The 71,686-nt window shown below is 41.5% G+C and overlaps 3 protein-coding genes across 8 annotated transcripts in view; 1 reads left to right on the top strand and 2 right to left on the bottom strand.

Moving 5' to 3' along the window:
- Positions 1-961: 961 nt before the first annotated feature.
- On the bottom strand, positions 962-29,327 carry TXNRD1 (thioredoxin reductase 1). 3 transcript variants are annotated; one of them, XM_080629378.1, is made up of 15 exons: positions 29,137-29,327; positions 28,986-29,052; positions 26,807-26,929; positions 23,184-23,256; positions 22,950-23,069; positions 22,145-22,287; positions 21,901-22,016; positions 18,859-19,084; positions 17,062-17,154; positions 15,426-15,502; positions 13,594-13,750; positions 10,699-10,806; positions 8,384-8,479; positions 5,909-6,043; positions 962-2,706 (listed from the first exon to the last, which is right to left on the bottom strand). In XM_080629378.1, exons 3-15 carry the CDS (start codon positions 26,891-26,893, stop codon positions 2,644-2,646), a joined length of 1,494 nt encoding a protein of 497 aa, XP_080485504.1. In that variant the 5' UTR covers positions 26,894-26,929; positions 28,986-29,052; positions 29,137-29,327; the 3' UTR covers positions 962-2,643. The 3 variants fall into 3 exon arrangements, with proteins under 3 accessions (XP_080485504.1, XP_080485503.1, XP_080485505.1); XM_080629377.1 differs by having other exon boundaries at positions 26,807-26,928; positions 28,978-29,052; XM_080629379.1 differs by lacking the exon at positions 28,986-29,052.
- Positions 29,328-33,913: 4,586 nt separating this feature from the next.
- LOC308225169 (protein NYNRIN-like) lies at positions 33,914-41,320 on the bottom strand. 3 transcript variants are annotated; one of them, XR_013957675.1, is made up of 3 exons: positions 37,162-41,320; positions 34,830-36,803; positions 33,914-34,670 (listed from the first exon to the last, which is right to left on the bottom strand). XR_013957675.1 is itself a non-coding variant. In XM_080625707.1 (2 exons), the coding sequence occupies exons 1-2, from the start codon at positions 37,425-37,427 to the stop codon at positions 35,484-35,486; spliced, it is 1,323 nt and encodes a 440-aa protein (XP_080481833.1). In that variant the 5' UTR covers positions 37,428-41,320; the 3' UTR covers positions 33,914-35,483. The 3 variants fall into 3 exon arrangements, 2 of the variants coding, with proteins under 2 accessions (XP_080481833.1, XP_080481832.1); XM_080625707.1 differs by having other exon boundaries at positions 33,914-36,803; positions 37,425-41,320; XM_080625706.1 differs by having other exon boundaries at positions 33,914-36,803.
- Positions 41,321-57,427: 16,107 nt separating this feature from the next.
- Positions 57,428-71,686, top strand: part of NFYB (nuclear transcription factor Y subunit beta) — a 17,833-nt gene continuing 3,574 nt past the window's right edge. Inside the window, exons 1-4 of one of the 2 annotated variants that reach the window (XM_080628125.1) lie at positions 57,428-57,557; positions 67,000-67,093; positions 67,573-67,703; positions 69,540-69,737. In XM_080628125.1, coding sequence (XP_080484251.1) covers positions 67,000-67,093; positions 67,573-67,703; positions 69,540-69,737 — 423 coding nt within the window. In that variant the 5' untranslated portion in view covers positions 57,428-57,557. Of the gene's footprint in view, positions 57,586-66,999; positions 67,094-67,572; positions 67,704-69,539; positions 69,738-71,686 lie in introns of both variants that reach the window. The other variant, XM_080628126.1, reaches the window with a different exon arrangement.

Consider the following 71,686-nt stretch of genomic DNA (forward strand, 5'->3'; position numbering starts at 1 on the left):
GAAAGTTCAGATTGCTCCAACAACTCACACCAGGGGGGAGAGGTAAAAAGGGAATGATCAGTGGCGATGGGGTTCCTTAAAAAGAAAAAAAGCAGGAGAATTAAAAACCAATTTTTGAGCTGTCCGTGAAGTTCTAACTCCCTGCTAAAGTTGGTGAAATTTGCTGTCTGCATTTGCACCTGTAATTCCTTTGGATGATTCTCACTTCAACTTTGGTAAGTTCCAAAAAATGTTAATAACTAATGAATATGAGCTGAATATAAACACCCTTTAACTTAACAAATTTTCTAGTATATGCTTCCAAAGCACAGATTACCCAATGGATGATTAATTTGATGAAAGCATTAAATACTTTGCTTTGGTATTCAATACATCATCATGTGATGTTGTAATATACTATATATCATCATGCAAAGACAACACAGAAATACACACCTGAAAACGTTTTCCTTCTGAGAAATAAAAGCCCTACACAAGAAAAGACTCACAATTTTAAAATAAAAAATAAAAGTAACTAAATCCAACAATTACTGAACTACAAGCCACTAGGGCAAAAACACACGTTATTAATGATGACATGACCCACAGAAATGGATACATGTGGGTCCAACCTTGCAAAGCCAAGCTCATACACGTCTTTTAATCCTTACACTCCAGGATCTGACTTGTCTACAGGCTTGTTTGGAAATGCTGCTATTCATGTGCTTGAATTAGAGCAGCTGCCCAAACAGCTCAGGAACCCCTGAGTATTCAGGAGTTAAACCCTGAGTATTCAGGAGTTATATAGATGGCAAGCAGTGCAAATAGTGGAAGGCTGGTTTCCTGATTAGTTTCCTATTGTTAAGTATGCCCTTTTCAAAGGTTTAACATGCAAAAATAAAGCACATAACATAACCCCAAACCCTGCTTCTCAGAAATACCTACCTTTAAAATCCAGTGCAGCTGGGTTTATCAAGGTGTCCTCTTCTGGCCTTTAAAAATAAAAGCTGGCTTGCTGTCACCTGCTTGCTTTGCTTGGAAGAGGCATCAAAATGAGCACCTGTTTGTGCAAATATTCAATTTATTTAAGAAACTGGCCAGAAAACTGCTACCACAGACCATTCTTGATAACATACAAAACACGTTTAACAATCCTTCAGTTATGCATGAGCTTATAAAAATAACTTACAAGACTATTCTCAAAATCTCAGTAGAAATACATGAATTCATTAACCAGGTAGAAATCCCGGCATAAGGCACTCTGCCCAGAGGGCCAGAGAGCTCACCCTCTATTCACACTGCCCGCACTACTAAACTCCTGAGAACCATTTAACAAAAGTAACTCAAACCTTTCTGCTAAAAGGGAGAAATGAAAGACCAGATCAATAAGCTCATTCATTTCCATTAGAGAGAGGCATTTTTATCATTTCTTAATAAATATGTATGCAAGTTAACCCAACACAGGAGGAACATTCAGGAATCTGTTATTTCCCCATGGAAACCCGTTTTGAAAGTATTTTCTTCAATATAAATCAAAACACAAAGGGAACTAAACCCAGCTTTTAGGCTGTATCTACATAGAAGATTTTTCACTACAGGTTTTTGGAGGTTGGGCAGGAGGTTTGCTTGTTTGTTTGCTTTGGGGAGTGTTCTTTGGTTCATTGTTTTAATTCTACTGGCCCACTAATCTGAGGGGAAGTGTCAATACTGCTGTGTGCAAAGTGGCCAATTTAGACCTGGAATGATGCAACATATGATAGCTCACCCAGAAAGGAAGGGCTTATTCAGATTTAGTAAAGTTGCACAGAGCTCTTGGAAGCACAATTCATTCCACACTGGAATTGTGTCAGTTCCAAACTGTATTAATTATAATCACATAAGCTGCAAGATAAAGCTAAGAAGATCACATCTGTGTTATATGCATGGTTGCTACTTCCAGAGAGAAAAAAGGCAACTTTCTGTATAATGCAGCCGTAGTAAAAAGTATTTTCCTTCCTTACTAAGGAGAACATTTTCACAAATAAATAACTCTAAAATAAAAAGTCACAACTGAGTCAGTTCGAAGCCAAGAAATATGTTATTCTAAAAGGCACTAAACTCTCTTCCAAGGATGTTTTCTTCCATAGGATCAAACATGTAGATACAACTTCCCCTCCACAAGCATGTAAGCTGGTAAAACGCATGCTCATGAGGAGACCTTGCAACTGCTGTGTTATAACCTAAGCACACAGAGGCACTATACAACTATCTGAAGTTGTGGTCATTTTCTTGAGTCCAGAAGTTTTTTGTTCAAGTAAGAAACTAGAGAGGAATAAAACCAAACCAAAACAGTTGTGGTCCAGCTGTGCTAGCAGTTGTTCCATCACTGCCCACCAGACAATGCAGGCTTCAGGCTGTGACTTCATGAAAGCATTTAAATGCTCTGCTAAGCATCAGCTTGGCAGTCAATACTCCCATTGCATTGCTAATTGCCAGCCAATCACCGCAAGTGTCCAGCCCCCACAGTGCTCTTCTCCTTTGGATGATGCTTTGCTCAAGATCTACACATTTCCGCAGGAATGTCCAAGGACAACTTCTTCCAAAACCTTTCTTCTGAATTGCACAAGTCAGACACTGCGATGAAAGCCAGCCTCTGGCAATAACAAGAATGGGAGGTCTTTAGCCTCAGCATCCAGACAAAAGGGTATTTTCACCAGAACGCTTAGTCACGGTCAGGGTGGTGAATATCTGAAGAGAGAAAAAATAAAGAGAAGACTTTTAGTACGGCTAAAATGAATCCTTTTTTGGAAGATCAGCTTGCACTTAATGCTCAAAATCACTGTCATTTCTTCAGGTAATAAAATAGTAACAAACCCCACACATTTAAACTCCTTGCCACTGAAAAGCAAACATACAAATACCCTTTCTTCTGTCAATTTACTTTATGGCCTTCCTGTTACAGTGGAAAAGAAAGAATTAAGAAAATCACATGGCTTTATACCACCTTTTGTTTTAATGCTCCTAAGTTTTTACACTGGAAATGAGCTCACAAATAATAAACTCCACTCTTTACACCTAATGAGTAAGTGTCTTTATGGCTCAAAGATAACTTATTTGTAGGGGAACTGAAGTTAACCCAAGGCTACAGCATTTGGAGAGAACATAAATTTTGCCTCTGTACCTTTCTAGATATTACAGAAATGTGGAACTGATTGCTGATGTAGGTATTATGTCTGGGATCTGTATCCTCTGGACAATAGCTAAGAAAACACTCAGTAAATCTAGTTGGAAAAAGTCCCATCTTTACTGCTTTCAAGTCACATTAAGGAAAACAACATATTCAAGAATAATTATTGTAAAATTGAAAGGTATCAAAATTCAAGAAGAAGAATTCTACAAGAACTTGTTTAATATTAGAACTTCACCACGCAAATAATTGCATAGCTTTGCATAGATATAATATAGAAAGGAAAAAAGGAAATCAAACCCACTTCTATCCAAACAGTTCAGTTACAATAATTAGCTATCATCAAAGCCATTAGGAAGAATAAACTTAGCACAGAAGGAAGTACATACACATTTCAGTTATGCAAATAACACTGATGTATCTAAAGATAATGGGGATCTGAAAGCCCTACAGTTCTTCAAGTAGAAGCTTTGCTGCAGTAAGGCTGCCAGCAGCTCTTCAGAGAACATCAATAAATGATATACGTATTCCACTTTCTATAAGCAGGTAAAGCATTATGCACTAATCAGGAAGACAAATGCATGTCTAATATACATGGCAGAACAACAACAATATATTCAAACTATAGTGCAGAGCTTGAGACAGTGTTTCTAACTCTTCAGTTCTGATCCACAGACTGACAATGTACGGGAATCTCCATTTATTATTATTTCACTCTGAAAGACAAAGATTAAAAAGTGCAAAATTTATCTGCTTCCTTCTTGGCCTGACTACAAGCTCTGGGTGTGTTAGCCAGCCCAAGTGCCTGTAGGAACCATACAGCTCCCTAATTCTAGGAAGCCAGCTGGTAGTAATTTCGTAATTACTGGAAACATGAGGGTTTTGACAGATTTTGTCAGTTATTCAAATGAAGACAAAACCTTAGATCCAGTGGCTGGAAAGCCATCATTAGCTAACTTGAAGAATCATCCCAGCTTTCAGAAGACACTTTCTCTTCATCACAGATGGTCGATTACATACGCCTGTACTTCAAGCAACGCAGTACAGTCAAGGCTGAGAGGTAGTTCTCTGAAAGGCTGAGGTCCTACCAACTCTGTGCTTACAGTTATTTGTACTTTACCTAGCAAAAAATTCTGTTCAGAACTTGTTTTCTGCAGAATAAAATGCTGGTCAAATAAAAGAAGTGAAATTTGGATCCAATTTGTAAGCAGTGAGAAAAGGGACTCTCAGTCTTACAGTCTTCTAGTTGAATAATACCATGTTTCACAGGAGACTTTGTGCAACAAATTAGTACTTATGCCAGTGAAGAAGCCAGCATTTGACCCTGCAACACTCTCCCTTTCCTGCTCGGATCAGACTTCGTTTTCCTTATCTTTTACATGGCCTCAAGATAAAAATAATGCTGATAATACCCATCATTCTATTAATCCAGATATGTGCAGTCCTCACAGATTCCAAACAATTGAAAAGCATTTTTTAAAACCAAAGAATACCATGTTGCACTTTGATTTTTGTTTACTGCTGAAGAGATTAAATTAAGTAACAGGCATAAAAAAACCTTTTGAAGACTGGCACTAAAAAATGATTGCTGTTCCCTGGAGCTTTTAAACAGTGTATTTCTCCTGAGCCAATTTCTTCCTCCCCCACTCAAACAAATATGATTATCTGAAATTACCTCCCTAAATTATGTCTAATCATCATTCTATTCAGTTTCAATTTTAGCAGCTCAGATGTCCAGAATAATTTATGACTATCATCCTCTCTTCACACTGCATATGCTAATATCCCACTTGAGTTCACAGGTTTGAATGCCTCCCTCAGAGTTCCCCCTACACAGGGCCCCTGCTAACATAAGGACCTGCTACCCCTCTTTCAAGGGCTTCTAAGAACACCACTAGATGATACTACAGAAAAAACCCCACAAAACAGAATCTATATTGTGGATTCTTGGAAGATGATTCAGATCGTTAGCAGTCCATTCCATTAATGCCGTTCACATTCTATTGCTTATACTGTATCACTTTGAAACACAAGAGAAGTGGACATCACTTCTGTGGAGCAGCATCCTGGTGAACTCTTGCAACACATTGTAGCTAACACAGAGATTCTGTACGGAGATGTACAAAGGTCATAAAAAGTTTGCAGGGATCCTCAGCTAATATAAACTGGTCCTAATGCTACTAATATCAGTGGAGCATCTCAGACTGACACCTGGGAGGAGTTGTTCCCCACCCACTTCAGAAAATCAAGATCTTCATTAATGAGGAACAGCAAGATAAACACAAGAAGAAATGTTTTTGTGTGGCCTCATGTCTTCACTTCAAAAGTAAAGGAGAGAGCTTTAAAGGGGCAGAATAGAAAAATTGTCCCCTTCCAAGCACCAGTTTGTCAGCCTATTTTGAGCACACATATCTAAAAAATTAGCTTTGAGAACCACTTTAACTGAAAAGTATTTGAAGCCTTCATAAATGGATCTTTGAGTGGAAGGAAAATTCTGTACTTCCCAGCAGAGAGCGCACTGGATTAGGGAGACCATAAACATCCCACAAATGAGCACAGTAACAAAAAAAGTTTAAAATAATCCCAGATTAAACCCAAATGTTAGATTTCTAAATATTAAAACCAGATCCATTCCTGTCTTTACCTCTCCCCTGCCTTCCCCCAGACTGGGACTTTTTTAACAGAGTTCTGCTATTCAGATTTCCAGCACCTTACTCCAGAACATTAGAAAAGCTGGGCTATGAGGTGACCTCATATACTCACCTCTGCACACACGGGATGAATTCCTATGGTGCTGTCCAGCTGTTCTTTTGTGATCCCACATTTCATAGCAGCTGCAAACCCTTGGGTGACTTCTCCAGCATTTGGACCAAGGACATGGAAACCAATGACTCTCTCCTAAATATCAAAGATAACAAAATACAAGCACAGTCATGCATTCAGTTCTCTTTAGACAACATGTAAGGATTTCTTACTCGGACTATGTAATTTAATCAGCTCACAAAACATACCACAAATTAATGTAACCACACAAATGTGAACTATCAACTATTAGCACCAACAGATGGGAAATGGTGGGTATAATTTTGTTCTCTGAAAAGGAAAAGATTCAACTAAGAATCACCAACCAGCCTCCTTACAAAGTTTTGTGCAGAGGTCTTCCATTTACATCAGTGGCATACAAATTAAACACACACCATGTTCTATGCTTCATTATTGTGCATGTCCAAATTGCAAACCTGCATTTAAATTTTACTCGGGTAAGCAATTCCACTCATTCCCACAGGCTGCTTGCCTAAGTAAGGATGAGCACTTCACATAAAGTTTTGCAACAACAGGGCCAATGCTAGGTATGTATCTACTGAAGAACTTTCAGTCTGACAGGTGCTTATAGGAAAAGGCCACAAGCTGAAGTTCTGGGTAACCAGATGTGGCAAGAACTGTATTATAACTAAATTGATGTCTGCGCTGTGTTCGCTGTCATTAGGAGATAATATACCTAGAGACTGGCAAAACAAACTGAAAGACATCTATTCCATTACAAGGAAGATACTATTACTTCACACTTCTCATATCTATACCATTGTTAGATTGAAAGATACATCAAATTGCATGTATATCCTCAGCAAACACTCACCAGAACAAGGTGCACTGGCTTGACCTGCTTTTCTTAAGGAAAAGCTTGCTTCCCTACGAAAATCAAGTGTCTCTTAACAAATGCCAACTTCTGTGAGCTTTAGTGGCTTTCAGAGCATTAATCAGATTTTGCTGAGCATAGGTGTAGCCCAGTTGGGTATCAAGAGTTATCTGTTCATCCCACTAAACATTACATGCAAGAGAGTGTGGATATTCAGTATACACTGAAAGGTTATTTTTCTTTCAGTAAGCCTGAGGAATGAGATTTACACAGAGTTTATTTAAATAGGAAAAGCCATAATTGGGAAATAACTAAAATGGAATTATCCTTATTTTCCTTTAAAAATACGGACATATGTAAAAATGAAACCATAGCAATGAAACCAAGGTAACTGCAGTTTCAAATAGTTACTGAACTATTTTTCATTCAGGGTAACTTTCAATTCTACCCCTAGATGTTTAAACATGTTCCAAATTCTCAGGACAAGAAATGGAAACAAATTAATGGAACACTTTAAATCACCATTAAACCTTTTCATTTTCTTCAGTAACTCTGAATTAGGAACACAAACATGGGTTCTAAAGTAGCTTCTACACTAGTGCAGACTACTCCAGAAAGAGGCAAATCAGGCTTGAAAATCATACAGAATGGTGACACGCTGCTTAGAAAGACTGCAGGAAGATAAATGTGTATCTAACGATTAAAAAAAAACCACCACAAAAATAGGTAAAATAGATCAAAACCTTTTTTAGGACTGATAACTCTATGCCACTATCTTAACAGGAATACACTATATCATCAAATTATGCTTCACAGTAACTCATATGTTTAAAATCAATTGAATTTTTATTAAAAAGATGACGGTCATTCAGAGAGAGGCATACCAATTCTTTTAACCAATTAGTGACTCTGCCTGTGCTTCAGCAGGTATTGTACATTTCCACTGCCAGGAAATTTTATGCTAGTCCAAGGATAATCCTGGCATTATCACCTTAAATGAGATTTGTGCAGGCAAGATACATTAATCCTGTTAGAACGAGCTCAAGAGTTTTATAGACACGTGTGGATTTGCAGAAGTTACACCTTGTGATGGCTTCTGAGAGACCTCAATTTCAGAATCTCCCAGACAAGAATGTTTGTTCCAGTTTGGGGAGGAAGAATAAGATAAACTGATAAAACTTCTAAGCATTTTTACATGCATTGATTCACTCAATTTAAAAGCTAATGAACCATCTTAGGCTTATTTCTTATTTTTACACATGTGGAATATGTATCATATACCAACAGCAAAGGCAGAATTTTCTGCTTTACTAAGGGTCATTTTTGTATCAACAAAAGTATCCCTATAAATATTTATTATATTTCAAAAGGTAGGAAAAATTAAATTCATGTTAATTTGTTTAAAATAACCTATTTATAATTGTGGTACCAATAGTCCCTATGATGAACATATAGCTGCTCTTTTCCTTGGAACGAAAGATAGAATCATATAATCATAGAATATTTAGGGTTGGAAAGGACCTTAAGATCATCTAGTTCCAACCCCCCCGCCATGGGCAGGGACACCTCACACTAAACCATGCCACCCAAGATGCACTTACACTGTCTCGAATATTGCAAATTATCTTTGCGTAGCATTTGTTGTTGTCTCTGGATGGCACAGTCCATTCCAGTGGCCAGAAGTGACTATGGTACACCTGTAAATACAACACAGGTCAGAAAAACAGTTGAGTAATTTCACAGCAGAGAACATGATCTTCCAAAACCTGCCAGATTATCTTAAATAATGAGCCATGCACATAGCATTTGGAGTATCTGACATCAGGGTGAGACTCTTTCCCCTTGATGAATGCCAAAGGAAGCCTCTACGAAACAGGCACTAATGTCATTCAATAATTAAAAAAGAAGAAAAAAGCCATAAGGATATTACACTTCCAGAATGCAGTTCATCACGCTCTCATTAAACTAGACAATTACAAGCTTTCACAGTATCACAGTATGTTAGAGATTGGAAGGGACCTCAAAAGATCATCTAGTCCAATCCCCCTGCCAGAGCAGGAACACCTAGATAAGGTTACACAGGAATGTGTCCAGGCGGATTTTGAATGTCTCCAGAGAAGGAGACTCCACAACCTCCCTGGGCAGCCTGTTCCAGTGTTCTGTCACCCTCACTGAGAAGAAGTTTCTTCTCAAGTTTAAGTGGAACCTCTTGTGTTCCAGTTTGTACCCATTACCCCTTGTCCTATCATTGTTTGCCACTGAGAAGAGCCTGGCTCCATCCTCGTGACACTCCCCCTTTATATATTTATATACGCTAATAAGGTCACCCCTCAGTCTCCTCTTCTCCAAACTATAGAGACCCAGCTCCCTCAGTCTTTCCTCACAGAAGGCTGTATTGTGTCTGCTTCTACCTGGAACAAAGGCAAAGATATTTCTCAGAGCAGAAAAAGGGAAGAAATAGCCTCCGAGCCCGGGTTTAGGACAGATGAGATTATGTATCAGTGCAAAATGGAAAGCACATTAGAAAAACACCACCACATATTTCTGTCTGCCCCAAAAAGTATCACTAGTCAGATTCATAAATGCAGATAAGGCTTTCGCCCACCTGTACAGCATGTATCTCAGAAAATGATGGGGTGTTTTAAGGCACAGTTCTACCTGGAACTCCCAACAGCTCTCACTATAAGCTAATCTCAAATTGATTACTATTTGAAATAAATTTTTAATTGTTCACAATTCCAGTAAAAAATAAGTTCCTTCACAAACTAGCAGAGCCAGTTCAATGTTTTTCCTCATTAATGGGTTACAAAGCATTCATAAATATCACTATCTGAAACTGAAATTCATCAGATCTGAATGACAGATGCAACTCAATAATCCTACTGAAGCTTGCAAAAGCCAATATGGTGACATGACAAAAAGGTCAGAATAAACTGAGTAAGTTCTTAACCCTCTCTTAGGCACAAATGCTTCTGGATGCACATTTCGTAAAATGGCTTTGGAAATTCAAAGTGTGTTTTCTACAACGGAACCTCGTGTTTCACAATGTAACAGCAAGAATTTGACTTCGTTACAAAAATTTGAATGGGTATATACAAGCTTTGTGGGCAGAAAAGAATTTAAGCCTTTGCCCTGTAGTCAGGTTAATGATACTTGACACGCTGTCATTTGGAGTTATATTTACTTCTTTTCTCCACATTTCAATTCAAAAAATGTAATTGACAAAGCTAAGAGACAAGTTCTCAGCCTCATGAACCACAACTTACCTGTGTATTTCCCCAAATAATTCTCTCCAGGTGATCTCCATGGAGCACAAAAGTTCAGTTTGTTGTCAGACTCCCTCTCCTCATGCTTTCTGTAATTTCTGTACAGTGCTTTGTAAGAACAGCCTCAGGCACTAAGTGCTGACATATGCCTAATTTCACTCTTGACCAGCAATGCCAGTGAATTAGAAGGGATTACTCACATGAGTAAAATTATGCACATGCCTCCCTGTAGAGTCAAACAGGAAAAACTAGCATAACACTTAGCTTTATAAACTAAAAATCACCATGGCAAGGAATTTGCCACACTGTAGCTACAAAAAAGCTCCATTCACTTTGACATTAAAACCAATGCACTGCTTCCAGCACATACACAGCTTTAATTTGTCCTTAAGTACTTGCAGACACAAAGAAACTGCCTTCTATTTTTAAACCAAATATTCCACCTTCAAACCCTGTTTGCTAAAAATGGAACATATTTGCAATTAGAGCCATCGGAATTGGGGACTATTTTTACAACATAGGAAGATAAAAATGTACCTAGTCACCTCCTGGCTTACATCAGAGCACAGAATGCTGTTTGAATTGACTCTTGACGTTATTTTAAATTACAAATTGGGAACTTCAAATCCAGATGAATCTAAGGCATTTACCTCAATGTTTTCCTCCCCAAACTTCTCCACCGCAGCCTCTTCAGAATACCCACATGCTCCATACTCCAAAGGAGTGAATACAGTAGTTGGAACATTCACATAGTCACACTGTGTGGCATTTGAAACAAAACACAACACAACATCAGTAATAAAATCAGCACACTGGGTAAAAACTTAGCAGCCTGAAAGACAGCAAGGAAAGTTGGATCATTCATAATTCTTAAACAGAAAGACAATTTAAAGCCACACTGACATTATTATGCATAGATTAAAGGAAGAAAAAATCCAGTGCCCTTTTTAAAAACATATCAGATCGCAGATCAAACAGGAGATAAAAAGTAGACTGTTAACTGCTTCTACAAAGCACGCTATTTTTAGCTGGGGATGCTACAAAGAAACCACCACCATCCAAAACCCATAATCTTTTATATGAACTGTAGTCTAGGCAATAACAAAGAACAAAAGACATGAACCACAGCTATCTGGGGGCACAGCTAGAACTAGAGCTGACAGTGTGTGCCCAATCACATACCATGAAAGGCAAACACTGAACCTGACTTCACTGAGGCTTTAGAGTGTTCTAGAGGTTCCTTCTCTGGGCAACCTCCAGGCCTGACCACCCTCACTGTAAAGAAGTTTTCTCTTATGTTTGAAAGTTCCTTTGTTTTGGTTTTAATCCATTGCCTCCTGTCCTTGCACTTCATACTGTTAGAGAGAGCCTGGCTCCATCTTCTTTACTCTATATCATAAATATACATTGATATAAGAGCCCCAAAGCCATGCCTTCTGCAGTGTATAAAAATTCCCAGCTGACGCACCCTCTCCTCTTACGTCAGATGCTCCAGTCCCTTAATTATAGTCATGGCCCTTTGCTGGACTTGCCCTGTCCCTCCTGTACCGGGGAGCCCCAAACTGGACACAGAATCCACACTTGTTTCATCAGAGCCAAGAGGAGGAGTAAAAGTCACTCCACCTCTTCACCTGCTGGCAATGCTCTGCCAGGATGCATTTGCAGGATGCAGCCCAGGATGTCACTGGTCTTTGCCATGAGGGTACATTGCTGGCTCATGGTCAACTTGTTCTCCAGGCCTCCCTGAGGCTTCCTCTGCACAACTGCTTTCCAGCTGGTGGGTCCTCAGCCTATGCTGGTGCATGGGGTTACACCCCTGCCAGATGCAGGACTTCGCACATATCCTTTCTGAACTCCCCAAGATTCCTGACAGCCCATTGCTCCAGCCTGATGAGGTCCCTTTGAGTTGCAGCACAAACACTGGCTCCATCGTTCATTTACCCCCAGTTTTGTATCACCTGCAAACCTGCTGAGGGTGCACTTTATCTCATCATCCAAATCATTAATGAAGATGCTAAACAGTACTGGACCAAGTATCCAACTCTGTGGCGTGCCACTAGTGACTGGCCTTCAGCTGGTCTTTATAATGCTGGTCACAGCCCTTTAAACCTGGAAGTTCAGCCAGTTCTTAATGCACCTCACTGCCTACTTATCTCGCCTGTACTTCATTAGTTTGTCTACGAGAATGTTGTGGAGACACTGCCAGAAGTCTTTACCTGAGTCAAAGTAAAGAACATCCACTGCTATCCCCATATCCAGCCAATTAGTCATTCTGCCATAGCAGACTAGCAGGCTGATCAGCTCCATTTCATTTCTAGTAATTTTAATTTCTACGGATTTCAACTCTAATTACTTCCTTTGTGACTAGGGATCAACTGAGATGCTACTTACTATTCTTTCCCACCTATCTGTAACACTTCATTATGTTTCGTACAATCACCCTTTCCGGAATTGTTACAACAGCAATGTAAGACAGGTTCCTATCTAAGTAATTACTCATTTCTTGGATTCACAAAGAGATGATGTTTTCTTTGGCAGCGTAAGGATTTTCATACCTTGAGAGACAGTTATCTGGCATAAAATGCAAATTAAGACATATCCATAGTATTGCAGCAGGAAAAAATCTGGCTCCAGCTTAAACTTTGCCCGGCTGACGTAATGACATTAGGCACACTGATGCAGGATTCTGTTAACGCAATACCTGCCAGCCTAAAATAAACAATCAAGCTCTAAATCTGGCCAACAGCTGAACTTGATATGAACACAGCAGACTCTAAAAGAGGAAAACCTTTATGCTCATGCCTTCTGGCTAGGATGGTAAAACAAGCTCTCACATCAGTGGTGCCCAGATAACAGTTCTTTAAAGGCACTCTCCCACCAGCATAAAGTTAAGGTGTAAATGAGTACCCATGTGACTCCCATTTGGACTAGCATAACTCGATTGAAACCTACAATTGCACTGGTATGAAACAAACACTGAATTGATGAATTCAACTTCTCAGGTATAAATACCTGCTGACTTATTGGTACATTTCATCTTCCTTTGTGTCCACATTCAATTATAAGCAGAACTATATACTCTATTGAAAACACATGGATGAGAACTGAAAAAAATTAGTGGCAATAACACTGAAAATTAAAAGCATCACAAATCCCCACTGCACACTATTTAGAGACTGTACGTAGGTTTAGTAGACTGCCTATGAATTAGAGTTAAAGCATTTAGTGGGACGGCAATGACTGCTGACTTCTAGGGAAGGCGGTAGAGTTAAAAACAAGTTAAACGATCTCAGGTAATTTTATTACTCAAAGAAAAATAAAGCCTCTTCATAGGAAAAAAGAGACTACTGCTTAATCCGTATTAATTTCTTCCTACTCAATTAGCAGAACATATCTGCAGCAATATCTTTGCAAGGGGAAAATTAAAGTGATCACCAAAGCTAATCCTTAAAAGCCTATTGAGTTTTCCATAAACAAGCAGACTTGAACACTGCACTTAGAAGTCCTAGAGCAATGACAGCATTTTGTGGCAATTAGGTCCTTACCTTAGTGGTTGCTCCAGCATAAAGCCTTCGAACTAACAATCTCCCTGCCTGGATTGCCACTGGCGTGAGCTCAAGCTTGTCCTGCAGTATATCTCCAATTGCATAGATATATGGCACGTTTGTTTGCTCCTTATCGTTGACAGGAATTTTTCCTGTTCTGTAATTTGAATTAACAAGAAAAACGGTCTAAATGTTCTGCTGTGAAGACTGGAGGTATAAGTAACCTCCAGTTAGGAGTTAGGCCCTATAGCTTTAAGAGAAAGCTATGTATCTGAAGCATGAAGGAGAGAAGTCACATTCTCAGTCTTACAAACTTGGGCAAGAACGTAAAGCAGTGCAAATTTGACCAAAACTACAGGAATCTACACACTGGTATAAGGCAGTAGCCTGTGAAGTTGCAATTAATCTTCTGAATCAATTCTCTGGTGAGGTATAAATCCTCTCCTCAAACACCCCCCACTATCAGTCGAGCTGTGTACTGGCAGCCCTGAGGAATGACAAGAAGAGACATTCTCCTGCTCGAGCTGTAGGACGAAAGAATTTCTCCACCACTGAAACTCCAGTCCAGCAGCTGAAGCAGTTTCTATCAACTTACACTTCAGGCTTCTACACAAAGACAGGTCCAGCTGTTAGACACCCTACTTAAGGGACAGCCACCAGCTTTTTTAGCTATAAGTGTGCTGACCTAATGGAAGTTTTTAATTATTAATATTTCCTACTTCGTTAATAAATGAGATAGTTCAGTAACCTCTGCAGGGAACACATGTAACAGGGAAACCTAATCAGACAGGCACAGAAGCAGTCACACAGTTACATAATGGACCAGAAGCAATTCCTGTATTAAAATGCAACTTCCTCAATTTTGCTTTTGTTAACAAACATATGGTTTATGCTAATAATTTTATAGTTCATTCTATTAAGCTAGTAATAGGTGTCCTGATGTCAGAAAGGTGTATACTGTAATACAAGACAACATGGGTCTGCCAATTCTAAGTGGACAAAAATACCCACTTCAGAACATCTCAACAGTTCCCTTCAGCAACATCAGTCCTTGTGTTCATATATAAGCTGCTCTACACTGTTTTCCCATAGACTACCAAATCCAGTTCATGGTTCTGTGTCATCTTTTCTTCAAAGGGAAGATCATCTAGGCCTCACTTGCCTAGAAGATGTTTTAGTTACTAATACTGAAAGTTTTACAGATAGCTCCACTCCCTGGTGCAACAGCCTCACTACACTGAACATAAAATGCTCCTTTAAAGGAGACGGATAGTTCCCAAAGCTTGCTCTAAGACAAGAACTAAACTCCTCCAAAACCTAAAACACATCACAAACTCCAACTGTGAGTTTAAGTAACGCTACTTTGACCTTGTATTTCAAAATAAACACATAATAGCATTTTCATTAAAGTATAAAGAAATCCCACCACACCAAAAGCCTGTATGAATGAACAGATCTCTGCCACAAGAAATAGTAGAGACAAAACCAAGGAGGCGGGATTAAGAGACCACAAGGAACAACTGACAGATTCTAGAAAGCCCTGTTACTGAAAGAAGCTGAAACTGCCCTGTGAGCCTGGACAGAATGGAACAGATGCTTTTGACTCCCAGCATTTAGGAATTAATATTTCAGTATCAAAAAAGCAAACATGGCAGTACTATGGCAGAAAATGCAGCCACCTGCGACACAGTCTCCTATCCAAGACTATGCAAACAGGAAACAAATTTTTCCTCAAAGCATCTGAATGTCTATGCACCAGTACCATTGCACCAGTACCACTGCAACAGTGACACAAGCTCAGCAGTGAGTGGTATACAGACATCCGTTCTTACTTTTCATTGATAATCACTCCAACTTTGTCCAAACCAATTTTCCTTGTGCATGCATCTCTTCCAATTGCTAGCAGCACCTGCAAAACAGCAATGCCTGTTACTGAGTTTTTAAAACCTCAAAAGTGCATTATTTTCATGTGGCTATTATCTTCATTATATACTAAGGATTAGTATCTAAGGCTTGGTCACATTAAAGATGAGTATGCTTATGACCCATTGTACGTTCACAGACTTCAAGACAAGCCACACCACCACCATGACTTAACAATACCAGGTTTTAATGAGAAGATTAAATACAGCCAAAAAGCTTTTCCTGGAAAAATACCCTAAGAGTATTCTAAACAAATTGGTTAGGGTCAGATTCTTTATTTCCTCGAACTTTTGTACCATTGTGGTATTCCAGAACAGGTAACCCCAAAATGCTCTATAAGGAAGGGTCTCTCAGCCAAGTCACTGCCAAAGTGTTGAATATTATTTGAACATTTGCTCAGAATGATGACAGACCAGGTCAGATTCTTATCCATCCTGTCACCTTGGCTACCTTAACAAGCAAAACTAGTTCTAGCCTATACCATCACAAGGAAAACTGTTATGTGCTTTGCAGGCTTGAACAACTGCACAGGTAACTAAGAACTGCACTGAAGGATTCAGAGGTCTGTGTCAAGTCTTTTAGATAACAAAGTACACCAGATCTTCAGAGCTGAAGGTCTTAAATGCATCCAACACAGCTCATGGCTTCTATGAGGAATGACAGCATTTCAGTAAATAACAAACCAGATGTTTCTTTAACGAAAAAGATTTGCTAGCTAAAAAGCTTTCACTACTATGGACCAGGAAAAATAGTAATGCAACACTATGCAACAGCACTGCTGTTATTGTAAACTTTCTCATAATACTGGCCCTTAGATGCACTGAGACATGTCCTTGTTTTGGGATGACTGGTGCCCTACACAGGTAAATGAGGTCACTGGCACATAGTATTTGCAATCCAAAATCCCAGGCTCACAAATGTTTATCTTTATGTTTTATGCATATTTCCAAATAATTTATTTACATCTTACTTTATTCTTCCTTTCATCATCAAGGCCTATGAGAATGAGGGGGGTGAGGGGTGATGGAAACAGTTAATCACTTATAATGACATCCCTGCCTGCTCCAATTTTACTGTTTTAAAGTGTGCCAGGAAGCTGCCTGCCTGACTTGCCACAGGGCCTTAGTTGTTTTAATGAAGATGCTGTGTCAACAACAGGTCTTAAGAAGCCATGACAGCTGTTTATTTAACTCTTGCATGGACCATTGTTTTGTGCTAACTCTAGAACATGCCTTAGTTACTATGAAAGCCATTATAAATCATTACTTATGTTTTATGATAAATATCCCACTGGGGAAAAATCCTGCAACTGATTTCACATGACCAAGCTCGTCTACATGCCTAAGCTACGAAACAGATCTCAAAAGCATCCAAGTGATCCAGTGCCCATGGATTCTGGGACTTTTGTCATATTAATTACCCATGAATTGTGTCCAATTAGCATACTGTAATGATTAAAATCTAAACTATGGATAAAAACATCCCACAAAAATCTCAGCCTTAAATGGACATTTTTCATTCTTTATGTTTATAGACAGGACTCACAGTATTGTATTCCCCTTCAATTATTTCATCCCCCTTTGTGGACTTGGATGTAACTTTCAATATTCCAGGAGTTCCTTCCTTAATCTGCTCAACCTACAACGTTGTGTTGGGGAGGGGAGAGTGGGATGGGGGGAGAGATGACAGGAAAAAAGGAAAAAAGGGTTTAGTTTCAAACAAATATATGCAAATGTATCTTTCTGAAGCTATACAGGTGAGTTATATTTTGTCCTCATTACTACTGTCCTCAGCTACAGTCATTCCCTTACCCTCCCCCAGCAAACAGAAAGGTGCCCACAAGCTTCCTAGAGCTGGCTGTACATGTAAGAGACATGCAAATGTGCAACACAATTCTGGGAAATTTTAGTGTTCATTCTACAGATGAAAAAGTACTTTTCAACGACCTCCCTAGTTCCTGCCTCATATCCAGTATTTAGAGACAGAAAAAGCAAAGTTTCTGACAAAGTTCTAGTTTTCCCTGTCCTTTCTATATTTTTAATTTAAAAAAGCCTTCTGTGCCATCCTACTGACTTTAAAGGATCACTGTTTTAAATGGCTCTTGTTCAGAGGCAGCATTATTTATAATAATTAATTTTCTGTCTTCAAACATCCCAAGGAAAGGTTTTAATAAGCACAATATGCAAAATTTCAAAACAGTGTTTGAAAGAGACAAGAAGACCTACTGAAAACACACCCAGCAATTTAAGTTTATGGATATTCTCAACTAGAAACAAGGCCACATATTTTATTCCCATTGAAATCAAAGTCATGTAGTGAAGGGACAGGGTAAAACACACAAAAGTGCATTTTGTGACTAGGGTGAGGGACTGCTTTTTGCAGGGTGCACCTGGAGAAGCCCACCTGCCAGTTAGTTGAAATGATCTGCACATAAAAAGGCTTCCTTCTTTCTCATCCCCCATTAGAGCCTACGAAAAGCTATGTCTGGAAGAAAAGCTAGATAATTATCCTTGCTTTTCACACATCATGGGATTTCTGCAATGTAAACATGCATCAAACCAAAGTCCCTTGAAACATTCACTTTCACACTCGGAGATGGCTGGACCCAAAGCGTGGCAACTGGCAAGAGCATTTTTTAAGCTCCCATTGATAGTGGTAAGGGCAAAAACGAACAGCCCGCACTCAATTTAATGATTTAATCCCCAAAGCATTAAACTCTGTTGCACACTGGCTTAATACCAAATTGAAAATGGCTTAATACATTATTTTCCATTTCATAATAATTGAGCACTAATTAATGTGAAAAGACATTAAGAAAAATAAGCACCCTCTGAAGTCTTTGATAAGGCAATTTTACATTAGAAAAGCTCCAGAACTTATCTAATCTGCTTTTCAAACTAAATTTGCCTATACATAACTAGCTGCACAAGTACTCCTACCACATTCAACAAAAACTGAGCAAGTATTTAATTACTCTGCCAAGTAAAGTATACAGATGGATACTCCTAAACCCCATTTACTTCTCTGAATAGCCCATGGGTCCTGGGCACATAAGCAGTATTTGCTGGCTCAGAATTTGAGAACCAGCATGAAAGATATGACTATTTGTGATGCACTGGCCCTGATCTTACAGGGAATTATATATTTGCTTAACTCTGAGCCTGCAAGAATTCTCACAGATTTCAGGACAACTTCTGAATTTAAGTATATTCAACATTTGCAGGACCACAATACGCAGGAGTAACAAAGTTTTGAATGCAACATATACTAATTCATCTAATAAAAGCAATGAAGTCTGAAATCTCACAAAGATACAAAGTCATGTGACACTTTGGAGCCTACCTTGATCGGCACAAACTCCCTAATAAAGTTGATTCCATGTTCTTCCATATATTCGCCAATTTTGTTTGCCATATCCTGGTCAAATCCTCTTAAGAGAATGGATCTCACCATTACAGTGACATCTAATCCAACACCGGCAAGGAATCCTGCACATTCCAAGGCAACATAGGAAGCTCCAACCACCAGGGTTTTCCCTGGACAGTAAGGCAGAGAGAAAAGATCATCACTGGAAAAAAAGGAAGAAGGGGAAAAAAAAAGAGAAGAAAATTAGAGACACCCAGAAGGATGTATGGTGCTTCCTATTTATCTAATTTCTTTTCTGTAAGAATAAGACTTCATTCCTCTTCCCGCTCACTAAACAAACCAAAGAATTTAATTTGGGGGGAATTCAGCTGGAATACAATATTAGTACATGCCAAATTAGAAAGTTCTAATTGGGAGTACACACACACACCAAAAAAAAGGAGTACGAAAATTTTCCATCACCACAAAAATTGTCCTTTTTTTTTTCCCCAGAAACTTAGGACAAATTGTTAAAAAAAGGTAGGTTGGTTTCCTTGGGTTTTTTGAATGTGAATCTTGTTTCAGATATATCTTCCTGCAAATTTTAGCTCCTAAGAGCTAAAAGGAAGAGGAAGGGGTTCACCTTTATGGTAAAAATACCATCTTCACTTCTTTGAAGACTTATCCTTTTGCAAAAGCATTATAAACAGTACCAAATGGCTCAATGTCCGTCTGGAGACCAGTAACGAGTGGTGTCCCTCAGGGATCGGTGTTGGGACCGGTCTCATTCAACATCTTTGTTGGTGACGTGGACAGTGGGATTGAGTGCGCCCTCAGCAAGTTTGCTGATGACACCAAGCTGTGTGGTTCGGTTGATACGCCGGAGGGACTGAATGCCATCCACAAGGAACTTGACGCACGTGTGAGGTGGGCTGATGCCAACCTCATGAAGTTTAACCATGCCAAGTGCAAGGTCCTATACCTGGGTCAGAGCAATCCCAGGCACGAATACAGGTTGGGCAGAGAAGAGATTCAGAGCAGCCCTGTGGAGAAGGACTTGGGGGTGTTGGTTGATGAGAAAATGAACATGAGCCAGCTGCAGTGTGCACTCGCAGCACAGAAAGCTGCACCAAAAGGAGCGTGTCAAGGGAGGTGATCCTGCCTCTCTACTTTGCTCTCGTGAGACCTCACTTGGAGTATTGTGTGCAGTTCTGGTGTCCTCAACATAAAAAGGACATGGAACTGTTGGAACAAGTCCAGAGGAGGGCCACGAGGATGATCAGGGGACTGGAGCACCTCCTGTATGAAGACAGGCTGAGAAAGTCGGGGCTGTTCAGCCTGGGGAAGAGAAGGCTGCGTGGAGACCTCATAGCAGCCTTCCAGTATCTGAAGGGGGGCTATAAGGATGCTGGGAAGGGACTATTCATTAGGGACTGTAGTGACAGGACAAGGGGTAATGGGTTAAAACTTAAACAGGGGAAGTTTAGATTGTATATAAGGAAGAAATTCTTTACTGTTAGGGTGGTGGGGCACTGGAATGGGCTGCCCAGGGAAGTTGTGAATGCTCCATCCCTGACGGTGTTCAAGGCCAGGTTGGACAGAGCCTTGGGTAGCATGGTTTAGTGTGAGGTGTCCCTGCCCATGGCAGGGGGGTTGGAACTAGATGATCTTAAGGTCCTTTCCAACCCTAACTATTCTATGATTCTAAATATATACAAACAATAAAACAAACGAATGCAAGCCACAGTAACAGGCAGAGACAGAAGTACGAAATTGTGGAAAACATGTTTTATGTGCTTGCTTTCCATTTCTTTCAACTGCTTCAACAAGCTACGTCAGTTCTACCATGCTTTGGGCCTAGACTATAAAGCCAGGGCTTCTCAATGAAGCAGGGACTCATGGAGGCATCAAGCTTGCTCAGCAGGTATTTAAGCAGAGGTTTGCAATGCAGTTCTCCAAAAATTTCAATCTAAACCAAGTGTCTCTTCTCAGCTCACAACAGCAAAGGCTAAACAAAGATGCTCTCTGCAATGCTGTAGTGGAATAAAATGTGATTGTGTAATTAAAGGCTACATAAGAGTTCCTATCCTGCAGGGAACCCAGGAATGATCACACAGACTGTCTCAATCTGATAGTCTTTAACTCCTGCATTTCTGACTCTTTGGCTTTAATGCTTTTCAAGCACTACTTTGCAGGCAACATGTATTATCTGTTACCTTTAATTTCAGCACTACCTATTAGAAGGGAAACATACAACATGATGTTTTAATTTCACAGGGATTATGCTAGTTATTTATTTCACTGCTACAGGTTTACAAGCCTGTAATTCCAATTTCTGATTCTGCATTAAGCAGCTTAAAAGTTAATCTGATACGAAAACACATTCAGTCTGCACATCGCTCTTTTTTTGTCAAAATTGTGCTAGAATTGTTTGGCCTTAACAATTAAGCAGACATTTGAGACCAGTTTTCCCAAAAGCTGAATTAACTTCCCTAAGCAACTGGAAAAAAGGCTGGGTTGAGTTTCAAGACTGCCCCAATGCATAAAGACAGATACAGTTCTGCTGGCTTCACAATATCCACTGCTTTGCAACTCTCACTTTCCTTGGTGTTTGAGCAGGGAGATTTCTTCCAAGCAGACTGTGCTCTTCATTATCAAAAAAACCTTCAGTATGGGAACTGAAAGGCCATAAGGAACAGAGAGGAAGTGGGTGTATGGGTAACTGGGATAGAGCTGATGAGTTAGTTTTGTAATGGACAGGCACATGATTCATGCTGTTCTCAGTTACTGCTATTATCGGTCAGAGACAGAACCATCCTGGCCAGCCACCCACAATCCTGTGGCATCTACAAGACACCAGTATTTTCTGTACCTTAAAATCTGTCTATGGCTGTTCTCCTGCGCTTACTTTCCCCTAAGAAAAAGTTACATAGGAAAGAAAAGCAGAAACCAAGCAGCCCTGCTCATGCTTCACTACTTTCTCTTACAGGTAAAGCATTTACACATGGTGAATGACTTCATACTCCTCCCTGGTATTACCTGCTAATGCAGTATTCCTTGTCTCCAGGTATATCCAGGTATCGTGGTCGTTCACCAGTGGCAATGAGAAATCTCTCAGCTGTGTACAGCTTCTCAACTCCTCTTTTATTTGTTGCCTGTGAACAAAGTATTAGTCCAAAGTGAGTATTTCACAGTCCTACCAGAGGAAAAATTATTCTATTTTAAAAGCATTTCTACTCATAAAATACTACAGGAAGACCCAGCAAACATGGTTAAGGAGTACCTTAACTGTGTGTGGTCCGACAAATTCTCCATATGCATTCTCGTATGTGACTTTTTTCTCTCTCAGTGCAACCCGATAGCCCCAGTTCAGTGAACCAATGTAATTCTGCACAGATTCTGTCATAGTCATCCAGTTGTGTTTGACTGTTAGAAACAAAAGAGAAAGGTTCACCTTTCAGTTTTCTTTTCAGTTCTTTTTCTCATACGGATTTTTTTCATGACCCAGTCACCTTTGTCTTACATTTTTTTTTTCCAAGGTAACTACTGAAATTCAAATAATTACACCAGTGTAGACAACATGAGAGGTCACAGTGGAACAGATATGACATAAGCCATCAAAAATTAGACTTACTGCATTATCTATAGTTTTCTATTGACACATGCATATTAGAGCCAATATAAGGTAAAATTCATCTTCTTATATAGCAGTGACAGCGACTGAGGGCAGGGAAAAGAAATCCTTGCCTGCAATTATCAGGAAGCTTTAACAGTGGACATTCTGGGGTACTCCCTTAGATGTTGTGTTACATTTAGAAATAAAGTAATACCTTACTGCTTTTATTCACACAGCAATCTTACCAAATACTCATGTGATCAGAAGCTATTAATAAACAGATCAAACGCTGCAAGGCAATAAGCATCATGGCTTTAGACTTGAAAAGCACTTTTGTTTCTGTTTAATCTCTCTGAAGTTGCCTCACATTGTTAAAGCCAGCAGATGCTGAATTGAAACAAACAATTGATTGTGGAAAGAGCCTCTGTATTTTCAGCACAAATGACAAAACTGAAGTGTTCTCCTCCTTTACCTTCTTCTGGGAACTGCCATCCAAATTTACGTGAATCTTGCAAGGCTTGTCCCAGTAAAGCTGCCTGGTGCATCAATTTTTTAGGTATACAGCCCACATTTACACATGTTCCTCCAAGACCTGAGAGAAAGAAGCAGAATATGTTTTTCACATCAGTGTTGCTTATCTCGAAGGAGAATCAGAACCTCTGAGTAAAGCTCCTTTTTAGCAGGTTTACAAAGAAGAGAAATTTACCCCATGAGTTTCCTAGAGGTGTAGGCGTGACAAAGTCCAGCACCATCACTTTCTTTTCATATTTGGCAGCCTCCTGCAAAACAAATCAAGACACGTATCTAAATATTAGAGGTTAAATTTGGAGTAGATGATAACTTCATGCATTGCTGAAAAGCTATGTCACTTTTAATTAAGTAGTAATGAATGATTTGCAAGGGAACAGCCAGACAGTCATTAATCTTCTGAATTAATCTGTACACAGTAGGAAAAAAAGATGAAAGAAAAAAAATAGGCATTCAGTCTCCTACACAGCATGGCACCAGTGGATACGCAGAATACTCGGGAGTCAAACCTCCTCGTCTCCATCCTGTCAGTTCCTTCACACTACTTCCTAACATGCCATTTACTTTTTACATATTTAAGCAATTCTTCATTAACCCAGTTTTCGCTTCAAAGATGGTTTCTCAAACATTGGTTTGAAACCACATCACACAATGACAAGATCAGTCATGCGGTGAAGCATTACAACTGTGCTCATCCAAACTTCTTTTCTTGTAGAAGGGAACGCTTGATTTTAAGTACAATCTGTAGTTATCAGGATCAGCTCTTGCTCTTCAAGCTAGACAACCTGTGGCAAGTTTACTTTACTGAGCAGATTTCATCCAGACTAGGAAAGTGACAAGTTTATTTCATGTTATTTCTGCTGAGAAGTTTCATTAGCAAATCTACAATCAATGTGTGTAAATGGTACTGAGAACTGGAACTTCTATACTGATTCCATTGTTCTGTGTGCTTTTAAAGAAAAAGGCAAAAATCAACAGTGATAACTGGTACCAGAGAAAAAGACTTAAGTACTACATAGCGGAGAAACAACAACAATGGATTCCCCTGTGAGATGCAGCAAAATAACTTTAATACTTAGAGTAGCCACAACTTTGCTGCATCACATGATGAGTTCTTAAGACATGCAAGCAATGACAAGTAGAGGCACAGCATATTACCCTGAGGCCTTGGGTTTGGTTTGGGAGGAGCTAGGCAGCATTCAGCATTATTTTACCAGTAATACTTGTTAATCCAAACACTTGACAATCAGAATTTCTATTTGAAATGTATCTTAATTCATGTAAAATACAAATCATATTTCAAATAATGCACGTTGTAGACACATTTGGAAAATATTAATGCACTGGATCTGCTTCTGATAAAGGTCAAAGTTGGTCAAGAGGGTAACTTCTATCCATCAGCAGCACCTCTGAGAAAGTTCCTCAGAAAGGTGCTTAGGGACTGAGACATGTTATTAATGCTCCTTTATATTGACAACTCTTACACACATCTCAGAAAAGCTTTACTAGTGTTAGCTAAGTAGAATGCATGGATTCCCAAGCTTACACTCAGCTGTATGCTCACATAATACAGCACAGCATTGTGTTGCCACCTCAGCAGAGATCACAAGCAGATATAACCACTTCTGCAGAATGATATGCCCACAGTAACAAAACCTGCCCTGCAGGCTTTCAAACCTTACTGGGTTAAGTGCAGTGCTGCATGAGCACAAGAAGATTGCTTAAGGCTGAAGATGTCCTGTGTGAACTGATAGTAAAAGCCTAGCACTTCAGCCTGTGTCTGCAGTGGGTTGCACAAAGTCAGCTTGGCAGCATTTGCACTCACCGTGGAGACACGCCCCCAAAATAACAACCTTGAGTACAATACAGAGAGAAAAAGGAAGACATGCACAGAAAGCTGCACGTGTCATACTGAAAATCACACATTTAATCAACCTAAAATACTGCTGTACACCTCAGTGTAGATATTTGGAACTTGGTATGAGTTGTGCAGTTGTTGAGATTTTTTCCCCCATTTTGTTTTGCTTTTCAAAGCACTGTTAATTCACAAAAAAAGATTTGAGTAAGTCAGAAGTTTATAGCTGTAAACCAGTTTAACTTCAGCTTCGTGAAACTGATTCGAAATACACATATTACTCTTATAGTGACTTTATTGCTCTACCATCTCCTGCTCTACTCTACAATCACTTGAGAACACTAATAAGCAATATACTTTAAACTCCGAATTGAAGGAATAAGGCAATTAATCTTCCTAGCTACATACCATTTCTGTCCCACAGCTGAAAAATGATGCAATAAACATCACTGCTGTAGCTGCATAATCTAACATATGTATACAACAAAGCAGAGCAGTCTCCTTATGGAAACATCAACAGATGTGCTTTTATTACTGCAGACTGGTTTTGCACTACTGCAAGCTCCCTTTTACTAGTTACTCTGTTCTGTGCTAAAACATCCCCATCCTCTGAAAACCAGTGTTTGCCTCTCTTTGCAGGATACCAGAATTTCTATAGGTCATAGAATCACATAATGGTTTGGGCTGGAAAGGACATTAAAGATCACCTAGTTACAATACTCCCTGCCATGGGCAGGGCAATCACCATTCACTAGAGCAGGTTGCTCCCAAGCCCTGTCCAACCTGGCCTTGAACACTCTCAGGGATGGGACAGCCACAGCTTCTCTGGGCAACCTGTTCCAAAGTCTCACTGCCCTCATAGTGAAGATCTTCTCTTCCATCCTACTCCATGACAACAGTGTGCCTATTGACGTGAAAGTAGTAAATTACTGGAATAGGTCATGGACATACGGCATATTACAATCCACCACACTTTTCCATTATAACAGTTCTTCTAAGGGACTGAGGTTTGGTATGAATCCAATTCTATGCTGAAATAGTCACCTCATTTTCTTTCACTCCTCAATTTACTTCCTTCACTTCTTAAGAACAAAAGAAATGCCTCTTATCTATCTAGAGGAATAATCCAGCTCCAGGTCTTGAGCAACAAAATAGCATTATTTCTAAGAACACTGAATTCACTTCTGAATAGTTCATTCTGCCACAGCAAGAAGAGGGGCAATATGCCTAACTACTGATGTAAAGGAGAGTTACTGTCTTACATTAAATATCAGCAAGTTTCGAATATCTGGGATAATGACAATGCTAAGAACTGGTATATTCTGCACCATTCTGGATTCTCTTAATTAATTCTAAATATGCTTCTAAAAGCAATACCCTAACTGAGAATCATAAATTATTTGGCTACAGACAGGAAGTACCAGACTCTAGAAATGAAGGGTGAAAACCTAAGTCTGCTGAAGTACAGGCAAAATCTCCATTTATGCAACTATATAAGCTCACAAATCACAAAATTTCCCTGATTGTCAAGAATTAAAACAACATGCACAAACTATTTCTGAACAGCTACTACTTTCAGATAAAACTAGAAACCTCCCAATATTAATTCTGAGTAGTTTTTAAAACTTTTTCAATTATGAGTTGAATTCTAATTCAACTACTAATAAACACTGTTGAGATACCTACCTGCTGTTTTCCAACAGCATCATTTCCCATGATTGGGTCAAAGTTTCATTCTATTAAGAAGTATACAATTTTTATGCTTTCCTGCTCCAAAACATAAGGAAAATACTATTGTAAAAATGGGGCTAACCTCAAAAGAAATCCCACCGATCACGTAGAAACATTATGTCCCTACAGCGTTAAAGATACCCAGATCCAAGATGTTGAGGATGTCACCCACCTACTTATAAGGCAAGCATAAATCTGTATTTTCTTTCTCATACCTTGGCAGCTGCCAGACCACCAGAGCCCCCACCAATGACAATGAGATCATAGTCGTAGGAATGCGGCACCGCCGTATGCCCGTTCATTTCTTGCTGTTTTCGAAGACTGCCTTCCTTATGTGCCTGAACACAGAAAATAAAAAGGATTAGGGAACAATGAAACGCTACCCAGAGAGCTCAAAAACTAGTATTTTCATCAGCATATATTGTGCTAAGGGAACATAAGTGCATCTGAATTCTCTGAGCTCTGCTTTTAATCAGCTTTTAAAAATTTCATCTTCTTAATTCATCCTTGTATGGCTCAGCACTTACTAGATACTAAACTATGAATTTTCTCGACTGTTGGAGCCCCAGGTTTCCTTGTTCAGCCTAGTTTTCCACATCAACACAACTCTAGTGCCTCCTCATACTCTGTATTCCAGGTTGAGATACATCTCTTCTGACACAGGCGTTCCACCTATTTATTTTATTCTTTTCATCTGCCCTGGACTTTCCTAATTAGCGTTTTTCCCCTCTTCCTGCATATATTAGGAGGAAAATACGACAACCATATACAACATTGTGATAATCTGTCATTACCAGTCTTACCAACTGAATAAATAGAACTGGATGAAGGAAATTTCTGAAAACTATATTTTTGTAACATGCCTGTGTTTATTAGTGTGTTGGTTTAGCATTGTAACTAATTTTGGCATCAAATGGATCAAGTGTGATCACTACAATTTCACAAGAGATTTTTTTTTTTTTAATCACATGACTACCACAGAAAAACAACCCACAAGTGCTAAAATGCATTTTGGCAGCTATTTGCCATGAAGAACATCGCACTGTCTTCATATACTCTTTCCAAAATGAGCCTTTGTACTTAATTTCTGAAGCTCTGGTTTATCTGGCTTCTGGACCTTCACGCCTTTGGAGTGGCTGACAAAATTCTCAGTGCCTTTCCAACTGCAGGACAAGATTGGAGTGAGTAAAAATCAGACTCCTCAGCTGGTGTAAATCTGTGAGTATCAACTAAAGTAATAACAAAACTTTCAGGACCAAAAAAGTAAATTAAGAAATCCATACTTAAGTCACTCCACAAATCTGCTCATTTTTATTCAAGTGTTTCTATCTGCCTGACTAGGTAGGACTTGATTCAGTACCACTGGAATAGTCATGGCAAAAAAAAGGAATGAAAAATAAAAACAACAAAAACCCCAAAACCCCAATGAAGTTTCCTTTCCTTTTTAATCTTAGTTTTGTTTTGCATTAAGGAACTTGGTGCTCAATCCATTCTACTGTCACCTTCCTCTGAGGTTAGATTATTCCCTCCTTCTCTCTAAGTATAGTTGCATCTACCCTAGAGACTGCTGCCAGCATAGACAAACATCCTCTATCCCTCCAGCAAGTTACACAGCAATGACAGCAGAAACTCAGACTATGCATGTGCCTGTAGAAAGCTGTATTTTAATAGTAGTTCATAACCCTGAGTAGGATGTTAATAGTAGAAACAAAACCTAGAAAACACCTGTGGCTGCTGTGAAAACATCCAAAAATACCTCATCTTCCTTCCTCTTCTCCTCTCGCTCCACCACCCAAACACATAACCCTACCACTGAATCTACTCTGCGCTCAGTTCCCCTTTTTTCTAGTTTTCCAACACGACCATTGGCCAGGCTTAAACTTCCTACTGCAGAGTAAGAGTCAAAAAGGAGCATATGTTGTATTACGATATGCAGTTTCACTTTAGTCACATTTAGGGGCACAGAATTAGACAAGGTGTGCCATTCTTTCCCAATGCACACCTTGTTTGCTCAGAGGCAACATCATGGTGTGAAACTTAAGTGCAGACTAAGTCCCACACAGTCACTAGACCCAGCTGCTAAGAACGGGATCTTTATGATGCATATAGAGAAACCACAACACCTACTCATAAAATTTGCTTCAATCACTACTTTGTATCACGCTACTTCTTTTTTTCTTTTAAGAAAAAGGCTTCCTGTTTTCACATGGATTAAGAAACTTAAGCTTTTATTCCCTACTGTTTGGTTCATTTTTCATTAGTTCTTCATAATCATTCTTCACGAAAACACATTTAAAGTTCAGATCAAAGTACGTTACAGCCTTCCCCTTTGAAACCACCTCCCAGAATCCCACTCCAGAGTGGCCACAAGGACAAGTTCCACGTCCCATTTACCGAGGAAAGTTGTTCATGACCACGATCCCATCCTGACAATGGATCTCCTCCATTCTTCTCCCAAGAACTACAATTTTAAAAAGAAAGCCTACAGTATCATTATTTTTCAATGTCAAAACTAAGCCAGACTTTAAAGCATACCTCTACCTACCTTTAAAGTTTTCTCATCCTCTTCTATTTGATCCTCCTGTACAAAACCAAACGGCTGTGAACTTTCTGCCGTTACATGCCGCTGCCCTTCTTGCAGCTTCTGTGCTCTCTCTGTGAAATAAAGAGTAAAATAACGTAGTGTCTGGAGAGACCTCCCTTATGAAGGCTGTGCTCCTCAAGGGAAACTGTCTGGGGGAGTGGCCTGGCAGCTTCATCGTTTCCTCTTCAGCAGCATGCTTGTCTCGGGAGAGCGTTACCTAAGGCTACTGATGAGTCATTTGCAAAGTTAGGATGACTTGCTATATTTTTCTCTTTAACAAAATCCCATACAAGAGTTGGCTGGGATTTCAGTACTTTCTGCCAATCTAACAACATGCCTGGAACAAAGCAAGGAAATAAGATTTGCTGGGGCTAATCCTGAAACTTCAGTCTTAAAGCAGAATTATTGTTTTTACCTTTCTTGCCCAGAAAGGGATTTTTTTCATGCTGATCTGCTGTATTTTTTTCAGTATTGTACTTTTTAAACTGAATTAAAAGGTTTTATTTTTCTCCTGCAATTAGTTCCCTGCAAACTTCTTCCTGTTCAATTTACTGATATAACTGTTTTTTCTGTGCACTGCTCACCTAATTCTTGTCATACAGTATCGCTCATACGATGAAATCCTCTGAACAAATGTATTCAGTCTGCAAAAGATCTGTTTGCCCACTGGTCATAACTGATTTTATATATGTATTGGAGAAAAGCTTAAGCATATTAGCAGAAAGGAAAAAAGTATATCTTTACACATAGAATCATAGAATGATTTGGGTTGGAAAGGGACTTAAAGCTCATCAAGTTCCATCACCTCCCACTAGACCAGGCTGCTCAAAGCCCCATGCAACCTGGCCTTGAACACTGGTGACACTTCATTTGATATGGCATGGAAAAACAGAAAAAGAAGAAAATCTAATATTTTATTGCAATCCATTATCATCTCTGCCTTCCTCCACATAACTCTGAATTACCTTAAGCCGAATTTCCAAGAAATGGGTCAGTACATGTTTGTACTTAATCACATACATACTTTGCACTGCACAACTAGCATCAACGAGCAAACCCTGACACATGCACATACTTAAACAGCCATACTGAATGCGTATACATTCCTTGGGCAATGAGCCCACAAACCTGAGGAGCATTCACAGACACACACACACACAAGCCTAAAGGCAGTCACTGAAAATTGTGCTGCAATTTCATCCTCTAAGATTTCTTCTCTGAAACCTGGGGATAATATTCCTTTATCTTACAAAGGTCCTGAGAAGGGTACTTTGCTGACGTTGGTAAAGGGGTTTGAAGATCAGAATCGTTATGCCATAGTTAATGTTAGTGATGGATAATAACTGGCCTATTCTAGCTTGAGAAAGGGATGTAGGAATTAAACTGTGTACATACACATGCATATAAAGAGAAAAGCAAGGACACAGGTTTTCAATGCTGGTCACAGTCTTCACAAAGCAGAATGTTTTTCTTCAGTATATTATCAAAGCTACAGTCCTGCATGTACCTGAAGCAACTGAAGCCTTGTATTTTACTCCTGTAACAAGCCTGAACAACCTCAGGAATGTTCACCTAAAGCTGTATCTTCAATGAGATAAAAATCTAGCCTTTTTCCAGCACAGGTATTTATATAAACATCTCTAATTATTTTCAGGTAGGTTTGTGCTAGAAGTGCCAAGCTTTAATAATAGCCCCAAAACCCAAAGGCAACCTCTGGCAGAGACTTGAAAGAGTCTGCATGCAGGTGCTGCAAGGGGCCTCTCCCTTGCTGGTTTGGGTAACCTGCCACAGGCAGGATGACAAAGCAGAAAGTGTTCTGTGCGTCACATGCTTGCTCTCCATAAAATTCCAGCCATTAACGGCAATTACAATAACCCGCACTCCTGATGAATTGATACTTCCCAGAAATCAATCAGCAGACACCTTTTTGGAGTGTAGGAGAACCTGGGCCATGGAGCCACTCTGGATAATCCTCAGACATAGTGCCAAGGGCTTTCTCTGTCCATAAGCATCAGTGTTACTTAAGGACATCTGCAGGAATTCACAACCACTGCAGGAAGATCCAATGAGGCTCTTACCCTGCCCTAGCACCACCTTGGTTTTCATTCATCCCAATCTAAAAGGTGGTGGCTGTTGAGTGCTATCTCCCCTACGACCTGCAAAGTGCTCCTTGATGTGGGGTGAACCAATCTAACTAATCACTACTATCAAAAGAGGACAAGCCTACCCTCTTTCACCACACTGGATTTTTAATTCGTGTTGCTGTCTGTCTACTTGGCACCAGCTTTGGCAGCCAAAAGACTCTTACATGAGCTAAACCAACTCACTAACCTAGGAGAAAACTAACCCAGGAGAAGAAAAGATGTGGACAGTTTCCACCAGCCAAACAAGCTCAGGGAAGGGTCCTGTGAGCTCCACAGCTGGTGTTAGGCAAAAGGCATACCCATACTGAACAGCAGAGAGGAAGAGGAGGCAGCAACATTTCTCTTGCTGGTAGCAGCAAAACTCCAGATTTGCTTAGCAGCTTGTTAAAACAGTGGAAAACCCCACCTATTTAGCGTTTACCTGAATCCATTTCTGAAGCAGACTACACTAAGCCTCACTGACACTTCTTGAGCAGGGAAAAACCTCAAAAACCAAACAAACAGTGAAACAACTATGGTATTTTTAATCCATATCCTTCCTTATTGGGAGTGAGCTTCCTCACAAATCAAAGTCCTCCCTGGTACCAAGGCCTCTGAACTTTTGACTGTTGGTTGTGCAACTTCTAGCAGAGGAGCAAAAAGGCATAATTCATTTCAGAAGGCCTTGACCAGGCAGGAACATGACCAAACACAAAAGCAGAGAATAGCTTCATGACCAGAACTGCTCCAGGATAAGAACTGCCTTACTCTGCAAAAGCATCCACACAGGTATCCAACAGGCTGCCGAGACACAATGTGAGGAACCATGGAAAGCACCTGCCCTTCAACTACTTGTCATGAAGGTCTGTAAGTGGCACTTCAAGGCAAATGTCTTCACTGATTTATCTAGATTTTCTGTACCACACAGGACATTAGCAACAAGAACAAACTTCACATTTTTGACAAAACATGTAATTAAAAAATAGCTTTATCTACTCCAGTAGTTCAGAAGATGCCTCCAATTTTGTAATGCTAAGGAACAAGCATGCAATTTGCTTTACACCCTTATCTTCAGGCGCCTGAGAATTATGGGCTATTTCAGATGATGATGAATGTTTACCTTATGCTCAAGTGAACTTTTTAGGTAGAGAAACTTTCAGCTCTTCCTTCTCCTAGATTTGCTCATTTCTTCCTTTTCAACACAGGTCACTACTTCCTCTGTTGCATAAACTCAAACATTTGGAATTAATGTTATCAATTGGCCATTATATCATCCAGATTACGACAAGGGGGAAAAAGCCAAGCCTTTTAAATACACACTGCTAGGCTGGATCATGTAGAGATCCATGCCAGAGGCTACCTTATGACCAGCTGAACTGACAAACCTGTGAAGGAATGGAAACCTGGGGCTTTGCTTACACACAAAGCTCTTGCTTCACCTATTAAATTGTCTTCATCTCAGCCCATGAGTTTTCTCACTTTAACCCCTCCATGCCCCTGGGGGGGAATAAGCAAGTGGTTGTATGGTGTGTCTCTGCCAGCTGGGGTTAAAACACAACACTCATTCTCAAATTCAAAAAACCACCAAGCTTCAACACTGACAAGTAAACAGTAAAGTGCATTTTCCTAAGAAATTGGAAATTTTCTTATATTATTGCTTACATTTATTCAATGTGTTGCTGCAAAGTGCTTTAGTTTTCATTGCATTCTTGTTAATCTGCTCTTAATCATATCTAAAAGCTTAAGACTTCTTCCATTTGAATGGGATCAGCATCAAGATATAATGCAGAATAACTGAATTTTGCCCTTACTTGAAACAGGGTATGCAAACAGAAACTGGTGGGCTCTGCTTTGTCACAGATTTCTGTTATCACAGTCCTGGACTGTAGTCCTTGGTGTTACTCCAAAACATCTATCTCCATGAAAACATAAATTCTTTTTTACCACAACTATTTCCGCATAAAAGGCATTTAAAAGCATTTTCATAACTGGCAAAACATGTAGATACAAATTTTCTTCCGGAAACTTTTAATCCTAAGTGTTAAGTCAGAGCAGGAAAAAAGCCTCATTATTGTCAGCAAACCAAATGCAGTTAACACATTGAAAAGGTAGAAAATAATAGAGTTTTTCTGTTTTCTCAAAGGACAATAAAAATCTACTGAGAACTTTTAATCTAAACTCTACATAGCAGGGCAGGAATTACAAAACCAAGACAAGCCAAAGAAGAAACACTGACAAATGCCAGATCAAAGGAAAGGCAAGCTTTCAAGTGACATCTGAGGGCCTGATTCAAAGCTCTCTATACTCAATGGAAAAGCTCCCACTCAAAGGCCTTAAGTGACAAGATTCACACCTTTCAGGTCAATCTTCTAATAAACATATGACTATGACTCAGCAACATCCTCCAACCTGCTTTTCACTCAAGACTCTATTTTGGGCCACCAAGCACCCTTGCACCCGAGAATGAGAAGATTTGCTAATGGGGGGCAAGCAGCTCAAAACTGAAATACCTCATTCTCAGCTTCTATACAACCGGGCACTCAAGCTTATAACCTGTTGCATCCTGAAAGCCTGCAAAAAGGGTTCTGAAACTGGCCTCAGTTTGATACGCGGAGAGACTCCACAACTCGTAAAAGTTGTAAAGTAGGTATGCTTTTATTCAGCGCTGAGGTGCATCGGGATCGCTCCTTCAAAGTATGCACACCTCAGTGTCGTTTTCCCGCTACATTTATCCTCCAAAGTTACACGCCTATACATATTCATGATCTATCCCCGCTTCGTATTATAATGAGCTAAAAGGTCCTTTGCACATGCGCAGTGCCTCCCCGAGGTCATGGGTGAGGGTCTCAGGATGAAGTAAATGAGTCTTCCTCTTGTGGGCAGGGGTCTTCAAGACGAAGTAAACGAGTCTTCCTCTTCTTAAACTTTTCACCTTTGTCACATCTGGATGCCCCAGTGATTACACAAGTAGCTGAAACCAGCCATATCTGTCTGTCTTTGGATTAACTGATAAGTAGAGAAGAATGAGAAGGAACAGTAGAATGGGCCAACTGATATGTAGATGTGGTGAGGAGAAGGAGAAGAATGGTAAGGAGGATGGGTCAACTGATAAGGAGGATGGGCAGAAGAATGGTATGTAGAAGGCAATTTATGTTTAGTGGGGCCCCTAAATTCCACAGCCTTCCAGGCGCTAGCGTTTCTTATATCAAGCCCCCTTGTATCAGTCCCCCCTTTTCTATAAAGTGAGTAAATTCTTTTACTATTTTATGATTATTATTTACGACAGAGCTATCCATGTTCCTTCTATTGATTTATGGAATAGCTTCAATATATATTGTATTACACACGGTACAATCATTAAAATGAATAATACTATCACTAAGATTAGAAGACCTTGTTTAAGTATGTCCTTGAACCATCCAGTAATTCCTAGGCTATTTAGCCATTTATCCAGTCCGCCTCCAACAATTCTAAGCTTCTACGGAGGCTGCTTCTTGGACTAAATGTCTTTTGGAGGCTGCAAACAGGGACAATTTACCTAGATAACATGGTCCCCCAAAAGGTTTGGAAGGAATTCCTGGCCATGCATGGTCTCCACATATCAAGAAATATCCTGGGGGTAGAGCTTTGGGTATTTTGTCATTGTATTGTAACTCGTTTGACCATGTACTAAAAGTTATGCAGCGCTGATTGGTTCTGTCAGATCCCAGGAGTTGGAATTCTTGCATCGGGATTGGGCTGATGCAATTATCCAACTGGTTCCTCGAGCCCTTTTGACCATTTCGGTTACTGTGGTAAAATTTAGAATCGAGTCATCCCTTTCCTTTACCCATCCCCGAAAATCAAAGGGGCTCAAGTATGGTACACCAATTAAGCATGTTTGAAAAGGATTTCCCACCCGTGCCAAGGTCAAAACAGAAATCAGTAGCCCCAGTCTTGTTTGTCCATGTGAGCCAGATATTAGTGTTTCCATGGAACACTCTATCTTTCGTGAGTTAGTTTTAATTTCACGGCCCTTTCCACCTTGGTTCGAGATCTTCTTCTTTTCCTGTGGGTCTGAAAGATTTTATATACACATAATCTCCAGGTTGTGTATTATGTACAGGACTATCCAGTCCTCTGCTTCGAGTTCCAGCCACATGTTTTTCAATTTTTCTGAGTTGTTTTCCTCACTCTATTATATAGTTATTCATAGTTTCTTCTCCCACTTGGGGAGACGGTCCTTGTTGGACCCCATGTGGTCTTCCATAACCCTTCTCGAGTTCTTGGTTTAGCTCGAATTCTCAACAGAGTTAATGGAAGTGCCTGGGGCCAAGGTAGGCTGGCCTCCTGACCCAATTTCACAATTTGTTGTTTAATTAAATGGTTCATTTTCTCCACCTGACCACTTGACTGAGGGTGGTAGGGAGTATGAAGTTGCCAATCGATACCTAAATATTTGCTAATTTGTTGTACCACATTTGAAATAAAATGTGGTCCTCTGTCTGAAGATGCAGTGGCTGGAACTCCGTATCGTGGTATTATCTCCTGTAACAATATCTTAGTTACCTCCCGGGTCTTTGCACTTCTTGTTGGAAAGGCTTCTGGCCAACCTGAAAAGGTGTCTGTTAGGACTAACAAATGTCTATACCCCCCTTTTCGTGGCAGTTCTGTGAAGTCAATCTGCCATTGTTGACCTGGTCCATTACCTCTTCCAATTTGACCTATTTTAAGTTTGGGGGCATTTTTGGGGTTTGTTTGAAGGCAAAGGTCACATTGTTGAGTTACTTGTTGAATGGTAGCATACAAATTTCTAGCCATGATTTTGTTTAGTAAATACTTATGTAAGGCATCCACTCCCCAGTGTGTTTTCTGATGCTCATTTCTTACTAATGCCCATAACAAAGAAGAGGGGACAACTATTTTCCCTTCCGGTGTGTGAGCCCACCCCTCCTTATTTAGTATTCCATCCTGATCTGTAATTAGTTTCTGATCTTCCTTACTGTAATTTGGCTTACCTTCCAAAGAAATTTCCCCATCAGAAATTAGGGCTCCTTCAATAATTACCTCTCCTTTTGCTGCTTCTTTTGCCTCTCTGTCCGCCAGCTCATTTCCTTCTTTCTGCTTCGAACTCACTCTCTGGTGTGCCTTAATGTGCATAATTGCTACCTTCTCAGGTAGTTGGACTGCTTCCAACAATCTCACTACCTCTTGTGCATGTTTGATGTTTTTTCCGTGCGAATTCAACAGTCCTCTTTCTTTCCAGATGGCTCCATGTGCATGCACAACTCCAAACGCGTATCTTGAGTCTGTATAGATGTTTATCGCATATCCAGCGTGTCGTTTCCCACTGATGACATAGCTGCTTCCATCAGTAAACCAGGTTTCTGCGTTGTCCAAAGAGGTATCTTTCAGGTCTGGACGGCTGGAGTATGTGTCCTCAATGGTTTTCATACAGTCATGATGTATAGGTTGTCCTTCGTTTAGCCTCTTTTGTCCATTGAAGATCTCCGCTGAGAAAAGAAGCTGGATTGACAATGTTAGTTGTTAGTATTTCTATATCATCCTGTTCCACCATGATGGCTTGATATCTCAGGAACCTCTGATGGGAGAGCCAATGTCCGCCTTTTACTTCCGGTACTGCAGACACTGTATGGGACACTAGCACTGTTATTTTCTGGCCCAGGGTGAATTTGTGTGCTTCTTGGACATTCAGCACAACTGCTGCCACTGCTCTAAGGCACCCAGGCCACCCTTTAGCTGTAGAGTCCAATTGCTTAGAAAAATAAGCAACTGCTCACCGATATGGGCCCAAGTCCTGAGCTAGTGTTCCCAAGGCAATCCCCTGTCTCTCGTGAGAAAACAAAAAGAATGGTTTACTCACGTCTGGAAGTCCTAGGGCTGGAGCTGACATGAGAGCATTCTTTAGTTGGTCCATCAGCAATGAGTGCATATAGAGGCTTTACATGCAACCCATAGTTGTCTGAGGCTTTGGGGTCTGGCATATTGCCTCTTTACGGCTCCGTCCCAAAGTTCGCTGTCCGGCACTTATCTCATAGCCCAAGTAAATTACCTTTTGTTTCACTATTTGGGCCTTTTTCTTGGATACTCTGCATCCCTGAAGTCTCAAAAGTTTAATAGGCTTACCATCCAGGCCACACAAGCTTTCTCTGTCTGGGTAGCGATTCAGATGTCATCTACATACTGCAATAGTTTTCCTTCTTCAGGTGGGGCCTCCCAGGATTCTAGATCTTTTGCCAGTTGTTCTCCAAACAGGATGGGGCTGTTTTTGAATACTTGAGGCAGCACCGTCCATGTGAGGTGAGTTCTGCATCCACTCCTAGGGTTTTCCCATTCAAATGCAAAGATTTTCTGGCTGGCTTCGTGGAGAGGGAGGCAAAAGAAGGCATCTTTCAAATCTAAAACAGTAAACCAAGTTAGCTCTGGTGCTAGGCATGTTAACAGGGTATATGGATTTGCTACCACAGGGTAAAGATCTTCGGTTACTTTGTTGACAGCTCGTAAGTCCTGTACTATCCGATGTGTCCCGTCAGGTTTACGGACTGGTAAAATAGGGTGTTAAAATCAGACTGGTACTCCTTTAATAGCCCTATCTGCAAGAAGTTTTCAATTATTGGGCAGATTCCTTCCCTGTCTTCCTTTTTCAAAGGGTATTGTTTGACCCTGACTGCCTGTTTCCCTTCCTTGAGCTTGACCTGTATCAGGGGTGCATTTTTGGCTTTTCCGGGTATATCCGTAGCCCATGCTCCTGGAAATTTTTGGTCTAATACATCCTCTCTAATCTTTTTCCCCTGTTTGGTGTGTAATTAAAATTAAACTTAGCACTTCTATGTCCTTAAGGTGATCTCGCCTTCATTGAAGGTGATGACTCCCCCAATTGTTCTAATAAATCCCTTCCCAAGAGGGCCTTTGGGGAGTTAGGCATATATAAAAATTTGTGAATGCCCCCTTGTTAATGGTCTATAAAAATACACCTTTTCACTTTGGCCAGTTGCTCCTTTTACAGTAATATATTCATCCCCTAAAGGTATCAGGGCTTTAGTTAAAACTGAATATGTTGCACCCTTATCAACTAAAAATTCCACTTCCTCTTTATCCCCTAGCTTCACTATAACCAGTGGATCTGCTAGGGAAGATTCCCCCGGTCCCCATCAGTCTAGTTCCAATTCAGTCACCGTCACCGGAGCCACCCCCATGGCACTCCCCCCAGGGCAGTCTCACTTCCAACGTCCGAACTCCCCATAGCACGCACACCGATCCGGTTCCACACAAAAAGAGCCCGCTCCCCCACCTCCGCCTGACCCGGCACTCATCCTAGGCTTAAACACAGGAGCTACCCGAGCTCCCCTCCTTTCCCCCTTTGTTTTCCTTTATTTTTTTTTTTTTTTTTTTTTTTTTTTCTCACAGTTGCTCACCCTGCTCTGCAGGCGCTCCAGATGCCTGCCTCTGCAGCAGCACTTCTGGTTTAACCCCTTCTTAACTCTGAATGTGAATCTGCTGCTTGTTGCCAGTGACAGCAATCTCTTCCTCCTTATCAATATCTGATAGGACAGATATAGAGGCTGCTCCTCTTGGAGGTACTTGTGATACATAATTTTCCTATCTATCTATCTGATTACTGATTTTTAACTTTAAACATCATTTCCCCAGTATCACAACCTGAACAACATCTCTCCATCTTAACTTTCCGTTTCTCCCTGTCCTTTTCCAAAGCCCAATTTAAGGGATCTGGCGGAGCTATATTAATTTTGCATTGCATCTGTCACTCCGGGTGGTTTCTTAAAGCGAAAAACGTATCTGCATACTTCATATTTCATCTCACTTCCCTTCCCTTCTTAAAAAATAACATTAGTTGTAACATAATATTATAATCCAATGTCCCATTAAGTGGCCACTTCGCCCCATCTTCTAATTTATAGAGAGGCCACCATTGATTACAGTACTTAATTAGGGTTCTCTTGTAATATTTCCTTACTTTGGTTTGTTCCCATTTTATCTTCTTCTTTTTAACCACGCCTCCTCAAATTCCTCTGATACTCTTTTTTACAAATCCTTTCCCAGTTTTCCCTTTCTAACTTCCCGGAGGTCCTCCGGGACTTTGTGGCTTACTCCACAAAGTAATCGTTTTATTTCTGGTCCCAAAGAATAACCGATTGGGAGACTATAATTTCCCCCCCCCCGCCAGAGTTTCGTAAGACACCCCGAGCAATATCCGCCCCCCCACTGGTACCCTGAGTGGCTGTAAAAGTGGAATTTACACCGAGAGCACTGCCACAATATCCACGTGAAATACCACCTGTAATATACAGTTACACTCCCACAGGGCACACAGGGAAACCCCTCGTTCTTGTATCTAGATGCACATTCTGCATATCTTATTAGAGGCTCGAGTTCTGCTATTTGGCGTAAAGCTATCCACTGCGGGAGGGGTAGCCGGACCCTCCCCCACTTTCTATGCCGCTTAATGGTTACACACAGACAAGACACACAGGACGGCTCCGGCAGCTCCGGCTGCTATGTTGCTGACGGAACTGACGCACGACACACAGGGCAGCTCCGGCTGCTCCGGTTGCTATGTTACACACAAACAAAACACACAGGGCACTTCCGGCAACTCCGGCTGCTACACACACAGAAAAAACCACACAGGACAGTTTTGGGCAGCTCCGGCTTATGCTGACACCCAGGGCAGCTCCGGCTGCTTTGCTGCTTACAGGACTGACACAGACAAGACACACAGGGCAGACAAACATAGACGCTTCGTCCACCTCCGGCCGCTCTCCTCGCGGAGACACGGAACCGCGGATTAGGACTCCACACTCGCTTCGTAGCTATGCTACGTCTCAATCACACACAAACACTTACACACGGGATCCCACACACTCACACTGTGGTTCCGCTTACCCTTCTCCTGCTTCTATGGTAGCAGGTCCGTCCTGGCTCCCAAAACTTGAGATGCAGCGGAGACCTGGTGGGTTCGCCTACCCTTCACCTGCTTCCCTTAGCAGGTCCGTCCTGGCTCCCAAAACTTGGGATGCAGCGAAAACCCGGACTCGCCCGATCCGCTCTCAGGATCGCTAGCAGCCGCTCTATCGGTCGACGAGCCCCTTGCTTGCAAGCCCTACCTACCAAGGGGAACTTCGCTGTGCGCCAGACGTCTCTGCACGCCTTACCAGCAGCCCCGGGCCACGCGTACGACTTATAGGCCCCCAAATTACGACCTATAGGCCCCAAAAATTACAGATTCTAAGCATACCGTTTTCCGCAGCCTGCACAGGTTGTTGTCTGTTCCTGCAGTGAGCGGGCAAGAAGCGGAGCTCCTCCAGGCAAGTGGCCTGGGGCGCCTAGGATATCCGCCCCTCAGCCGATCCTGCAGTCGAACAGACGATCTCCTGCCTGGCTCGCCAAATTGATACGCGGAGAGACTCCACAACTCGTAAAAGTTGTAAAGTAGGTATGCTTTTATTCAGCGCTGAGGTGCATCGGGATCGCTCCTTCAAAGTATGCACACCTCAGTGTCGTTTTCCCGCTACATTTATCCTCCAAAGTTACACGCCTATACATATTCATGATCTATCCCCGCTTCGTATTATAATGAGCTAAAAGGTCCTTTGCACATGCGCAGTGCCTCCCCGAGGTCATGGGTGAGGGTCTCAGGATGAAGTAAATGAGTCTTCCTCTTGTGGGCAGGGGTCTTCAAGATGAAGTAAACGAGTCTTCCTCTTCTTAAACTTTTCACCTTTGTCACATCTGGATGCCCCAGTGATTACACAAGTAGCTGAAACCAGCCATATCTGTCTGTCTTTGGATTAACTGATAAGTAGAGAAGAATGAGAAGGAACAGTAGAATGGGCCAACTGATATGTAGATGTGGTGAGGAGAAGGAGAAGAATGGTAAGGAGGATGGGTCAACTGATAAGGAGGATGGGCAGAAGAATGGTATGTAGAAGGCAATTTATGTTTAGTGGGGCCCCTAAATTCCACAGCCTTCCAGGCGCTAGCGTTTCTTATATCAAGCCCCCTTGTATCAAGTTCCTAGCAAAAAAAGTAACTCCTACTTCCAGACTTTATTTTTTTTTTTCCTTTTCCAGGTATCCCTGCAGCTACCATGAAAGTCCAACCATAATATGAAAATGTATTTTACTTTGCTTATTTCAACCAGGATATCACTGTACTCTTTGGCTTGTTATGAAAAGTCCTATAAGACATGTTTCTGCCACAATAATTATGGAACTTGAGACCTCACGGCAACAAGCCCAGGCTTTCTCACAGACCTTCCTGGTAGTGTTATCACCACCAAAGTTCTTAGCAGTATCAGACAATTGGTACTTGCCCTAGAAAGTCTTCAGCCATTACTCTTATGTAATTGTTTACAGCAAACTATATAGGAAATAGCCAGGTTGCTCTAATTAGCACTAACAGGGATGCATAACATCACATGCTGACCTCAAATATTTCTATAACATCTACAGTACAGACTCTATTGGCTTAAACATAACAAGACATGTAAAATAAAGGTGAACTTCAGATCATCTCTTCCTCAGTGAAAAGGCAGGTAAGGCTAAATTATTTAGGTATCTTTGACCTCTTCCATTTTCCACTTTATTTCATTGTGAACTAAGTTGACTAGGTTATGAAAAACTTTTAATTTAAAGTTTCTCTGTCTCTGGACCCGTAGTAAAAGCTGTCACAGCTCACACAAAGATTTATGTTTATGGAAAACATCATCGTACAATACTGATAATTTTAACATGGATTTGTTGCTTTTGGATTTATCCATATTATTATAATGCTTTGTCTAACCCAAATCAAAGCAAAGGAAGCTGATTTCTGGTATGACTACCTGTAGGTGTATCATGCTCACAGTGCCTTCCATACTGGCTCACCCTTCATTTGGGATGACCTGAAAAAGCTGAGCATCCTGCTGTTTTTTTCTTGAAATTCCTGTGGCCAACAAAAACCTGTGGCTCCCACAAACTGTGATTAATACTCTCATGCTACATTTTTTTTCCTTTCCTGGTCAGTAAATAAACACCTCTCTGACAGGAGAAGGAAGTAGCAGCAGCCACAACTGAACAAGTGTGGCATCTGAGGCACAGAGAGGTGAACCAGTACTTAGCAGGGATGGAACAGGATCTCCTGGTGCTGGTGCCATTCATTAGTCCCCACTGCCACTGGCCACGCCTTTATTGTCTCTTCCACAACTAAAGCCATTTATTCGTTCCCACACATCTCTTTGTAATCAGGGTTGCATTTGAGTCACAGAGAACATAAAAAAAAAAAAAAAGTGGAAAACAGCTCTCACGTGATCATGTTTTTTGTCAAACAAGTCAGTATTAAAAGAGAACACGGTTAAAAGAAAACAAGCTTTCTGCAAGTTATCTCCAAGAATGGGCAGGAAGTTTAAGGCATGCACCATGGAAAGTACTTGGGTGCTTAGCTCAGAAGCCTGTGACTTTTTTCCCTGCCCAAGCAGGGCTTTTTTAAGGGTGCGGGAAGACCCACTCATTTTAGTCCAGAGTAATCAAAGTTCCTTGTCTCTCAAAAACAAAAGGACTTGGTCAGGACAATTTAATCCTGCTTGTAGTATCCCAGCAAAGAATGACACAGCATTTCCATGAAGTGAGCGAAGCAGGGTAGCCTAACCAGACACTGCTCTACAAACTGTCTTGCCACCTCAGTGATACAACAAACCAATCTGATACACACAGGTTCTGACAAAGGTCTAGCTGGAAACAGTTGTGAAAGATGGGTGGAAAACAGTAAAAATGTTACACTTCTGCGAGCTAGAATTGGAGATACGCTTGCTTTGTGTCAGGCTGTCCAAACAGTGGAGGAGTTAAGGAAGTTAAGAGCTTCCTTCCCATCATACTAGGGATGCAACACCATGGTGCAGGTGAGGTGACCATGGCAAACAACACTTTCTTCTCCAAGCAGCTGACTCAACAAGTAAAACAGGCAAGTTTGCTAGAGTAGAAGATGAAATGAGATGGTATCTCAGTTCACTACGTAAAAACCAGTTCATTAGCAGATCTTTAAGAAAAGCTAAGACTACACTAGGCTAAGCTGTTACTATTTTCTATGAAAATGTAAGTATTTGCATGCTTTACTTACTTCCTCCCTTTGCATTTGTATCTCATATGCAAATAAAAATGCTAGGTCAGATACCGTCGTAACAGCCAAAATTTCCTCCCAATCACCCAGTTCCAAAGGGTTTACCATAAATGAGTCTGACTACATAATCAACACTACAAGGCACAAAGACTATATACAGGAAAGGCAATATGCTAAGAAAGCAACAGCTGTGAGCTTTTAGGAAGAAAAACAGCAGATCAAACTGAAGATGAGGAAAAAGAGATGGCGTCAAATATAGTGTGGCAAGTTAGAGTACAGCTCTGTGAGGAAGACCTACACTGTGATACCACATTCAAGAAAGGAAGTTGCTGACAAGGATGGATGATGAAAACATGAACAAGCACTGGAAAAGAATTTCACAGGAAATACGAGTCCAGATGCTACAGACTGGAAGGCAACTGCATTACAACTGGCAGGTATCAAAAAACATACCAAAGTCAGAGGCGGCATCAAAGATTAAACTTTCCCAGGAGACAGGAGTGGTAAAGTGTACTCATTTTAACTCAGTGGAAAAAGAAGTTACCAATTCACCACACTGAATAAGCCACAGTGTACGATTTTATCTAGAATTTGGTTTGCTTTCTACAGGCACAATCAAAACAATAGCAAGACACCCTACCAAAGGATGCCCACAATGGGCTTAACTGAGGAGCAACCTTCAGACAGGAACAAGCAGTGAAATTTTATCTTCAAGGAAGTCTTGAAAATAGAGAAACCATAACAATGGACTAGAAATAGGGGGATGAGTATCATACACTGTTAGGGCTAAGCACTGTTCCTGTTCACACAAACCAAGCAGATGGCGTAACTGTGAACAAGGGCAGAGGAAGGACGTAGGCAACCATGATGCCACCTCCAGGAGTCAAGTCCATTCTACTGCTCTCCACAAAGAGTGATATGATGCATCTGTTATTGTTACACCTGAGTAATTCACATGTAAATTATATGGTCGAAACATCTGCAGGAAATGCTGCAAAAATACAAATATTTGGGGTCTCATTACTCAGATACATACCTAAATGTCAATACAACTTAATTACCACTGGTAATTAAGCAAAGAACTAGGATCACCCAAGTTGAACACTCTATTATTGTACCTCACAGTTATGCTGTTTTCAGAGGCTCTCTATTATACATAAGCACTAAAAATGACGAGCGGTGATTTTAACAATGCTTTGTTAGTTTGCTTTGTAGAATCCAACCCAAATTCAATTCCAGGCCCACTAGTAAGTGTGTCCCAGGTGCCCAGTCCTGAAAGGCGCAAAGCAACTTCATGTGTGAAAGTCTACTTGAACTTAAAACACAACTGCTTTTAAAATTTAACTAGTATGAGGATCTGGAGGGAAGAAAAGCAGCATTTGAGGTTACGCCAAGGTCGAGCCCTCAGAAACAAACAATATGTTTCATAAAGCAAAACCTGCAACCCAGGCTACCTTAATTCTGCAGTAAAACACATTTATAATACTGAAAACTAAAGCTGTGTGGAGATAAATAAACAACAACAACAACAAAATAGTCAGTATAAGCATTATACTGTTTCTGAGTTATTATTATGTTCTGAGTTATTGCCAATTTTCATACCTTTACAGCCACAAAATGTCATAAATACTGCATATGCAAAATGTAATTGAAGTAAACTGAATACTATTTGAAAATTGTAGGATAACCTTTTTGAAAGCACAAGCTAAGGAAAAAGAATGTATTTAACAGTTATGCAAAATATATATAAGTACTTTATCCTCATGTTTTTACTTTTTCCTGTGCTAGCCACCATTTTCCTTGCCAGTTTTGCTCATTGCCAGCTTCCCTCATCACCAGCTTCCTACCGTTTGCCTTTTTAAACATTCTTATATCTCACAGCAAATTAGTAATTCTGAATTTATTATTCCCATTGAAAAAATGATGGAAGGGTGGGAACAGACCCAGAGCGTAATTAAGAAATTCTTACAGCTAGGAACAGACCAATTTCTTCCTCCTCCTACACACATCAGTTTAAATATGCTTTGTCCAAAAGATGTATGTAGATATTAAACAAATCCTAATGCCTGATATGACTAACTATGGAAAGGGATTAATTTGAGATTGTTCATGTTTTAAAGTCTGTTAAACAATGAGTGACTAGCTTATCTGAATGATATTTCAGTTTTAAACTAAATTATGTATTTCTATTTGCATTTCTGTAATTATTGGGTTTAATCATCTATTTAGCCTCTTCCACAGCACCCACAACTCATCTCTTGTTCTTGATGGATATTAAAAACTTTGACTTGTTCCTTCAGGAAGTGGGCGTTGGGTTACAGATAATAACCCACTGGTACGCAACCACCCCAGAGGCACAACTGCCTAGATGCTGAAATAAAAACCTTGACGTCACAGTTTAAACCAAATTTCCTGGAGAACTACTTTAAGACGCTGCCAGAGCTGTAGCATGGGCAGCAGCTAGCAGTAATGTCTTAAACTGAAGACCCAAAGATACAGCAGAGCATATAAAAAAGAATATATTGTTTGGACTTTGGTTTAAGTCATTTAGCCTAAATGAGTCAGCTTCACAGGGCTGAAAAAGCTCGTTAAGATGCAGGCTTCAGTTCTGAGTTTGTGTCAGCAGCATATCGTTGTCTAAAGGAACCAGGTTTGGGTATAACTCCATAGCTAGATATACTGCTATGGAGCTCTGCCCCAGAATCTGTGCTCCCACACCTGGCTAGCTTTCAGCATCTGATTCAAAGCTAAATCAGGGATTTCTAAATCATAAGGCAGCATTAGGTAAGCACACTGTTGTGGGTTAACCCTAATTGGTCTCAGGGCTCTGCACTGCCCTAGAAGTGCAAGGACAACTGGCCTCTCTGGACAATTGTTTGAGAGTCTTCTTTTTGCCCAGTCCTTCCTGTTAGGATCAAGGAACACCCAGTGCTTCCAATGCCAGGCTCCTGACTCAGCCTGGAAGATTTTATGTTGGTATAATTAAAAGATACTAAGCAATATGGAACCATAACAATAAGCCTATTTCATTAGTTTTAACTGTTATAAGCCTCACCTTTGTATTTGCCAACTCCTGCTGTGCTTCTGCCTCACACAAATTCTTACTGTACAGGCATCTTTATTCTTTGTTTGCAAAGTCCCTGACAATTTCCATTCTGCACAAGATGACTTAGAATATTGTATCATACCTTAGAGCTACCAAGGTGCTTTAGCTTCAACGTTTTCAAATTATTGCATATATATAAATATGTTTAAAAACAGACCCCTTTTCCAGGGCTCTGGTAGAGCTGAAAATCACTATTCCTTCAACAGTAGATACTCAATGAAATACTACATCCTGAGAGTGTTTTCATTTACACAGAACTGCTGTACACCACCAGATGTAAGCGCAAGTTAATTTTCAGGCATTCATTACTTCAAGCTCATTATTTCTCTTTTTGTGCTGGGTCTTACAGAGCCAGCGAGAGTACAGTTAATACTATATCCAAGGAGCATCAGAGGCTGATGTTTTGACTCTGAAGAGGTGCAAAGCAGACAGATGAAACACAAACTTGCCCATTGCTGTTGCAACGACATGTCTCGATCCTGGTAAAGAGACTGCCTGCATGGAGTAGAGGGCCTTTCAGCTCCCATCTAACTCCAGATCTCCTTCCCTCCTCGGCCACCGTCTCCCTCCGGGCACTCGCTGCACAGCCCGGCAGAGCCCCTACCCTGACCCACACCACGCAGCATCTCCCCTGGCTGGTGTCCGGGAGATGATGCACGCAGCCCTGAGCAGCCCCGCTGCCATCCACTTCAGCCTCAAATCAAGTTAAGTCAGGAGAAAAGACACCGTCAGAGGTTGTGTTTGGGAACAGGTAACCAACACACGCGCTCGAGTCTGTAGTCACACCACCTTAAGGCACATGAAAGTTGTTTTGCAGTGCTGTACCTCCATACCCAGAAGACCCACGGGGTCTTTCTACAGGGAAGCCGAAGACTTCGGCCGCCCTCCCGCACCCGGAGCCCACCGCCCCGTTGCCAAGCACCACTGTCCGCCAGCAGCCATCCGTTCGCTGCCGCCTACCTGCCGGTCCCCGCCGCGCTGTGCCGGGGCCGGGCGCCTGCTGCACAGCTTTGCTCTTCCTCAGGACACTGCCCATACCTCGCCCCGCGCAGCGCAGCGCAGCGCCGCACCGCGCCCGCGCAGCAACACCAATCCCCCCCCGGCGGCGCCCCCTCGCGGCCGAGGCCGCCCCTGCCGTCGCCCCTGGCCGGGCTCTGTAGCGAGGGCAACAAACGCAGCCCCGAGCCCAGCCCCGGAACAGGGGCGACCCCTCGCGGTTGCAGGCGGCGGGCTGAGGCCGGCGGCGGATCCCTGGCGGCACCGCGGGAGCGGAGCGGAAGAGTTCTCCCGTCGCCTTTCGTGACTGCGCCGTGAGGCGGGCGGGGAGGGCGGTGGCGGCAGTATAGGCGCTTCGAGAGAAGGAGCCGCCGCGGAAACGTCGCCTGAAGGGAGCATTTTCTGCTGCGGGGACGAGGCGAGGGGCTGATCCTCGCCGAGCGGACCTGCCTGCTGCGGGATGCTGGGGTTAAAAGAGCATCCGGGAGGTGGTTCAGAAATATTTACTTATCACAATTAATTGTTCGTACTATGGTATCGCTCTAAAAGAAGACACCCTAACGGAAGGATGCACTGTGCAAGGCCAATGCCTGATGAGGCTTATCACACTGCTCCCTTCTGGGCTCGGGAAGTTATCTGCACCCTTATCTTCCAGCGCTGCCCCAGTGTGGTGCTTTTCACACGAGGACATGGCAAGCGGCGTGCCTGCCAAGAAGGGTTTCTGGTCTACACTGAAAAGACCGGCAGGGTAAAGTGAAAGCCATGATCCTGTAAACTACCAACAAACTCACACACAAACGTCTGGTGATATTGCTGGCTCCAACTTGGGCATTCATCACTCTACATGTGAAAGTATGTGAGCTGTTATACCAAACATGGCAATCTCTCTGATCCATATTCTCGCTTATGGCAAATACTGACATTTGATTGAAAGGTTTGAAAAAGGCACTAAACCAGCCATTACTGGTTTTGGTAGGGTTGTTCAACCTGGAGAAGAGAAGGCTCAGGGGAGATCTCATAGCAGCCTTCCAGGGCCTAAAGGAGCCTACAGGAAATCTGGAGAGGGACTTTTTACATGGGCATGTAGTGACAGAACAAGAGCAAATGGCTTCAAACTGAATGAGGGTAGATTTACATTAGATATTAGGAAGAAATTCTTTACTGTGAGGGTGGTGAGATGCTGGAACAGGTTTGCCCAGAGAAGATGGGTGGAAAAGCACATCCAGTTCCAAACCCCTGCCATGGGCAGAGACAACTTCCACTAGACCAGGTTGCTCAAAGCCCCATCTAACCTGGCGTTCAACACTGCCAGGGATGGGGCAGCCACAGCTTCTTGGGCAGCCTGTGCCAGTGTCTCACCACCTATCCTACTAATGCTCTCAGTAGAGGACCCCAACCACAGCAAGTCTTGGTACACTATCACAGAAGTAATAATGAGCAACAGTGGAGGAGAGAGAGAAAGGGAAGAAAGAGAATGGGATAAGAACTTTGAGTCTTCAGGATTAAGAGGCATTGCCTCCCGGTCCTCAGCATTTTTGCAGAGGACTTCAGCAATTCCAGTTTCTATTGCTGTATTGCTCTTCCACTTTGCAGTAGTATCTCTGGTATCAGCTGGTGTTTCTAATATCAAATAAAACCTAAAATAACTAAAGACTGTAAGTGGAAAAAAGTCTCTGAACTTACTGTGGGAATTATTAGGTTAAATAAATTATTAATCTAAATTATTAGGGTGATTTTAGAAATTACATCTTCAACACAGATATCTATAATAGCAAAACTTATTATGATAATGAAGATTAATAATTGTTATGGCCATTCAGAAACTGTTAGAGCTTCAGAAATAAAGTCATTGAAATAACTTGCTGAACAAGCTTAGGGAAGGAACTCTGTTCCACCAAACCTCATCTCAGCATTTTCATTAAATGCAGACTACCAGCTGGCAATGCAGTCAGTCTGAGAAAAAACAAGTTTAAAAAATAAAGCACCTTGGAGTCCTGTTCCTTGTCCATAATGTTTCATTTTGCTTATTGTATTTCAATTACGTTCTAATCACATTTCCTTTAATTTAGAAAAGAAAAAGATCTTAGACTGCTGTAGTGAAGATTCCCTGAAGCAATGGAAAAAATTAAGTGAAGTCCTACATTTGAGATGTTTCCTAAGTTTGAAAACCAGTGCATCCAAACCCCAGAATTATCCAGGGTCATGTAAAAGCACAGTCTTTCAATGCAGAACAGAACCTTAATGCTGCACCTTCTCCTGAATTTCAGGTTGTGATCAACTCCAAAGGCCTAAAAAACTTCCCTGTGGCTGATTTACTCCTATTATCTCACCAGATCACCCTCTCTCCAGTTATACCTACTCCTTTATTTATGTGTTTCTCCAGAGAGGTGTTTTGTCTGCTCTCACACTATTCCCCCATTAAATCTTTTCTCTGGGCAGATGCCAAAAGTACCTGCCTTCTTTAAATTTTGCCCAGAAATTACACTTTTTATGAGGCTTATGAAAAGCCAAGTACATGCATCCATCTTATGATTTATTCTAAATTGACTGAACCACATGAGGTCCAGAGTTGGACCACTGAAAAGTAAGCAGAATATGATCACAAGGAGAACGGAAAAGGTAAGGAAGAGAGTGGGGAAAAATACAGTGTATTCCAGTAATAAATAATGTGATCTTCTGATGCCTTCTCTGTATGTCATATACCTCTTTCTCAGTCTTTGCCTCCCTCTCCCTATTAGACTCTTCGGGAGAGAGACTCTCTTCCTCTGTGTTTAGAAAATGCTTGGCATTCTGATTTCTGCTGCTGTCCTCCTCATAAATAATCATCATGCCTCCCTTCTCCGGTAGCAAGGGCACACACAGAAGGGCAGCCATCAGGGTCATACAGTTGAAGGACACACTGGATCCTGCAGTATCTTCCTGGTACAGACGCTAACCTGAACCCCTGTTGGGGTCAGAGACAAGTCTGCATACTGAAGTCACAAGGAGACTGAAAGCCTGTTTCAGTTGTATACCAAAGCACTGCTGTAAATATGCTTTGGGTTTGTTTGTCTGTTCTGCCTGTTGGTTCCATCCACATGAAAATTTAGTGCAGATCTTCAGAACTGCTGTGTTAAGAAACAGGACAGCTGTCCTGGGTTCAGCAGTAGCAGTCACTTTTTCTCCTTCTTAGTAGCTGGTGCAGCACTGTGTTTTTGACTTTCAGCCTCGGAACAGAGCTGATAACACCGATGTTTTTAGTTACTGCTCAAATGTTTAGCCTTACCAAGGACTTTGTGAGTCTCATGCTCAGCCAGGGAGGAAGCAGAGACAGGACACCTGACCCAAACTAGCCAAAGAGGTATTCCATACCACAGCATGTCATGCCCAGGATGTAGAACTGAGAGTCGCCCGGAAGGGCTGGAACTCTGCTGGGTGGGGGGTGAGGTATTGGTATTGGGTGGGTGGTGAGGTGGTATTGGTTGGCGGGTGGTGAGGTGTTGTATTCTCTTCCCTTGTTATTTCCTTTATCATTATTATTATTATTGGTGGTAGCAGTAGTGATTTGTGTTACACCTTAGTTACTGGACTGTTCTTATCTCCGTGGGAGATACATTCTTTCAATTCTCCTCCCCGTCCCTCCAGGAGTAGGGGAGGGGGGAGAAAGGGTGGGAGGGGAAGTAGACTGTGTGGTTCTAATTTACAGCCTGGGCTTAAACCACGACAACAGCAAAGACTATCTCGTTAGAAATACCTGCAGAACAAAGGAAAGTCTTGAAAACCTGTCATATTGTGTCCTGTTTTTAAGACTGGACTATTATAAGGCATAGACTGCTACCAGCAGTGGGATTAGGAGATCAGCTGTGCTAAATTCAATGAATGTGTAAAAAGTCTGTAAAATACCTGAATTACTAATAAGAGTAGTAATTAAGATATTCACTGATAACGCTCTTAATAAGATAAAATGTAAGGTGTTCTACTCTGTCTTGAAATATTGATAAAGACATTTAACAGCAAATGTATTTGGTGTGTGGTTGCTGCTGAAGAACCCTGTAACAGAGCTGCAATAACTCAAGAGGTATGTCAATGAGACCAGTCCCTCTGTTGTTTCTGAGATAACTGATTCCCAGCTCCCTGTGTCCATTATTAGGAGTGATCACTAAAGTAGTGTTAGATTTTCTTTTCCCACAAAGATTTCTATACATTCTTTCTCTATACAAATTGGGAGGAAGGCTGTCTCAGCAAACAAAGAGCCCACAGTGACACCTCCTTATAAAGTACAGAATTCTTGGTGCTGAATGCAGAATCTCCTAAATATTAGCATTATTAAAGCTGATACAGTCCTTGCATTTTCAGACTATTAACGACATTGAAATACCTCCAGTCATTTTTGCACACTTAGATTCATCTTGCCTTGCATCAGCCACCTAAAAGCTCTTTTACAAGCTTTTGATCTAAGCTTCTTCTGTAGCCAACAGAGAAAGACAGGCATGTCCAGATGATCACCTATCTTTCTAAAAACAGGCACTTCTGAAGAGCGAACTTATCCTTACCCCTTAGTTTGGACAAATTCAATTGGGAATCCGAGCTCTCATGTTTAAGTTGACAGAATAAACATCTCTGCTTATACTGCAAATGTGATGGTGTCAGTCAGTACCTTAGTGATAGCTAAGTGGCACAGTTAAGATCCACTCAGTTTCAGTGATGACATTGAAAAAATGGCAACCTACACAGGCCTTTGAATCACTGCAGTTTGGAATTCCATATTATCACTTCTGCAGGAAGGAAACTACAAATACTGACAAGTGCCAAAACTTCTGGAAACCTCTCATACTTCCAGAAAAGTCCTGAATTCCTCCAGTCATATCATGCAAAACTAAGGGATCAAATCTATTGCCATTGTGCTATTCAACCATACAGACACAATGTGACAACATAGGCTTTATGAGAATAAATTTTCATGATATAGAGCAAAACTTAGTTCTTTAGTCTTCCAGAGCCCCTGCTCTGTAACTCCAGTACGTCAACGCTGACAGCCTCAGGCGTAATCAGAATTCTCTGTAATCAGAACTGAACGGGCAATAGTCCACATTTCCTCACTCCCATCTTCATCTGACCTGCCTTCTGTGCTCCCTCTGCAGTACCCAAAAGAGAGCTGCAATGGAACCCAGCTTCCCCACCCATGGGACATGTAGGGTTTCACTGCATTGCCATTAAGCCGCTGCTTGTCCTCCTGCACAGTAGAATTAAGTAAGACATCTTTCACCATACTTACACTACTGAGAAATTACAGTCCCACATGGAGCCAATGACTGGAGAAAATCCAAAACATAACCATAGATTGCAGTTGAATACCCATGATAACAAATAAACCCATGTGAATAACACTTGCAAACATGTCATAATTGTAGCTACAAAGTTAAGATAAAATTTTAAAACTACTTAAGTTTTTCATTTTATACTTTGTATTACTTAATATAAGGTTTGAAAAGCTGAATGATTTAATCCTTTTCTATATAAAGTGAGCATTGATTTTGTTCCCCTGTGTTTCAAAAAGAGCCAAACCCAGTGCAAATATTTTTATCCAGGAGGCTGTAATGGCACAATTACAAAGCAAGTCTCATGTCAGATTGCATCTCAAAACTGTGGCATTGCTTTGTTGAAAACAAAGCAGAGAAGATATTGTTATAGTTTCACCTCCAATTGTTGCTGTATTATTCATGGATAAGTTAGAGGCTTCTGCCAAAATCTCTTCTAATCCTTCAAATGGTTCTGTCTGGGCCATCATCTTGCACGTGTACTTTGAAGTTCTTTGTTGCTCTTGTGCAATGTTTATACTTAATGTTTTAGACATGTTTTAACATATAAATTACCTGATTACAAGTCAGTTCTGCTCCAGGTACATTTCAAAGGGATTACTGCTGGCCGCATTTAACCCCACCTGGCCAAGATTAACTAGCACATCTAAACCTTTAGTATCATCTTTGGATCTACTTGCTTGATTAACTGTTCCACTGGTGAAAACAATAAGTTGATTTTTCTTTTATCTAAAGGAACAAGGCTTCAGCATTCATGTACTGTCTATCCACCTTAGTTCCCCCCACTAACTTTTGAAATGTTGGCCAATTTTAATCAAATTTACTTGGAGCAATCTGCCTCAACACACTCCATTTCTGTATGTCTTGTGAAAGAAAAGCAGTTGAACAGTGGCGAGGAAAAGGCTCAAAAATGAATTCAGCTCTTGTTAGAGATGGCACACAGCAGCTCAGTTTCAAGAAGTCTTCAGGAAATGGCTTCATATGTCATTTGTTATATGTGGAACTCTTACCCCTCCTGTTCTTTTAGCATCTAAGCCATTCACAGTTCAGCTCAAAGCAGGAAAGTAATATTGCTACTGATTCAGCAGATGGGGAATTGAGGCACAATATGATACAAATGTAGACTTTCAAAGATATTTATGCACCTCTCAATCGAAATGTGATGGCCTGGATTTACAGTAAAGTTCCCAAGGTCATATAAGAAGCATGCAGTGGATCTGGGAGTTGAATCCAAGGTTGGACCTTGCTCTTTGGACCATATTTCCCAAATGAGATGTAGTAATTCCAGAATCGCACTCTGCCCAGCCTCTGATTTGGCTAGACACCGGTGTGCTGTGAATGAACACATCCTTTGGTCCTCATAGCATGGATGTCAAAGCTGGCTAATACTGTAGCTCTGCTTCTCAGGGGTACTGTCACAGTACAGACCCTATGCATGACTCTTTCAGAGATGTGGGACCGCACAGCACGAAGGCCATCCCAGCACCTAGTTCCTTCCAACTGTAGCAGAAGTTTTTCTGTTAAACGGGCAATACTGTCTAAAAGCAAGGTACATGGAGTAGCTGAAGAATTTTTCAACACAACTGAAAGCTACCGACCCTTGGAAAAATAAAAATGCCCAGAACTTCAATTAATTTCATCTGATCTCATCCTACTGTGACTTCCTTAATTACCTGTAGATAAGTTCTGTATTTCCACATCCAATTCGCATTGCCTACTTGGTGGCAGCTTCCAAGTATCTTTAGGGTTGTCTAATACAAGTAAGAATAATCTAATCTACCAAAAAGCAAACAAAAAAAAGAGATATCAACTGTTAGAAAGATCACCGTGAAGAATGAAAATAAATTCCTGAAACACCATGGAGTTCATAGGTCGACAAGAGATCCATTTCCAGTTTGTTACACTCAGAATTTCACAGTAATGAGAACTCCGGAGAATGTTAGATGAACCCCCCCACTACATCCAGTGCTATTTCTACAAGAACTGTAATTTCTTATTTCAGACACATACTTTTCCAAATGACAGAGTCCAGACAACAAATAAGGCACATTTTGGAGCAGGCTGATATATCTGTTCTGGTTTAAAGCAGCATACTTGCTCACCTTTGACAGCTTTCTTAGCTAACACCTCCTAAGCAGAACAGAAAATATCTGAATATTTTGATTTCCATACTGAAAATTTCAGAGACAAAATGACAAACTCACCAAAGAGATCACAACCTCCTGAAACTCTCTCTTGCATCTTACTGCAGTTAACTTCACTTGCTCTTGAACATTCTTCCCCTCTTTTTGTATAGATAGAATTTAAGCTGATCTAAAAGGGGAGGTTGACTGAGTACAGAATGTGAGGAACACACTGCAGACTGGAGAAATTATATGTGAACATGGGGAATATAATATCTAAATGATATTATGAGGAATTTGAGGCTGTAACTGATAAGCAGCTAGAAAACAAAGCAACAAGCATTAAACTAGATGATTTATCATAGTTCACACAAGACACCCGTGATACTGTCAAGAGAGGAGATGCAAATCAGACATGTTGAAATACACCTTTTCAGGATATATAGTATGAATGAAACACACAGTGCTGCAAATATATGGAGGCTGAGAATGTACTCGGAATATGGAAAAAATAATAAACCAATTAAAGACTGTATGATAAACGTGTGACAGAAAAAGTCACCAGTAGAGGAACACAAGATAAAATGGATGTAAAGGGAAATGCTGTCTTGGATTCCCTGGCTTCAGTTGGCTGACAACTTTAACTACTGAGTGCTGCTCTGTCACCAGTTAACACTTGTTCCCACTATCATATCCTCAAGAAAAGCATCAAGTAAAATAAGTGGACAAGGAGTTTTTCCATCAATACAACACTGATAAAGGCTAGCAAAAATGCTGCAGGAAAAACAAACAGTATTTTTGCTTCAAGTTTGAAAAACATGCAGAGAAAGATTTGAGGGCTGTACTTTCTAGAAGATTCAAAATATCGACTAGCTGCTCAAAAAAAGGACACTGTCTGCTCTTGTGCCCTGAAGAACCTGCACACTGGTCAGAATTCATCTTTCTACTCACTTGTGAAATTCTGGGCTAAGATGAGAGAATCCATCCAAAGACCTTAAAACTGCACAGCAAGATGAATAGCGGATTGTCATGGTATTATATTTAGTGAACAAAAGCAATAAAATAAAGGGAAAAATGCTTTCCCTAAGGCCCCAAAGTTAGCAAATATTTTTGCATTATTTTACATCTTCTGGGAAATTTCAAAAAAAAAAAAAACAACCCAAAACTAATTACTGCTCACAGTACCGAGGAGGCAGAATCAGGCTATATGTAGTATTTGCAGTAAAAACCTGAGGCCATGCAAAATTTGTCTCATTTGATGTCTCAGTTTAAACTCAACAATGCAAATACACTGACATTTTGAGTGAATCTGAATCTTTGTGATATATCAAATCATATGAAACTAATGTTGTAATGTGAAACCAAGTGGAAATGTGTAAGGCTCATTGATTTTTGCTTTGTTTAAATCCCAATGCTAGAAGAAAGCTAGGAGAGGAATGTACTGTGTTTATCAGGTATTACCCAGAAGAATGCTAACAGGACTTTCATACCAGTTTAGGTTAAAATACTTAAGATCCTCAAGTAATGAAGAATGACTATAAGGTATTAAGAACTGCACAAACCAAAATTATTCTTGTTACCTCCATTGTGGAGACTGCACATACACGTATTGATGGCAGATGTGTGGAATGTCTTTGGCTGCCTTCTCCTAGAAAAAAAATCCCTCTCTCCAGTTCTAGCGAATGGCAGGACTGGTGGATTACAAAGTGTTTCATATAAATGCTTCATAAATGAGGTTTATAGATCTCGGTGGAGAAGTCAATCCAACTATCATCTTCACCCAGCAGCCTGTATTTCTTCAGAACAAAGCCTAAAAGCAGAAGGGAAACATGTGCTTTAGGCCCTCTATCAGGAGGGGGAAACAATCCTTCCAGGTTTGTAGTGAGATTTTATTTCTGTAGAGGGAAGAGGTAACACTGAACCGCAGATCCACTCACCCAAGGTTCTGTTGCTGCTTGGGGCCTAGGTGCCATGGGCCATCCTCCTCCTCCATTGACCTCCTCTTATTCATCATACTTTGCCAGTCTATGAGTCCTAGAAGCCACTGGGGGATTAACTTGTTTTCCTCTCAACTGATCAACCTAGATACAGGTGTAGGAGTGCTTTGAACAGAGTTGAAGAACCTCTTGATCCTCTAAAGAAAGCTCCTGCTGTACTGACTGCCGATTAAGTGATGGGGGAGAAGCAGAGAAGCCAGCTGGGCACAGCCGGGATGGCCACTCTCACCCGCGTTCCCCACCTCCTACAGTCTCCTTTACCATAGGGAAAGAGCTGCACCTGGTCAGCAGCCTCACTACACCAACAGCAACAACCCTACACCCTTTAGCGGGGAACAGCCGGTTTTACCTCAGCCGAACCACGGAGGAGGCGTCCGCGCTGCCACCCCCAAGCCCGGCACCTCCGTCCGCATAAAGGCAGGCGGGCAGGGCCGGGCCACAGCCGCCGGGAGGGAGGGAGCGCGCTGGGGGGAAGAGCCGGCGCGCGTGTCGGGGAGGCGGCGCGGAGGGAGGGCAGCCGGGCTGCGGGAAGCGGTGCTCCGCGCTGGGACTGGTTCCTTCGCAGCCATTTTCTGTCCAACCAAACAGCCGATTTGCGGAGGGAGCCAACCAGGGCCGCACTGGAGGTTTGTGCCTGGCTCCGGCCAATGATTGGTAACCGGTTCCACTGCAGGCTCGAATGAAATGTCCGTCTCCCTCCCCGGGCTCCGGCGCTGCCGCCGCGCCGCCGCCGCGGGGACCAGGAAGTGGGGGGCGGCAGCCCCCGGGCCCCGCCACCGCCCGCTCGCCTCTTTGTGCGACCGGAGGCGCGGGGCCGCCCGGACGAAGGAGCAAAGGGGGCAGGCGGGGAGGCGGTGGAGCGGGCGCGGAGGCGGTGGTAGCGCGGGAGTCCGGGCAGGGGCAGCGGGGCTGTTGCCCCCGCCGGGGTTCCCCTTTCTCCGCGGGGCCGGGTGCGAGGAGGTGCCCCCCTCGCTCCGGCTCCATTTTGTGGCCTAGGCGCGGGGGGGGGTAGGAGGCGGAGACGGGAGCGCGGCTGCCCCGCGGTCGGTGTGCGGCCGCCGGTGTGGGGCAAAGCGAGGCTCCCGGAGCCCCTCACTGCTCGCTGAGGTCGCGGTGAGGCAGGTGCGGGGCGCACGGCTTTCCGCCGGGCCGGTCTGGCGGTGGCTGTGACCCTTTAACGGTGGTTTCTCTCCGGCCCGCCGGCCGTGCTCGGTCTGCCCCGGAGCCTCTCTTCGCGGCGGTATGGCGGGCGGGGGGCCGGCTTTGTGGCGGCCGTGCCTCGCCGCCCGCAAGCGGAGGGGGCTCCGCTCTCTTTTGTTTTTGCCCGGCCGGCGCCGCAGTCCGCTGAGCCCCCTCCCATCGCCGCGGGAGTGGGGGCCCGGGCCCCCACCACGCCCACGGCCTTTCGCCGGGCCGGGAGCCGGGCAGCGAGGGAGCTGGCTACGCCGCTGTCGTTGGAACCGAGATGTGGTTGGAAGGTCCGGCGTTGTTTCGGAGCTGTAGGGAGCGTGGGGTGAGGCCCCGGGATGTGGTGAGAGCAGCCGGGTGGCCGTGCGGGCAGCCCGGACCGGGCACGACGCCTCGGGGAGGGAATGCCAAGCGGAGGTCTGCAGCAGAGCTCCGGCGAAAGGCGCCACAGCGGGCAGGTACAGGTGTGTGTGGCTTCTGCAGCCCGCCGGAGCGGGAGGCTGCTGTCTTCTGCACGGAAATCACGGCCAAAGTGATTAACAATAAAGTTGCTGAACTGGGGACGCCTTGTTTCGCTCGTTCGGGAAACAAGGGATCGTGATAGATGAGGTTGTCTGTCGAACATAGTCGAGCTAGATGCAAGGAAGACTTCGGGGTTATTCGTGTAGGTAAGGGGCTTCCTCCTCATGCCCCTGTGCTGCCTGCTGTTGCATCATTGAAGGACATGAAGTCAGGAAGTGAGATCGATCAGTTGGCACAGCCGAGCAGCATCGATGACTTGTCCTGTAGCACACATGGCAGGTAGGAGAGTGATGGGACTCTGCCACTCGCAATGTCTACACAACTGTTGTGTGTTTGTCAAGTGTTGGCCATAGCTGTGTGTGCCAGCCACTGCTCCATCCAGAAATTACGTAGTTGGTGATTGTAAAGAGAGGTTATTCACAGAAAACCATATTGGAAAATTACACCACCACCACCATCCCCCCCCCCCCCCCCCCCCGTGTATTCTGGTAACGTTTCTGCAGTTATTAGGATACGCTGGTTAAAGAAGCCTTCCTAGGTACTACGGCAATAGAAAATCAGTCAATTTCTAGCTTTTCCAATTTCCTTGAAGCTTAACCAAGAAGATTTGTTCTGCAAAGAACTGTCATGTAAAAGCTACACAAAAGATTGATTTTTGTGCAGGCAAAATAATTGATAATAATGACGTGACTGTTTCTAGGCAGTGAGGGATGTAGAAGTCTGGATTTCAGTCCTTGAATGGGCTGTCTTGCATGTAGTAACCTTTGCCTGTTTTGCTGGTAGATGGAAGTTATTGCCAATTAAAAAAAAAAAGTAATTGCAGCTTTCTCAAAAGACACTGAGGCAAAATAGTAGTGAAAAGCAAAATGGAAGGAGCTGCTTTAGGCATTATTTTCAGTCTGGGTTTAATTGGCTTGTAGGAATGGAGAAACAGTGTTTATGCATAATCATTAGCATAATGTTCCTAAATAAGCTCAGTGATCACTTTCTGTCTTTGTTTATGCGGCCGATATGACTATGTGGCATGACAGTTACAAAGTTAAGGGAGAACCCATCTGTAATTCTCTTGGGGACCCAAGATGGTTTAATCTGAATCATTTATGAGGTCTGCGTGAGCAGCCTGTACTTTGCATTGGGTGGGTGATATATATGGTCTTGGCTGCTAACATTTACAGCTATGAAATTATATTTGAAAAGTCAAGAATACTGGGTATTACTCCTTAGACTTTAATATTTGACAATTAAGGTAGTTCAAAGTTTAATAGATTATCTCTTTATTTGTGGTAATTGCATGAAGGGAGGCAGTGTACAGAAATGAGATGAAAAAGATTGTTCAAGATACTGTGCAGATATGAAACATTAACTGGCTTAAAGTTTCATAGTATTAATATTGCCTTTTTAATATTTTAAAAAGGCTTGTAGGGCTCTTCAGTGCTTTTCAGATGCAAATCTCTAATGTCACTTCACCTTTAAAATTTTGCTTAGAAAGAAACTTCAGTACTGAATTTTGCAATATTACTTTAGAGGTACACGTATTTGGAAATGGGTGTTTTAGTGGCAGGATGCTTGTAAAAAAATAGAAAATATGACTCCAAATATAGAATACTAAACATGTGTAAATAACTTTGGTAGAATAAAATTAAATGTCAGCAGATTTGACAATGCTGATTGAAAATACTGGCCTGGTCTGAACTAGTTTTGTAAAACTCTTACTTGCCCTGTTGCTTGAGAGCAATAAGCTTCTTGGCACATTTGATATACTACCACAGTGAAGGAAAACCATAACCAACTGACCAATGTTATCCAACTTGCAAAAGCAAGGCAGGATTTATGGACTGCTGCTTTAATAATTAAACAGCTAAGTTTCAGTTCTTCAAAAAAAAAAAAAAAAAAAAACACATAAAAAACTTAATATGGAAAGGTAATATGGGGTTGTCAGAGTTGCAGGAGGGTGGAGGTGCTGGTGCAGTCTGTTCAGCACTGCTGCCCTCTTCCAGCTTCTGCAAAAGCAACAAAATTTCTCTGTTCATCTCAGTTTTTTACCTCCGGCTTCTCTTACTGCCAAAAAAGAGAAGGCAGGGAAACTCAATTTCTCCTGCCTGCTCTGTATCACTGATCCACTCCTACTTGATGTAAAAATATATGCATTGTTAGTCCACCCATATGAATTGCAGCTAACCATGCTTGTGAACAGTTAGCCTGGTAAGGAGACGCCACAGCTGGATCCATGCGGAGGAGACTTGTGGCTGGTGACATCAGGGCTTGTAAGATGAGCCAGAAAGTTTATAATACTGGAAAGGTGAAAAGGCCCTGTTCGTGTTTCATAAAGGAAGGGTTTTCTTCCTGTGGTCTGGGGGAAGGAGCCTGGTACAGCCTAGATGCTAACGAGCCTTAGTGATGCTGTCAGGTCCTCTCAGCCTCAGTCTGCTTCTCCTAAGGCTGTTCTGCTGTGGGGGGGAATACACGGAATGTGAGAGATGAGAGGAGTCTGAAATGGAGAAGGGACGGTGCAGCACCTGTGTTCTAGGCATGTGCTAAGGGATTTCAACTCGATTATTTAACTTCACTATTTTAATTTCACTATATTCCATCTGCTAGAATGATGTCCCATGAGTACGTTTACCAGTCAGTGTTTCTTGCTGCAGGTGACACTGCTTTGCTTCCAGGTGAGAATTTAGTGGGAAATTAGGTTCTCCAGAAGTCATTGAAGGGAATAGACATGATTTTTTTCAAATAAAAAATTCTTTCTTGATTTCTGTTTAGGAACAGCAAGTGAGGGTACAGAAAGCTCAAATAAAACCTTGTTTCTAGTGTTACCTACTGCTTTACATTTCGTGTAATAAGATGTGGTGGAAAAATTAATCTATGATGACTGATGTGGTTACTACCTACAGCTACATTTCTCTCCTGCTTCTGTGGCAGAGACAACTGTATGGAAAGTGTACCAACTGCTTCAGATCATTGCATGGAATTTTCTGCAGTCCCTCTTGCAGGGTAGCAATTTTGGGAAATAGGGTGGATAAATGATGTGTGAAGTACTTAAATCACACAAGGCTTTTAGTTGCCCTTTCGAGATCAGTTTTGCAAATCGTTGCAAAATAAATTCCTCACTCTGAAGACACAATCTTTGATTCTATTACTGCCCCTTTTTACTGATTTTTAGACCTTTCTCTCCTCAGTGCTAGCAGGCCTGGGCTTAAGTTCTTTGGTTATCATTTAGCTGGGCTACTGATACTGCCCCTTTAAGAGACCTCCTCAGATTAAACAGGGTGCAAGATTTACTTTGAGATACTGAGGTTTTATTAATTCAGTATAGATGTGTTCTAGGAACAGACTGGGTTGTGGGTAGCAGACAGGAGCATCTTTCTTTTTTTTTAAGCATCCTCCAGAAATTTTTCTACCAGATGTCCGTGTAAAGCTGTATGTTCATTCACTTGCATCTTAGTACTGAAATTCCTCTGATGCCCTTGATCTGAAAGGTTTCTATTTTAACATATTTCTCAGGTTAATTTCCCTGGATCCATTAATTTGTATATTCCTTGCAATATTCTTTTTCGTTAGAGATATGCAAACAAAACAAATCCCAAGCCAACAACAACCAAACAAACAAACCCACAAACAAAACAAAAGTTACTACCAGATAACTTTGTGCTGCTGCTCTGAATTTGGATGCTTTTTGCAGTGTATTATGGAATATTTGAGTTGAGTTTTCTGTACTTATTTGGTTTCTCTCCCTCATTTCTGGTAAAAATCAGATATCATGGTCAGTTTAGAGAGTGACCTGTTGTCGCTTCTGGTATGCTTAGCTCTCAGTCTTGATTCAGTCAACACATGTATGCATAGACGAGAGCTTGAGTGTTTTCCTAGCCCTGAAGTCTTGAGGGTAATGTACAACATGCAGGAAGCTTCTTGCAGATAAATGTGTGCGGTACGTGCTACTGGACCAACATGTTGGAAGACCTCTTCCTTGTGTGATTTGGTCGCTGCACATGTGTAGGAGACGCTGTCTTGATTGAAAGAGATTGCGATGGCTGCATGCTGAAACTGCTGTGTGAGTGGAATATAGAATCTGCAAATAGGTACTCCAGGGGCTAAAGCAAAATCTGAGCGTTCTTGCCCATCTGAACCCTGTAGGATTATATCTCCAAGGACTGTTCATGAAATTTAGCATCTAATTCTGTCCAAGGAAGTAGCTCTTCCTACTAAATATGCTAGTTTAAGAGTTGTTGTCCTTTACTCTCCCGGTGACTGCAGTTACTGTAGGCAGGGTGTTGTTTCTATGCTACATTGGACTGCTGCATTTTTTAAGTCACTTCAGGGACACTGCAAGTTTAGTTTGTTTCAGAGCTTTTTGTTTGTTTAAAGTGGTGGACTAACTGGCAACAGTCTGTCAAGAGCGATGTTTTCTCATTTTCTGAGCATTGTGTTGTGTTGTATGTATTACAGGCCTCTGAGCTGACAGTCAGATATGTGGTGATTAGCCTGAGTTTTGAACATGTAAAATTAAAACCATAATATTTAAACATGTAACTGGTCATTATGAGATGAGTTAGGATGGCAGCCATCACAGTTTTCAGCAGGCTCATGTTTGTGTCATCCATCAGGCTCAAAGAAATACTAGTAGGCTGACTAGGTGGTATATTAATTACAGTTGCTATATTCAGATGCCTTGGTGTACATTTAAATTAAATGACAAATCTGGCTGAAGTTCTTCAATAAAACTTATTTGGATTGCAGTGTTGTGTGTAAGATGCCACTCCTTTCCTCACCACAAGGCCAGCCAAGCTGTGGAAGGGGGCTTGCAGTGTGGCTGGGCAGGCTCTGTCTGTGAATGTCTTCAGGGCTGGATAAAGCCCTTAGCCGCCTGCTTGGAGCTGACCCTGCTTTGAGCAGGGGTTGGACGAGAGATCTCCTGAGGCTCCTTTTAACCTGAATTACCCTGTGATCCTGGATTAGGACTGGGTTATGCTAAGCATTATGCAGAAAGGTGTTACACTGTCTGTAATCCCCTGTCCCAAGGTTGTCCTGGCAGTTAAAAATCTTTCTTAAAGTAATACACATAGAAGTTATTTCAGTTGATGTCAAGATGTCAGTGCCTGCAATTTTTTTTTTTTTATCTGAGACAGATCTGCCTTTTTCTTTTGCAGTTCTTTTCCTGTTGATTTTGCTTATCACTCTTTTAATTCACAATAAGCTTCCACTCAAATTCTTGCTAATTGTGAAATAACACATGCTGTAGGCAGATTTGGAAATGTGCACACAGAAAAGGATAAAAGCAAATATAATACCTTGAGGATGCATCAGTCTAATATGGCCAAAACTGTCTACAGATGCAGCAGAGGTTTAAAAGAGATTGGAGCAGGAAATGTCTTTTGAAGGTGAGCTGGGCTAATGAAAGCAAGATGTTTTCTTCAGTAATACTGCTGGGTCTTGGCAATAAAGATTCAGATGGGGTAGCCTGAAGAATAGGTGAGCAGAAACCAGTGAATTATCATGTCGCTGCAGAAATTGAAGAAGAATATTGCAATCCTGGAGAAAGGAAACATTTTGGAAGATAAGGTTTCATAGGAGACTGAAAAAGGAGAGGGGGAGAAACCTTAAGGCATTTAAAATAGTACTGGGGCTGAGTATATTTAACACTTAAAGTTGGTGGAGACCCTAATTCCAAGTTAAATTCTAGTAGGGATCAGACAGCTGAGACTGAGAACAGGACTACCAGAAAATCCTAACTTGATTTTGGGATTTATCAGGCTGCAGAATGTTAATTGCTTCAAAAGGGAAAGAGAGGCACAACTCTTAATGGTGAGTGATGTCAGTTTGGGTGATCTTGACATGCAGAATTTTGATATCCTTGTCATTACAGTGAGCTGAGTAAGGAAACCACAGAACCTTTGGAAAAGTGAAAAACAAAGATCACCCAACAAAGAGTGCAAAATGCAGGCAGCAAATTTATGTGAAAATTGGTACATGTCTGAAACATTCCCCTTCCTTTGGACAGAGCTGCTCTGGAAGAAGCGGAACTGATTTACAAAAGCCCATCAAAACGGACCAGAAGTGATGGTAAAAAAAGCACTGTGTGCATAATAATTTGTATGATGAAGAAAAGGTGGCAGATGTGGAAGAGGTTTTCCTTTCTCTTAAGCAGCTCCTAAGGCTATCTCCAGCTGTTGTAGTATTGCCCTGAATGATATGAGCAGTGCTTGGGTTACTTATGCATCTGTGGCCATGTAGCCACACATGTAGTGCTGGGTGTTGCCTGAAGGTTTGAAAGGAAAACCCAGCCCTGTGGCCACAGACAAAGTGCAGAGTAGAGAGAGGTTAAATTGTTCATATTTCTGTGTAGGTATAAATATAGCACGAGATTGTTTTTCCCTCCCTCACTTTCTCCCATTCGCTCTTCAGGCTAATGGTTGTGGAAAGAAGCAAGCTGCATGGTCCCAGCGGCAGTGGCCATGTGACCCTTTGGGGCAGAGGTTGCTTTACAAAGATGCCAAGGTGCCTGCACAGCTGGTGTAGGTCAGGGAGTGAATGGAGTGGGGTTCTGCCTCCCATGGGGCTGTGAGTGCAGCTTGTCAGTGAGGCTGGCTGCCCTTGTCAGGAGCAGCTGGAGTGAGAAGAGGGAAGGATGGGAAGGGCTGGTCCAGAGACAGAACTGTATGAAGTGTAGGATGAGAATGGAAGACGTGATTTGCTAGCCAACAGGTAGATAAGCATATGCTAGTGGAATTGTTTGATGGTAGACCTAACAAGAAAATTCAGGGCAAAGGTGAATCTGGTGCTGTGTATCTAAATGCATTCAAGAATATCTTTGTATTTATGTCCTAGTGTTGGAAGAGTTTGCATGTGCTGGGGACCCCTTCTGCCTCACTAATTTTTGCAGTATTCCCGCTCTCCAAAAGAAGCATTTACTAAAGCACATGACTGCCAAGATACCACCTTATGTGAAAAAGAGCACGGGAGCTAAATGTTCTGCAGAAGTTTATTTTTAATACACTAATTCTCAAGACACCTGCAACTGGAGAAAAGAGCATTGTCCAAAAGTTTTAAAAGGCTGGAAACTTGAATTCAGGCTTCCATCAGCACTGCTAACATAGCCTCTTTGAAAGTGGAACTATTGTCTGCCATGGTTTTTATAGGTTTAAGCTTTCTACCTGCTGATAGCGTTTAGGGAAATCTGTTACTTCTGTAAAAAAAACAGACTTTCATATGGTAACACATTACATGGGCTGAAGCATTTGCTGTTTCAAGAATGCATGTGTATCTGTGTGTTGTGTATGGTGGCAAAACGTGGATGCCAAAGGCATTGATGTGTTGGTTGATGTTATGGGAAGTACTCACTGAAGAGGTGTGAACTTCCAAGGAGGGTGGGAGGCATCTTCACATCTTTTAGCTCCACAGAATGAGGAAGTGCAATACATGTGATGTCTCCAAGTGTCTCCAGCAGGCTGCTGAGGAGTCTCTGGGCCACAGCCTCTGTTTGGAGACCTCTTTACTTCTTCACAAAGTAGATATCCTAGAAAACATTGACGCTTACCCAGCAAACCCCTGCTGGTTTTGCTAGTTTTGTCCTATTTGAAAGGGGGTATGCAGGCTTCTCCTGGACCTCTCTAGCTGAAACGGGTGTGGTGCCTCCCAGTACAAAAGGTCCCTAAGTGGGGAGGGAAGGACTGGCTGTTTTGGCTTCCCTCTTTCTCCTGGCATTGAAATTACTGTGAACCCTGTCTCTAAAGCCTGGAAGAAAATACTTATTGGCTGTTATGTCAGAACATTATGAGAGGAGCACTGGAGGATGCCCAGAGGAACAGGGCAGGGTGGAACCAAGGAAAGCAAAGGAAAACACAACTCAGAAGGTGTCTAGGGGTGGCTAGTGCCTCAGGGAGGATGAGGATGTGGATACAGGTCTGGCTAGTATAAGCTTGTCAGTGGGCTTCACGAAAGGCATTTTGAGTGGAGGGCAATGGTGAGTGAAGGATGCAGTCTGTAATAATTGTAGGTAAAGCATTCAGTGAACAGTGGGCTCGTGTAGGTTTTTAGGGTTGCTTGGAGAAACATGCCTCAACCTGTTCATGTGACTGTCATAGGAACAACAGAAGATTGCTACACACATGCTGCATGAACCAAATGTTTCTGTGCATGGCTGAATTTTTGGGGAAGCGTCATAAAACAGTTTCACCGTTTCCACTGTCAGTAATGCTTAGTAATGAGAGAGGGGATACTGTTCTTAAATGACAAAATATTTATGCTTTGTGTTAATTAGTCTTATAGTTCTGCGTTGATTAGAGTGATGTTTTTTTAAGCAATAGCTGCACTTACTGGTGTAACAAACATACCTGAATGGTTGGTTTCTTCTGTTTGTAGATGGATGGTGATAGCTCCACAACAGATGCTTCTCAGTTAGGAATTGCTGGAGATTACATTGGTGGCAGTCATTATGTGATACAGCCTCATGATGGTAAGAAATGTTACAGTAAACACTGCTATTTCTGTGTGCGTGTGTATATATGCTTCTAGTTCTTATAGTCTATCCTTTCAAGCTTAGAGTTTGTAATTGTATTCTTTATGCCTCACTGTATAAAGCAATTTTTCTGCAGTCTAAAGGTGGGGGTTGGATTTTTCAGTGTTGACACAGAGTCCTTTGAGGTCATGACACAGAAAAAAATCTATGTTCTAGGGAACAATTTCTGTTTAGACATAACATTAAGAATGCTTGGTGTTCAGCCGTGTGTACTTCTGTGCATAATGTGCTAAAGATGATATGGAACAACCACGAAGGTACCGTGGTGTTCCATCTATTTTTAAAACTATTTCTACAACACTAATACACTGTGCTTTCAAAGGTCTTCATCCTTCAGTGTAAGATTTTAAACTGACTTAATTATTGCTTGCTGTCTGTCAAATACAATTTCTGCTAACTTTTCTTTATTTCATTAGACACAGAGGACAGCATGAATGATCATGAAGATACAAATGGCTCAAAAGAGAGTTTCAGAGAACAAGATATATATCTTCCAATTGCAAATGTGGCAAGGATAATGAAAAATGCCATACCTCAGACAGGAAAGGTAATACCCTTGTCTGTAAAGAAAGCATATTAATGAATTTTACTCCTTCCTCTGCCTGAACTTGAGCTGGTAAAACAGTATATTTTTCCAAATGATCCTGGTTTATTGGAGAAAAGCCTCATAAAAGAAAACAAAAATCTGAGCAGGAGGTGATTGAGACCAAGTCCATTTTTCTGAAAGCTTTTAGTAACGGCAGTAATTAATCAGAACAGTGTTCTTGGTAGGGCTTTCAAGGGCTTTCTTTTTCTAAGATGTGTTCTCTGAAATTGTCATAACGGATCAGACTTGGTGACCATCCTGTATCGGTAAGAGTATTTTCTATGCGCTTATCTCTTACGAAATTTAATCTGCATTTATTGAGATGCGTAACATTTGGAATAAATGAACCATTTGGTTCACTTATCCAGTGAACCAAAAAAACCCAGTCCTCATCCTGAAGAAAAGAGAATGGTTAGTCTTTCATCACCCAAATCTTCACATATACCCAAATGCCAAAATGACTTAAGAAGTCTGCGTTATACAATGTAGAACATAAGGCCAGATATTGAAGGACTTGTTTTGTTTTTCCTACTACTAGAACAGGCTTTATAATCCGTTCTGTTGAGCTGGTGATTGTATAAGTGTTTGACTGTTCTGCCTGTTTATCTGAAACCTTCGCAGGGCTCCTGTTACTTGCTGTTTCCCTATTGTATTCCAGTACAATTCCTGCCCCGGTAACATTTCCTCTAGCTAAAGCTGTTTTCTTTTTTTTTCTTCTCTTTTTTTTTTTGAGATCACTCTAAATAGCAGCAAGACATAATTTACTTGCATCTGCTTGTACTTTCTTAGTGTTCAGGGCTCTCTGGAGATCTGCATTTTCCATTTATATCTTTGCTGTGAAAATCTCTTCCCCAGTCCATATTGTCATAAATTTTTAGTGATCAAGATGAGATTTTTCTCAAGAATTTAGCATATGGGATGTCGAGCTCTCTCAAAATCAAGGAGGGTTTTGTCAAAAACTGCAAGGGAAGCTGCTGGCTGATAAATACTTCTGAAAATCTCACCCTATGTATCTGAAAATATCAGAAGAACTAGTGAAGATTCTACATATGATTACTGCTTCATTATTTTTTTTAAATACAAACAGGTTCTTCTTATATGAAGAATAAGAATCTTAATTATTCTAATCTTTCACTTGCCTTGTGTCAGCTTCCCAAATAATCCTGAGTAATGCTTGCTGTTATTTTAAGTTGGGTAAATTAATTTTGTCCAGCTGAAAACCATAATCAAATTTACTTATTTCATTCCTGCCAGGGCCATATGTGTTTCTTCATTTGAATTCTCATTTGGAAAAATGATACCAGAATATTAAAGCATTACAGAGGCTTGCTGCTAGGCATTTATTCTAGTCCTTGAGTCTGGTCAGGATACAAATACTTGTTGCTGAATTTGTGGGAACATACTGCAGAGGGTTTGGTCGGAACTGGTGGGCCTATTAAAAGGAAGGTGGAAGTGGGCTATGGCATTGTAATGAACAGGTTTAAAGACAAAGTGTAGGTAAGCAATACTGAGATGCATCTGTGTGTAAAAGCTTGTACAGAACATAGATACAACTTCAGGAGACCCTGGGAGTTGGCCATGCTGCTTGAAATAGTAAAACTTCATGTTGCAGGTGTGCTTACAAAGAGCAGGGATGACATCCAGTGGTTCCCTCACATGCAGGTGTTGCCTAAATGGGTATTGCCATCAGATTTGGGGATGTTACCCTTATTATCTAGTGTGTTCTTTGCATTTTGCTTTTTTAATAAATTTTCTTGCATCTTGAAAAGTCATTTTATGATACTGTTTCCTTACTAGATTGCTAAGGATGCAAAGGAATGCGTGCAAGAATGTGTAAGTGAATTCATCAGCTTTATAACATCAGAAGCAAGTGAGAGGTGTCACCAAGAGAAAAGAAAGACCATCAATGGAGAGGATATTCTCTTTGCCATGTCTACCTTGGGGTTTGACAGCTATGTTGAACCTTTGAAATTATACCTCCAAAAATTCAGAGAGGTTGGTATATACTTCAGTATTTCCTTATTTATTTAACTTGGTTGTGTTTATCATTGTCACTGTAATACAGCTCCTTGTCACTGTAATAGTATAATGGTTAACTTGTATAATATCTCACAGCTATTGTCAAGGACTAATGTAATGTTTAAAAGCATTCCAGAGGATATATAGAGAAAAAGGAGTAAGTAAGCATTTTTATTAGACTTGCAGATTCAAAGTTCTAAAGCTTTCAACTGAATAAATGCTCTAATATATTGCTGGTAGTAAATCACTCTTTAAAGGTGCCTGTTTAAAGTACTTAATTCAATCTTTGGGTTCAATCAATAAAACTGTTCTAGACAGCATTCTCTGAGGAGCTAGGCTAATGCCTGGTGTTTGTCCAGGCTTTGTCTGGGCTTCAGATATGCAAAAGAAAAAGCAGTTTTTCTCACGTTGGAATAATGATTCACATGGAAGCCTCTCTGTCTCTAGCAGAAAGTGACTTCCCCCCCCCTCCCCTTTTAGCACTTTAAACTTCTTCAAAAATAAGTTGCTTCTGGTTGGGTTTTCTGTTCTGATCTGCCCTCCACCCCTCACCTCCTGTCTGGAGACCAAAGAGAATTATGCTTACTTGCTTCTCCACTCTGGTGTTGTTCTAACTCAGAATATCAGATTTAACCAAACAAATCAAAGGTATTTTTATCCAGTGACCTCTCTTTCTCATAGTCCTGAGTGAAGATGTTGTTCAGGTATAAAAAAAAATTTGGGGGGGTTGTGTGTGTGTAAAAATTCAAGCAAGTATTCTATGATTCTATTAATTTTATTTGGTTTCAATGTGGATGATACTTCTCTGGTATGGCTGCTTGGCTCTACTGGCATGACTGAAGCAGGCATGTCTAAATTGGCAGTCCTGTAGATAGAGATGCTCTTCAGACTTTGTTCTGTAAACTGAAGTTGTTTAATTAATGGGGTCAGACTCACTAATGATGATTAATTTGCTGATAGCACTTGAAGCTTTCCCCTTCCCAGGAAGTCATCTGCTGTGATAACTGCCTAACAGCAGGTGTAATCTCTAAGTTGGAAGTACTGCCTTGTGCTGCCCTTTTCCGGTTCTGTATGGCAGTTGCACATGACATTAAAGTGCTCTATGTGCTTTCATTAAAAATGTAAAGGAGTCCCTAACTAGTTTCAGTACTTCTGGAGAAGCCTGAAGTGGGTCTGTAAGTGACCATTTTTACCGACTACTGCTGTAGTGGCAGAGTGGTGGGATTGGGATTTAAATGGATGGGTGGATTGGATGGTTTTGCTCATCAGTTTTAAACCTCCATTCCAGCTAGTTCTGTCTTCAGGGTACTACATATAGTGAAGTATTTCTGATTTGTAGTATTTAGTCTGCATCAAACAGTTGCAGAGAATACTTCTTATGCTTATATTATTTTCTTGGATGTTCTTACATAACAGCATAGAGCATCAAACTTCATACTTGTAAAACTGCATGCAGATGACTGGAAGCCTTGGCTTTCTATGCCCATATCTTTTCTGGCTGTAGTCCTTGATGTGGGAAAAGAAATCCAGTATCTTGGTTCTAAATGCCAGCTGTTAGTTGTATGATGATGGCACTTGCACGTGGCTGGTAAGCAAATGTTGCACATTCTCATTAGTACTGAGATTCTGTGATTTCTTGTCAATGCTCTAACTGCTCCTTCTGGACTACTGCAGATTTTTGACTTTCCTTAGAAGGTGAAAACCTCTCTTAGAATCTACACAATCTTAGTCTGCAGAGTTCCTGTTTCTTAGGAGTACGGCTAAGATGAAAAACACCCTTCATATATCCTTGTTTTATGCATGTTCTTAAATCTCATAGAGTTTCACAGGTCTTGGATTTCAAACTCCAGCTACTGCACAGTGACTCCTCTGCAAATTCCAGACCTTGGCTAGACCTCTTGGGGTTTGAAAACAATCTCAGTCCA

Source organism: Psittacula echo, assembly GCF_963264785.1.
Source record: "Psittacula echo genome assembly, chromosome: 1".
In the NCBI taxonomy this organism is placed as follows: Eukaryota; Metazoa; Chordata; class Aves; order Psittaciformes; family Psittacidae; genus Psittacula; species Psittacula echo.

What these genes read in the sequence shown, in the direction of transcription:
- TXNRD1 (XM_080629377.1), bottom strand. An exon ending in ACCTCTAGGAAACTCATGGG is followed by an intron (nt 23,070 to 23,183) that starts GTAAATTTCTCT and finishes TCTTTCTCTCAG; the next exon opens with GTCTTGGAGGAACATGTGTA. An exon ending in TTGAAGGGGAATACAATACT is followed by an intron (nt 15,503 to 17,061) that starts GTGAGTCCTGTC and finishes GCTGTTTTGCAG; the next exon opens with GTGCTGCTAGCAATTGGAAG.
- LOC308225169 (XM_080625706.1), bottom strand. Translation starts at nt 37,230, where the DNA reads ATGCACTCATTGCTGATGGACCAACTAAAGAATGCTCTCATGTCAGCT. An exon ending in CAGCCCTAGGACTTCCAGAC is followed by an intron (nt 36,804 to 37,161) that starts GTGAGTAAACCA and finishes TTGTCAATCCAG; the next exon opens with CTTCTTTTCTCAGCGGAGAT.